At 47.3% G+C, this 66,304-nt stretch overlaps 3 protein-coding genes and 2 pseudogenes across 5 annotated transcripts; 3 read left to right on the top strand and 2 right to left on the bottom strand.

Annotated features, from left to right (window-relative positions):
• Positions 1–19,461: 19,461 nt before the first annotated feature.
• Positions 19,462–26,606, bottom strand: LOC125553287 (uncharacterized). Its single transcript, XM_087519414.1, has 3 exons — positions 24,231–26,606; positions 23,565–24,138; positions 19,462–19,604 (listed from the first exon to the last, which is right to left on the bottom strand). The coding sequence occupies exons 1-3, from the start codon at positions 26,589–26,591 to the stop codon at positions 19,462–19,464; spliced, it is 3,078 nt and encodes a 1,025-aa protein (XP_087375540.1). The 5' UTR covers positions 26,592–26,606.
• A 3,493-nt stretch (positions 26,607–30,099) lies between these two features.
• LOC147974263 (putative disease resistance protein RGA1) lies at positions 30,100–47,713 on the bottom strand (annotated as a pseudogene). Its single transcript, XR_015601931.1, has 5 exons — positions 47,592–47,713; positions 45,899–46,957; positions 44,447–45,417; positions 30,297–31,481; positions 30,100–30,145 (listed from the first exon to the last, which is right to left on the bottom strand). The product of XR_015601931.1 is annotated as a putative disease resistance protein RGA1 (transcript).
• LOC147974264 (uncharacterized) lies at positions 32,715–36,233 on the top strand. Its single transcript, XM_087519377.1, has 3 exons — positions 32,715–32,826; positions 35,429–35,599; positions 35,679–36,233. The coding sequence occupies exons 1-3, from the start codon at positions 32,715–32,717 to the stop codon at positions 36,221–36,223; spliced, it is 828 nt and encodes a 275-aa protein (XP_087375503.1). The 3' UTR covers positions 36,224–36,233.
• Positions 47,714–54,357: 6,644 nt separating the features above from the next.
• Positions 54,358–55,700, top strand: LOC147974262 (senescence-specific cysteine protease SAG39-like; annotated as a pseudogene). Its single transcript, XR_015601937.1, has 2 exons — positions 54,358–54,820; positions 54,921–55,700. The product of XR_015601937.1 is annotated as a senescence-specific cysteine protease SAG39-like (transcript).
• A 3,287-nt stretch (positions 55,701–58,987) lies between these two features.
• On the top strand, positions 58,988–60,346 carry LOC147974261 (senescence-specific cysteine protease SAG39-like). Its single transcript, XM_087517374.1, has 2 exons — positions 58,988–59,499; positions 59,600–60,346. Exons 1-2 carry the CDS (start codon positions 59,052–59,054, stop codon positions 60,172–60,174), a joined length of 1,023 nt encoding a protein of 340 aa, XP_087373500.1. The 5' UTR covers positions 58,988–59,051; the 3' UTR covers positions 60,175–60,346.
• Positions 60,347–66,304: the final 5,958 nt, after the last annotated feature.

Below are 66,304 nucleotides of genomic sequence, written 5' to 3'. Positions count from 1 at the left end.
GAGTCACCCTAAGGATGCGAGCCAGTGGCAAACGTTGAACTTCGAAGACCTAGAATTTGGGAACGATCCAAGGAACATCGTGCTGGGCGCGAGCACCGATGGAGTCAATCCGTTTGGCAGCCAGAGAAGCACACATAGCACCTGGCCTGTGTTTGTGTGGATGTACAACCTTCCCCCCTGGTTGTGCATGAAGAGGAAGTACATTCACATGAGTATGCTAATTGAAGGACCAAAACAACCAGGGAACGACATCAATCTGTATCTGGGGCTACTGAAAGAGGAGCTTGACACGTTGTGGAAAACGCCAGCCAATACGTGGGATGCCGCAGAGAAAGAATATTTCCCTATGAGAGCCGCGCTGCTCACGACAGTGCACGACTATCTCGGTTACGGATATGTCGCGGGGCAGGTGGTCCATGGATTTTCTGGATGCGTCAGGTGCATGGATGACACAACGTATCGCCAGCTAGATAGAGATCCCGGGTCTTCAAAAACCGTGTTCATGGGACATCGAAGGTGGCTTCGCGACGATGACCTGTGGAGAAAACGCAAGGATCTGTTCGATGGTGAAACCGAACCCCGAGGACGCCCGCGTACGAGGAGCGGCGAGGAAATAGACGAGCTGTTGAAAAATTGGAAAGATTGCCTACTGCCAGGAAAGAAGCAAAAGGCGCCAGAGCCAGGAAAGAAGCGAAAGGCGCCAGAGACGCTGCTGAAGGTATGGAAAACGAGGTCTGTTTTCTGGGACTTGCCGTACTGGAAGATCCACCGTGTGCCTCACAGCCTTGATGTCATGCATATCACGAAGAACGTGTGCGACAGTCTGCTTGGTACCCTGCTCAACATGCCAGAGAGGACCAAAGATGGGCCGAAAGCAAGGGCAGACTTGAAATCAATGGGCATCAGGCAAGAGCTTCACGCTATATATGAAGATCATGATGATGATGATGATGATGAGGCGAAGCGGGACATGGAAAGTCGTCGCAAAGGCAAAAAGGCCAAGAAGATCGGAAATGACTACCCTCCTGCGTGCTTCACTCTAAGTCAGGAGGAGATCGAGCAGTTTTTCACCTGCCTTGTAGGAGTAAAACTTCCTTACGGTTACGCGGGGAAGATAAGCAGATACCTAGACCTAGCGAAGCAGAAGTTCAGCGGGATGAAGTCTCACGACTGTCACGTGCTGATGACGCAGATACTTCCAGTTGCAATTCGTGGCATCATGGACGCGCACGTGCGTGAAACGCTATTTGGCCTATGCAACTTTTTCGACGTCATCTCTCGGAAGTCGATTGGCGTGAGGCTGAAGGAAATATGCCCTAGTGGCAATAATAAAGTTATTATTTATTTCCTTATATCATGATAAATGTTTATTATTCATGCTAGAATTGTATTAACCGGAAACATAATACATGTGTGAATACATAGACAAACAGATTGTCACTAGTATGCCTCTACTTGACTAGCTCATTAATCAAAGATGGTTATGTTTCCTAACCATGAACAGAGAGTTGTTATTTGATTAACGAGGTCACATCATTAGTTGAATGATCTGATTGACATGGCCCATTCCATTAGTTTAGCACCCGATCGTTTAGTATGTTGCTATTGCTTTCTTCATAACTTATACATGTTCCTATGACTATGAGATTATGCAACTCCCGTTTGCCGGAGGAACACTTTGTGTGCTACCAAACGTCACAACATAAATGGGTGATTATAAAGGAGCTCTACAGGTGTCTCCAATGGTAGATGTTGGGTTGGCGTATTTCGAGAATAGGATTTGTCACTCCGATTGTCGGAGAGGTATCTCTGGGCCCTCTCGGTAATGCACATCACATAAGCCTTGCAAGCATTGCAACTAATGAGTTAGTTGCGGGATGATGTATTACCGAACGAGTCAAGAGACTTGCCGGTAACGATATTGAACTAGGTATTGGATACCGACGATCGAATCTCGGGCAAGTAACATACCGATGACAAAGGGAACAACGTATGTTGTTATGCGGTCTGACCGATAAAGATCTTCGTAGAATATGTAGGAGCCAATATGGGCATCCAGGTCCCGCTATTGGTTGTTGACCGGAGATGTGTCTCAGTCATGTCTACATTCTTCTCGAACCGTAGGGTCCGCACGCTTAACGTTACGATGACAATTATTATGAGTTTATGCATTTTGATGTACCGAAGTTAGTTCGGAGTCCCGGATGTGATCACGGACATGACGAGGAGTCTCGAAATGATCGAGACATAAAGATTGATATATTGGAAGCCTATGTTTGGATATCGGAAGTGTTCCGGGTGAAATCAGGATTTTACCGGAGTACCGGGAGGTTACCGGAACCCCCCGGGAACCATAAGGGCCTTAATGGGCTTTAGTGGAAAGGAGAAAAGGGGCAGCCCAAAGGTGGCCACGCGCCCCCCTTCCCCTAGTCCTATTAGGACTAGGAGAGGTGGCCGGCCCCCTTTCTCTCTCTTTCCCCCTTGGGAATCCTATTAGGAATATGATTGGGGGGAGTCCTACTCCCGGTAGGAGTAGGACTCCTCCTGCGCCCTCCTCCTGGCCGGCCGCCCCCTCCCCCTTGGATCCTTTATATACGGGGGCAGGGGGGCACCTCTAGACACACAAGTTGATCCTTGAGATCGTTCCTTAGCCGTGTGCGGTGCCGCCTGCCACCATATTCCACCTCGATCATATCGTTGTAGTGCTTAGGCGAAGCCCTACGTCGGTAGAACATCAAGATCGTCACCACGCCGTCGTGCTGACGGAACTCTTCCCCGACGCTTTGCTGGATCGGAGCCCGGGGATCGTCATCGAGCTGTACGTGTGCTAAGAACTCGGAGGTGCCGGAGTAACGGTGCTTGGATCGGTCGGATCGGGAAGACGTACGACTACTTCCTCTACGTTGTGTGATCGCTTCCGCAGTCGGTCTGCGTTGGTACGTAGACAACACTCTCCCCTCTCGTTGCTATGCATCACCATGATCTTGCGTGTGCGGAGGAAATTTTTTGAAATTACTGCGTTCCCCAACAGTGGCATCCGAGCCTAGGTTTTATGGTTTGATGTTATATGCACGAGTAGAACACAAGTGAGTTGTGGGCGATATAAGTCATACTGCCTACCAGCATGTCATACTTTGGTTCGGCGGTATTGTTGGACGAGACGACCCGGACCAACCTTACGCGTACGCTTACGCGAGACCGGTTCCCCCGACGTGCTTTTGCACACAGGTGGCTTGCTTGCGACTGTCTCTCCAACTTTAGTTGAACCAAGTGTGGCTACGCCCGGGCATTGCGAAGGTTAAAACGGAGTCTATTTGACAAACTATCGTTGTGGTTTTGATGCGTAGGTGAGATTGGTTCTTGCTTAAGCCCGTAGCAGCCACGTAAAACTTGCAACAACAAAGTAGAGGACGTCTAACTTGTTTTTGCAGGGCATGTTGTGATGTGATATGGTCAAGACATGATGCTGAATTTTATTGTATGAGATGATCATGTTTTGTAACCAAGTTATCGGCAACTGGCAGGAGCCATATGGTTGTCGCTTTATTGTATGCAATGCAGTCGCGATGTAATGCTTTACTTTATCACTAAGCGGTAGCGATAGTCGTGGAAGCATAAGATTGGCGAGACGACAACGATGCTACGATGGAGATCAAGGTGTCGCGCCGGTGACGATGGTGATCATGACGGTGCTTCGGAGATGGAGATCACAGGCACAAGATGATGATGGCCATATCATATCACTTATATTGATTGCATGTGATGTTTATCTTTTTATGCATCTTATCTTGCTTTGATTGACGGTAGCATTATAAGATGATCTCTCACTAAATTATCAAGAAGTGTTCTCCCTGAGTATGCACCGTTGTGAAAGTTCTTCGTGCTGAGACACCACGTGATGATCGGGTGTGATAGGCTCTACGTTCAAATACAACGGGTGCAAAACAGTTGCACACGCGGAATACTCGGGTTATACTTGACGAGCCAAGCATATACAGATATGGCCTCGGAACACGGAGACCGAAAGGTCGAGCGTGAATCATATAGAAGATATGATCAACATATCGATGTTCACCAATGAAACTACTCCATCTCACGTGATGATCGGACATGGTTTAGTTGATTTGGATCACGCGATCACTTAGAGGATTAGAGGGATGTCTATCTAAGTGGGAGTTCTTAAGTAATTTGATTACTTGAACTTAAACTTATCATGAACTTAGTACCTGATAGTATCTTGCTTGTTTATGTTTGGTTGTAGATAGATGGCTCGTGCTGTTGTTCCGTTGAATTTTAATGTGTTCCTTGAGAAAGCAAAGTTGAAAGATGATGGTAGCAATTACACGGACTGGGTTCGTAACTTGAGGATTATCCTCATTGCCGCACAGAAGAATTACGTCCTGGAAGCACCGCTGGGTGCCAGGCCTGCTGCTGGAGCAACACCAGATGTTATGAATGTCTGGCAGAGCAAAGCTGATGACTACTCGATAGTTCAGTGTGCCATGCTTTACGGCTTAGAATCGGGACTTCAACGGCGTTTTGAACGTCATGGAGCATATGAGATGTTCCAGGAGTTGAAGTTAATATTTCAAGCAAATGCCCGGATTGAGAGATATGAAGTCTCCAATAAGTTCTATAGCTGCAAGATAGAGGAGAACAGTTCTGTCAGTGAGCATATACTCAAAATGTCTAGGTATAATAATCACTTGATTCAGATGGGAGTTAATCTTCCAGACGATTGCGTCATTGACAAAATTCTCCAATCACTGCCACCAAGCTACAAGAGCTTCGTGATGAACTATAATATGCAAGGGATGAACAAGACTATTCCCGAGCTCTTCGCAATGCTGAAAGCTGCGGAGGTAGAAATCAAAAAGGAGCATCAAGTGTTGATGGTTAACAAGACCACTAGTTTCAAGAAAAAGGGTAAAGGGAAGAAGAAGGGGAACTTCAAGAAGAACAGCAAGCAAGTTGCTGCTCAAGAGAAGAAACCCAAGTCTGGACCTAAGCCTGAAACTGAGTGCTTCTACTGCAAGCAGACTGGTCACTGGAAGCGGAACTGCCCCAAGTATTTGGCGGATAAGAAGGATGGCAAGGTGAACAAAGGTATATGTGATATACATGTTATTGATGTGTACCTTACTAATGCTCGCAGTAGCACCTGGGTATTTGATACTGGTTCTGTTGCTAATATTTGCAACTCGAAACAGGGACTACGGATTAAGCGAAGATTGGCTAAGGACGAGGTGACGATGCGCGTGGGAAACGGTTCCAAAGTCGATGTGATCGCAGTCGGCACGCTACCTCTACATCTACCTTCGGGATTAATATTAGACCTAAATAATTGTTATTTGGTGCCAGCGTTGAGCATGAACATTATATCTGGATCTTGTTTAATGCGAGACGGTTATTCATTTAAATCAGAGAATAATGGTTGTTCTATTTATATGAGTAATATCTTTTATGGTCATGCACCCTTAAAGAGTGGTCTATTCTTATTGAATCTCGAGAGTAATGATACACATATTCATAATGTTGAAGCCAAAAGATGCAGAGTTGATAATGATGGTGCAACTTATTTGTGGCACTGCCGTTTAGGTCATATCGGTGTAAAGCGCATGAAGAAACTCCATACTGATGGACTTTTGGAACCACTTGATTATGAATCACTTGGTACTTGCGAACCGTGCCTCATGGGCAAGATGACTAAAACACCGTTCTCCAGCAGTATGGAGAGAGCAACAGATTTGTTGGAAATCATACATACAGATGTATGTGGTCCGATGAATATTGAGGCTCGTGGCGGATATCGTTATTTTCTCACCTTCACAGATGACTTAAGCAGCTATGGGTATATCTACTTAATGAAACATAAGTCTGAAACATTTGAAAAGTTCAAAGAATTTCAGAGTGAAGTTGAAAATCATCGTAACAAGAAAATAAAGTTTCTACGATCTGATCGTGGAGGAGAATATTTGAGTTACGAGTTTGGTGTACATTTGAAAAATTGTGGAATAGTTTCTCAACTCACGCCACCCGGAACACCACAGCGTAATGGTGTGTTCGAACGTCGTAATCGTACTTTACTAGATATGGTGCGATCAATGATGTCTCTTACTGATTTACCGCTATCGTTTTGGGGATACGCTCTAGAGATGGCCGCATTCACGTTAAATAGGGCACCATCAAAATCCGTTGAGACGACGCCTTATGAACTGTGGTTTGGCAAGAAACCAAAGTTGTCGTTTCTGAAAGTTTGGGGCTGCGATGCTTATGTGAAAAAGCTTCAACCTGATAAGCTCGAACCCAAATCGGAGAAATGTGTCTTCATAGGATATCCAAAGGAAACTATTGGATACGCCTTCTATCACAGATCCGAAGGCAAAACTTTTGTTGCTAAATTCGGAAACTTTCTAGAGAAGGAGTTTCTCTCGAAAGAAGTGAGTGGGAGGAAAGTGGAACTTGACGAGGTAACTGTACTTGCTCCCTTATTGGAAAGCAGTACATCACAGAAAACTGTTTCAGTGACACCTACACCAGTTAGTGAGGAAGTTAATGATGATGATCATGAAGCTTTAGATCAAGATACTACTGAACCTCGTAGATCAACCAAAGTGAGATCCACGCTAGAGTGGTACGGTAATCCAGTTCTGGAAGTCATGCTACTAGATCATGATGAACCTACGAACTATGAAGAAGCGATGGTGAGCCCAGATTCCGCAAAGTGGCTTGAAGCCATGAAATCTGAGATGGGATCCATGTATGAGAACAAAGTATGGACTTTGGTTGACTTGCCCGATGATCGGCAAGCAATTGAGAATAAATGGATCTTCAAGAAGAAGACTGACGCTGACGGTAATGTTACTGTCTACAAAGCTCGACTTGTCGCGAAGGGTTTTCGACAAGTTCAAGGGGTTGACTACGATGAGACCTTCTCACCCGTAGCGATGCTTAAGTCTGTCCGAATCATGTTAGCAATTGCCGCATTTTATGATTATGAAATTTGGCAAATGGATGTCAAAACTGCATTCCTAAATGGATTTCTGGAAGAAGAGTTGTATATGATGTAACCGGAAGGTTTTGTAGATCCAAAGGGAGCTAACAAAGTGTGCAAGCTCCAGCGATCCATTTATGGACCGGTGCAAGCCTCTCGGAGTTGGAATAAATGCTTTGATAGTGTGATCAAAGCATTTGGGTTTATACAGACTTTCGGAGAAGCCTGTATTTACAAGAAAGTGAGTGGGAGCTCTGTAGCATTTCTGATATTATATGTGGATGACATATTACTGATTGGAAATGATATAGAATTTCTGGATAGCATAAAGGGATACTTGAATAAGAGTTTTTCAATGAAAGACCTCGGTGAAGCTGCTTACATATTAGGCATAAAGATCTATAGAGATAGATCAAGACGCTTAATTGGACTTTCACAAAGCACATACCTTGACAAGATTTTGAAGAAGTTCAAAATGGATCAAGCAAAGAAAGGGTTCTTGCCTGTGTTACAAGGTGTGAAGTTGAGTCAGACTCAATGCCCGACCACTGCAGAAGATAGAGAGAAAATGAAAGATGTTCCCTATGCTTCAGCCATAGGCTCTATCATGTATGCAATGCTGTGTACCAGACCTGATGTGTGCCTTGCTATAAGTTTGGCAGGGAGGTACCAAAGTAATCCAGGAGTGGATCACTGGACAGCGGTCAAGAACATCCTGAAATACCTAAAAAGGACTAAGGATATGTTTCTCGTATATGGAGGTGACAAAGAGCTCACCGTAAAAGGTTACGTTGATGCAAGCTTTGACACTGATCCGGATGATTCTAAGTCGCAAACCGGATACGTGTTTACATTAAACGGTGGAGCTGTCAGTTGGTGCAGTTCTAAACAAAGCGTCGTAGCGGGATCTACATGTGAAGCGGAGTACATAGCTGCTTCGGAAGCAGCGAACGAAGGAGTCTAGATGAAGGAGTTCATATCCGATCTAGGTGTCATACCTAGTGCATCGGGTCCAATGAAAATCTTTTGTGACAATACTGGTGCAATTGCCTTGGCGAAGGAATCCAGATTTCACAAGAGGACCAAACACATCAAGAGACGCTTCAATTCCATCCGGGATCTAGTCCAGGTGGGAGACATAGAGATTTGCAAGATACATACGGATCTGAATGTTGCAGACCCGTTGACTAAGCCTCTTCCACGAGCAAAACATGATCAGCACCAAGGCTCCATGGGTGTTAGAATCATTACTGTGTAATCTAGATTATTGACTCTAGTGCAAGTGGGAGACTGAAGGAAATATGCCCTAGAGGCAATAATAAAGTTATTATTTATTTCCTTATATCATGATAAATGTTTATTATTCATGCTAGAATTGTATTAACCGGAAACATAATACATGTGTGAATACATAGACAAACAGAGTGTCACTAGTATGCCTCTACTTGACTAGCTCATTAATCAAAGATGGTTATGTTTCCTAACCATGAACAAAGAGTTGTTATTTGATTAACGAGGTCACATCATTAGTTGAATGATCTGATTGAAATGACCCATTCCATTAGCTTAGCACCCGATCGTTTAGTATGTTGCTATTGCTTTCTTCATAACTTATACATGTTCCTATGACTATGAGATTATGCAACTCCCGTTTGCCGGAGGAACACTTTGTGTGCTACCAAACGTCACAATGTAAATGGATGATTATAAAGGAGCTCTACAGGTGTCTCCAATGGTAGATGTTGGGTTGGCGTATTTCGAGAATAGGATTTGTCACTCCGATTGTCGGAGAGGTATCTCTGGGCCCTCTCGGTAATGCACATCACATAAGCCTTGCAAGCATTGCAACTAATGAGTTAGTTGCGGGATGATGTATTACCGAACGAGTAAAGAGACTTGCTGGTAACGAGATTGAACTAGGTATTGGATACAGACGATCGAATCTCGGGCAAGTAACATACCGATGACAAAGGGAACAACGTATGTTGTTATGGGGTCTGACCGATAAAGATCTTCGTAGAATATGTAGGAGCCAATATGGGCATCTAGGTCCCGCTATTGGTTATTGACCGGAGATGTGTCTCACTCATGTCTACATTGTTCTCGAACCGTGGGGTCCGCACGCTTAACGTTATGATGACAGTTATTATGAGTTTATGCATTTTGATGTACCGAAGTTAGTTCGGAGTCCCGGATGTGATCACGGACATGACGAGGAGTCTCGAAATGATCGAGACATAAATATTGATATATTGGAAGCCTATGTTTGGATATCGGAAGTGTTCCGGGTGAAATCGGGATTTTACCGGAGTACCGGGAGGTTACCGGAACCCCCCGGGAACCATATGGGCCTTAATGGGCTTTAGTGGAAAGGAGAAAAGGGGCAGCCCAAAGGTGGCCGCACCCCCCCTTCCCCTAGTCCTATTAGGACTAGGAGAGGTGGCCGGCCCCCTCTCTCTCTCTCTCTTTCCCCCTTGGGAATCCTATTAGGAATAGGATTGGGGGGGGAGTCCTACTCCCGGTAGGACTAGGACTCCTCCTGCGCCCTCCTCCTGGCCGGCCGCCCCCTCCCCCTTGGATCCTTTATATACGGGGGCAGGGGGCACCTCTAGACACACAAGTTGATCCTTGAGATCGTTCCTTAGCCGTGTGCGGTGCCCCCTGCCACCATATTCCACCTCGATCATATCGTTGTAGTGCTTAGGCGAAACCCTACGTCGGTAGAACATCAAGATCGTCACCACGCCGTCGTGCTGACGGAACTCTTCCCCGACGCTTTGCTGGATCGGAGCCCGGGGATCGTCATCGAGCTGTACGTGTGCTAAGAACTCGGAGGTGCCGGAGTAACGGTGCTTGGATCGGTCGGATCGGGAAGACGTACGACTACTTCCTCTACATTGTGTGATCGCTTCCGCAGTCGGTCTGCGTTGGTACGTAGACAACACTCTCCCCTCTCATTGCTATGCATCACCATGATCTTGCGTGTGCGTAGGAAATTTTTTGAAATTACTGCGTTCCCCAACAGAGGCAACTCAAAAGGCTACAGGAAGAGATCGTGGTGATACTATGCGAGCTTGAGATGTACTTCCCGCCCGCATTCTTCGATGTTATGGTGCATCTGCTGGTCCATATCGTGGACGATATCATCCAACTCGGGCCGACGTTCCTGCACAGCATGATGTCGTTCGAAAGGATGAATGGTTTCATCAAAGGATACGTTCGCAACATGTCACGTCCAGAGGGAAGCATAGCCAGGGGCTTTCTGACTGAAGAGTGCATTTCCTACTGCACGAATTATCTAGGCATCGAGAACCCCGTTGGTCTGCCCGTCAACAGGCACCTTGGCAGGCTCGCTGGATGGGGTCACCGCGAGGGTCGCCGAGAAATGCATGTCGACTTCGAGGGTCGACTCGCCGACTTTGAAAGAGCAAACCTAGTCGCGCTACAACACATAGACGTGGTCGATCCTTGGGTGGTAGAGCACAAAACCTTTATTAAGAAGACGTACAATGACCAAGGCCAATAGAGGATGGACGGAGATATACTCAAAGAGCACAACTCATGTTTCACGCGTTGGTTCAAGCAGAAGCTTCTGTCGTACCCTTTACATGAGGATTCTTCCGCGGAAGAACAACTCATATTCGCCTTGTCACAGGGCGCCGAGCACAACCTGATGACCTATGAGGCGTACGATATCAACGGCTACACATTCTACACCGAGGCCAAGGACATGAAGAGTGATGGTTATCAGAACTCCGGGGTAATGATGGAATCCTACACCGGTAACGACAAGGACAGATACTACGGAAGGATCAAGGAGATCTGGGAGCTGAGCTACGCTGGAGAGAAGGTCCCGATGTTCCGTGTCAGATGGGCGAAGAGCGTCCTAAAAGAAGACCGGTATTTCACCACCATGGTTATACCCGAAGCCAAATCCAAGACCACGGGCGCAAACATCACCCCGAAAAATGAGCCATGGGTACTGGCTTCCCAAGTGGACCAATGCTTCTTCATTACCGACCCATCAAAGCCCAGTCATGTTGTCGTGAGGAGAGGCAAAAGGAAGATAATCGGAATGGATGGAGTAGCCAATGAGCAAGACTTCGACAAGTACGACGACCCGAGGATCGAACATGACGACGATGATGAAGTAGCAGCATAAACCACAAGAAGAAGCAGGACCACCCTACCTAAAGGACGTCCGTTCCACAGAAGAACTCCATTTGCGAAAAAGAAGGGCAAGAAGATTGTGAACAGATAGCTAGCTAAGATCGATTGTATTTAAATCGTAGCCTTCATTTCTCGATTGTATTTCATGGGCACTTTTTGAACTATCATGAATATTTTTAAATTTCATGGACACTCGATCTCGATCCCCCTCCATCTCGATCGCTATCCCACCTCGCCAGATCCGGTCCCCCTCGCCGCTGAGCACCCCCCGGTCCACCGGCCGCCGACCCCCCGCACCCCTCCCCTACTCAACCGCCGCCGCCGACCCCCCGCACCCCGCGCACCCTCCCCCGCTCCACCGGCATTACTGTTTGATGATATTTTTAAAAAAAGTATTACTGTCTTATAAAAAAAATATTACTGTTATGATTTAAACAAGTTTGAACATATTTAAACACAAATAAGTATCAAACAGCATTTTAAATGCATAAAAAATGTGGAGCCTGGAAATCGAACCCAGGACCTCGTGGTGTGAGAACTGGCTGCTGACCAGTCGAGCTAGTAGAGGGAACTTGGTGTGGATCAGGTCAGGTGGAAGATAACCTGTTGGCTCGAGCAGAAATAAAAAAAAAATACTAATGGCGCACCAGGGTGAGGTGCGCCATTAGTATGGATGTACTTATGGCGCACCGAGGGGTGGTGCGCCATTAGTATGGATGTACTTATGGCGCACCGACGTGTGGTGCGCCATTAGTATGGATGTACTTATGGCGCACCGAGGGGTGGTGCGCCATTAGTATTGTGCCGCCCCCATCCATATTTCCTCCCCGGCCCAAACCTATCCCCTCTCTCTCCCTCGCCCTCGCCCTCGATCCCCTTCCCTTCTCCTCTCCTGACGCCGCTGCCCCACCGCCTCGACGCCGCCCCGACACCGCGACGCCACCCCGTCGTCCTCATCTCCTCCCAAACGCGATCTAGATCGGGGCGCCTTGCCCCTGCGCCCATCGCCGGCGCCCCGTTGTCCCTGTCGCCCGTCTCCAACCACCGCCGCCTGAGGCACCGACGTCGGCGCCGCTCTCCCCGTCGCCCCACCTCGTTGGACGCCATCGCCCCGCCGCCCTCGTCGCCGGCGTCCCGGATGCCGCCCCGTCCACACCACCGTCGCCGGAGCACCACCACCACCCGGACCTCGTCGCCTCCTCCCCTACGTCGTCGTCGTCCCCGACATCCTCCCCGCGCCCCACTGCGCTATCCCTACGGCCCCCGTGAGCTCCCCCTCCTCCTCTCCCTCTCTCCCCCTCGCAAGCTGGATCTTCCTGCCGGTAGGAGGATTTCAACGGAGAGTGGCCGGCCCGCCAAGAGAGCTTCTACTCGGTATGATCTTGTTGGCAGTAGATAGATCTAATCCCTGCAGTGCACATTCTGATTCAGTCATGTACTAAGCATTCAAATGTAAATCTGTTCAAGTGACAAAATTTATTAGATCCCCTAGCTAGTAGATGGATCTAATCCCTGCAGATTCAGTCACATTCAGATTCAGTCATGTACTTGGCATTCAAATAGTATAAATCTGTTCAAATGGCATAATTTACTTGCTGATAGATAGATAGCATATCCAAATACTCAGACATGTACTACTAGTTATTTATAGATCAAATCTGACAAAACAAGGACATTAGTTGGAGGTCACCTTTTTTGGGGTAGTTTTTGTTTGGAGATTGCAATTGGAATTGTTGTATTTGGTGCATCTGTCAGTCAACTGCTGCTGACCAGTTGATCGTCGTAACTTAAATCATCAACCAACTATGCAAGGGAATTAACCAGATTTGACAATGTTTAATCACAACTGTTTTAAAGCTTTTTCAGTACAACATGGGTCCACAATTGGCACAGATTCTGTTATTGAAGTTTCATGCTCCCAACTAACACTCATAATGCACCCATGGTATTATTTTCCAGCTTCTTACCTAGGTGCTTCTGTATTGTGATTATTTTGTTTCGAGGGACTATAAAAATACTTCCATTTATCAACAGAATTCCGGTTCTGTTTTGAAAGTTGGCGACACAGAAGATGCATCAGCGTCTTGCTGCCATGCTTATTTTTTTATCCATTCTCAGTTTTCTATCTGTCATACCAATATTAGTTATGTAGAGTTCTCATCTTATGTAATGTTCAACTCTGACTAAACAGGTTCTGCAAACGGTCTTTTACTGCACTTGACTGAAGAAGTAGGTGTCTGCTATATCCTGCACTTGAGGTGAGTTGTGTTCTCAGGTTTACATTGCAATGGACACTCTTCTTGTAAAAACAAATTCAGATTTATATACTATATGCTGGCATGACTGTTTTTATTAGGCAGGACAGTGCAGTAGTTGATGTATCTTGGGTTAATATTAACCTAACTATTCTTTTTTCCTTAGGTTAATATTAAAATGTCCAGTGTATATATATTTGAAAATGATTGCTGCTAGATGTTAATTTGCTGGTACTAGCTAGAATTTGGCACTGAAAAGCAAAAGCAAAAGCTAATTAACTGCTGGGTAATAGCACTGGTACTAGGTAGCTAAAATATGTGTTCTGAAACACTGAGAGCAGAAACACTTACTACATACATATGCTCAAGAAACACTTACTAACCAGAAAAGGTTTTGACTTGAAATGTTAATAGCACAGAGAGCACCACAAGTTAAACACCTCAATCTGTTAGTATTTGTCTGCATTTTCTCACATTCTTCTTGTATCTGATCCAGTATTGCTTGTAGTGGTTTGTCCAAAATGTTGAATGATACTGCTTGGAGATGCATATATTGTTTCACCTCTTCACATGCCAATGTATTTTCCATGTTGTGATGGAGGCCTTTTTTGCCTTGTCCACCCGAGAGGCCCTTGAGTTTGCTGGAATGTCGATTAACTTCCATTTCGGCAAATTCGGGTACTCCATATGTCCTATTTTCAGCAAAGGTCATGCTGAAATTTTCCGTGAATTTTAGCATGACTTTGCTAAAAATAGGACATATGGGGTGCTTGTGACTAATGCATGGGCCGGGGTATCTTAGTAGTTAATTAAGTAGGATCAAGTGCCCCGGCGTACTTGTGACTAATGCATGGCTTTTAGGGTGCCTCGGTGTCGATAAAAACCGAAATGATGAAAGCTTAGGCTTTTAGGGTGCCTCGGCGTCGAAAAACCCTCAATGATAAAAGCTTAGCTTTTAGGATGCCTCGGTGTCGACAAACCCTAAATGATGAGACCATGATCTTGTTCCTTGACAATAACCAACTTTTTGACCAAACTTTGTTCCTATTTAGAGAGAAAAATGGCCAACAACGATGAGGCCAGGGGTTCGGGCGGCAAGGCATTCTGGGAGCTGTCCCAGGAGATGGAGGAACAACCTCACTAGTATGACGACGTCGCCTTCCCCACCGATCCTGAGACCACTGATGGTACCGCCGAGGATGACCCCACTGATGCCACCACTGATGGTGCCGCCGAGGATGCCACCACTGATGATGGCGGCGCATGCACAGATGGCAGCCAAACAAAGAGGCAACGGAAGGACCGGCGCCCGAACGGGAATCCGACGGGAATCCAACAGCGCCCGAACGAATAGTCAAGGGGCACTCGCTTCAGCTCGGGTGCATTCTCCGGAGCACCGTCTCGATCAACACCGAGAACCTGAGGCATCCTGACCGAGGGAATTTGCGCAACCTCCTCTTCACGAAGCTGCACAAACGATACAAGTTCCCCGCTGAATTTGAAAACACAAGCCTCAAAGGGAATAAATTGAACAATGCTGCCCTCACGAAGATGAGCAAGGCCCTGTCTACTTGGAAAAGCAATGTGAAGAGAATGATCGAGAAAGGTGAGAGTTATGAGAAGATCAAGGAGAAAAATCCTTCGATCATCGAAGATGACTACAACGACTTCAAGATCAATTGCTTGAGCACCGCAAACTCCGAATCAAGTAAGTCGGGGAAAGAAATGCGGGAGCTGAACTTAGGGGAACACACACTCGGTCCCGGCTGTTACAGAGTGGCGGAGCCTATATGGGACAGGGAGGAGGCGGACCGTGCCGAGCAAGGCCTACCGCCCCTCTTCGATAAATACAGTGACAAGCAGACCAGGAACTTTGTCAGGGCCCGGTACAAGAAGGACCCGAAAACAAAGGAGCTTACCATGGATCCGAAGACCAGGGCGCGTGAGCTTGTTCTGGTAAGGAATACACCCCCGCGTAATTAGCTCCATATGGTTGCATTCTAATTAATGAAGCCAAATTTCTAAATGGTTCACATTCCTTCCGCAGGCGACTGAAAGCAGTAGCGCGGGGTCGACTAAGAGCAACCCTTGGGACACCACTCTAAATAGGGCGTTGAATGTAATGAAGAAGAAGGATAAGCTCAGTAAGCCGACGTCAGCTGGTCATGTGGCCGGCAAAGGCTTGTCGACAAAATGGTCGTCATACTATAACACTGGTGGGCGAAAGGAGAAAAAGACTAGCTCGGAAAGCCAGGCGCGCGAGGTTCAAGAACTCAAGGCACAGGTGGCGCGGATTCCGGAGATTGTCCAAGAGCAAGTGCAACAACAACTCGGAGCGACGATCACCGCCATTGTGTCTACCTTGATCGAGGGGTTGAGTGCGTGGATTGCGGGCGGCCAACAGGGGCCTCCCCCGATTCCTAGCTTCACGGCCAGCAACTCGCAGAACGTGATGGCGGGGCCATTGGTGTCTCCGGCGGAGGCGGCATTGGTGTCTCCGACGCCGGCACGGGAGCTTAATGCACCCGGGTGTACGCCGGCCAGCACCTCTGCAGCAAGCGGACCCTCCGTCAACTGCACGCCCGCCGTTGGCGGTGCCTCGACATTAGCCGAGCTCGACGCCATCATCACGGTAACTAATTAAGCCTCTCTCGGCCGAGGACTTCATCTCCTTGCCTTTGACTGGGCATCCCTGACGCCCTACATGTTTTCGCAGGGTGCCGCCGACGTTCCGTGCACTCTCCTGCACTTCGTGAACAACGAGTTGGTCGATGTCTCCAAGGGCAAAATCGTTCAACCGGGCAACCCCTTGTTCCACGGTACCCAGATGCCACCCAACTTGTTTATGGTTCAACTGGTTCGGGTGCTACCAGGCTGCGACGAGTTGTTACCTCCGATTCGACCCGTCGGGGCCGACGATGATGACGTGATGACCCTCAGCGCCTGCCTGAGCTGGCCCCTGCTTTGGCCGAAGAGCCAGATTCGTTTGGGAGCGGGGGACACCACCCCAAAGACAACACCGCCAGTCGTGCCGGCGCCAAGTCGGCCCCATGGCAAGACCGCCGCAACGGTGCCGGACATCCCTATGCCACTGGATCCAAACATGCATATGGCACAGGATCAGAACGATGACGACGACGATACATTTGGCAACGTCGATCAGTACTTTGCCGATCATGGGTACGGTGGCGACTTCATGGGGCCTCCTTCTCAAGAACATAACCCAACAAAAGACGTGCGCGATCTAGCTGGTACCGTGGAGAAGCCAAGTTGCAACAGGCGTCGTCTGAAGTTCAGCTCTCAGATAGGCGAGGTGCGAAATATTATAAGCCCCAACACACTCAAGAAGGCGGTCTGTGAGCAGAACTCGGTCCCATTACAGGAGAAGAAGAAGGCACGCAAAAGAAAGACTAACAAGGGTGTGGGCCAGCCGGCACCGAGTACGATCCGTGCTCAGGACGGGCCACCTTCACCTGAGGATTTAATGAGGAGGCTGCATGTGGCGGGTAGGCCGATGCTACCGAGAAATATGCTCGATGCTGCAACCGGTGCTATGTGGAGTCTGCATGACAGTGTTCTTTCTTTGGAGAAGCGGCGTCTCAGAGAGAAGGATGTGGCATACCCGGTTTTCGCGGCCAAGGTGCCAAAGGGCAAGGGCTTTGTGGATAACTCCATCGGGGGTACGATCGTCCTGTGGTTTGATGACATCCACGCTATGTTGAACCTTCATCTGCTGCACTACACCTTCGTTCGGCTATTTTCGCTGAGTATGGAGATGCGGATCATTCGCGACAAGACCCCGGACATCGTGATAGTCGACCCCTTCTACATGCGTGCCAAGATCTTGGGCAGCGCTAGGGACCGGCAAGTCGCGAGTTCTTACCTCGAAGGCGTCATTCTGGCAAACCAAGATAAGGATAACTTCCTCGTGCCTTACTTTCCCGAGTAAGTCCTCCCCTCAACCGCCCCGTAACATATGAATTCTTAGATTTCGATCATTTTTCTTTTAACATTCCGTGTTTTCTGCAGTGACACACATTGCACGCTCATCCTCCTAAGCCCCAAATATTCCATGGCCACCTATTTCGACGCGGACCGTCAGTCGAACGTAGACTACACAAATGTCAAGAAGGTTCTTGATGATGTTCTCCCCGGCTACGCCAAATCTGGAGGCACCTTCACCAGGCCTATTCGTAAGTACGGCAAGCACGTGTTCTCCCACAATACGACGTTCTGCTACGTCAAGCAGCCGCCTGGCGGTTAGAAGGGTGCCTACTACGCCATCCATCACATGCGGGCGATCGTACGGGACCAGCATCAACTTCTGCTACCGAGTAAACTCAAAGATTGTGCCGCGAGCGTGTCGGCAATCCAGGACGTGGACATCAGACAAGAATTCTTTCGCATCCAGTCGGAGTTTGCGGAAATCATCCATCAAGATGTCCTTCGTACCTCGGGGCAGTTCTACCTCAGAAATCAACCGTCCAAAAGTGACATCGACACAATGCTACAAATGCAGGCTGACAACGACCGTTATTTCATGACTCCCACGATAGACGGCGGCTTCATCCACACTCCGGTCCCTTGAGTCGAGTCGAAAGTAGTGATGCTGTGTCTAGTTCTGAAACATCGATTGGCTCATGTTGTAATTAAACTTTAATGAACTTGTAGTATGTCTCTTTGGTTTCGAGAGTCATTCAACTTAGATGTAATCGATGCTATTAATGTCTTGCTTTTCTCTTCCGATCGTTCTGTTGCATACTTATATATTGCTTATGTATTGTCTGTGAATTGGTACTAACGTTTCGTTTGGCTAGTGCATAGCGATGCCGTCGTATGTCGTGTACAAGGGTAAGGTTCCCGGAGTCTACGACGACTGGGAGGAGTGTCGGAGACAGGTTCACCGATTCAGCGGTAACAATTACAAAGGGTACACCACTAGGGCCGAGGCCGAATCTAGATACGCCCGCTATCTAGCGGGAGAGGGGAGGGAGCGTTGGAGGAACCGGATGAAGACGAGTTTCATCGTGATGATGCTCATCGTGATGACCGCAGCTCTCTTCTATGTGATGGTAGTTTAGATGATCGATATCGACTTGTAATGTGAAGACAAACTCGCTACTCACGGTCTCGAGACTTGTAATATAATGTTCTATCTTTGTTCGGTCTTTTCAATTCGGAGACTAATATGATGAATTGTATTCGGAGACTAATATGATGAATTGTATTCAGAGACTAATCTTCTATTGTATTCGATGAATCTGTTGTTGATGTGTGCTATCTATATTTTGTCCAATTATACAGTTTGTAACCTGTGCAAAAAACAGAAAATAAAAAAATAAAAAAACCTAATATTCATACTAATGGCGCATCACATTACAGTGCGCCATTAGTATGCCAAAGGATACTAATGGCGCATCATTAAACAGTGCGCCATTAGTATGCCGAAGTTACTAATGGCGCATCTTGTTGTTGTGCGCCATTAGTATGCCAAAGCACCTGGGTATACATGGCCCCCTAGGAGGCATACTAATGGCGCACTGTTGTATATACTAATGGCGCATCTGAGGTCCGCCATTAGTATACCAGATACTAATGGCGCACCAGTGGTGCGCCATTAGTAAAATATACTAATGGCGTGGCACTAATGGCGCACCACTAATTAATGCGCCATTAATGGCCAAATTACGTGCGCCATTAGTAGGCCTTTTCCTAATAGTGTAGCTTCCAATTTATACCCACCACGTAGTGCACGGAATATGTTCGGCAACTGGTTGCGGGGTATTGATAAACAATTTTCTACACATATTCGTGTTTTTTCGAAAAGGGGGAATTCCTCGACTCTGCATCAGAAAGATGCATACGACCATCTTATTAACCAAAAAACGCAGTGCGAACATGGTTCCAAGGTCTCCAAAAGTAATAATGAAAAAGGAAAAAAGCTCACACAGAGCCAAAGAGCGCTAGAAACACCCACTAGCCATGAACAGACGCCACAACCGGCTGGCTAAAACTAGATAGGTAAACTACATGCCTATCCTATTACATGACCGCCATCCAAACCGGTTGAAGATATCCCCAGCTACCATCTCCCATCGGAAAGACCCAGTAACCAAATGCTCCCTGGCCTCCGTCTGGGTGAGTAGCGACCAGGAATGGATCAGAGCCGTAGTGCGGAATAAGACCTGCAAAAAATGTATACATGATATTCTGTTAAAAACCAAATCATTTCTGCAATTCCAGATAGTCCACAGCAAAGCACAAACTCCAACCCGAATGTGTCTCGCTAAGTCAGGCTCAATCCCATTAAGCCATGTCCCAAATAACGCGTTAACAGAATTCGGTGGAGTGATATTAAAAGCAATGTGGACCGTCTGCCAAAGTACTTTGGCCAATGGGCAATCAAAAAAGAGGTGTTTGATTGTCTCGTCCCGATCACAGAAACTACACCTAGTAGGTCCTGTCCAATTACGCTTTATCAAGTTGTCCTTTGTTAAAATAACTTGTTTATGGACAAACCACATAAACACTTTTATTTTCAAAGGAACTTTGACAGCCCAAACATGCTTAGAGGTAGGAATGGAGTTCGAATTAATAACATCAATGTACATTGATTTAACAGTGAATGCTCCAGACCTAGTCAACGTCCAGCGTAATTCATCGGGTTGTTGACATAGTTGGACCTCCATCAGTCTCCTAACTAAATGGAGCCATTGTTCCCAACGATTGCCCGCTAGCGTCCGTCGGAACTGAATATTAAGGGGGATAGATTGAAATACTGAGGCGATGAACACTTCACGTCGTTGAGCAATACGGTACAAAGACGGATATTGGATGGCCAAAGGTGTCTCGCCGAGCCAAGTATCCTCCCAGAAACGTGTACTAGAGCCGTTTCCAATAGCAAACCTCATCCTATTAGAGAAAGCTTGTTTGACTTTCATCAAACCTTTCCAGAAGGGTGAATCAGTCGGCCTGACTGTGACCTGGGACAAAGTTTTTGTCTGGAGGTACTTGGCACGAAGGATTTGAGCCCACATGGCATCATTCTCCGTTGAGAGCTTCCACAGCCCCTTGCTAAGAAGGCATCTATTCTTAATTTCTAGATTCTCAATACCGAGACCCCCTTGGTCTTTCGGTCTACAGATGATGTCCCATTTAGCAAGCCGATACTTTCGTTTAAGCTCATCACCCTGCCAAAAAAAACGCGATTGGTAGAAGTCTAGTCTCTTCCTAACACCAACCGGGACCTCAAAGAACGATAGGAGAAACAAAGGCATGCTCGTGAGCACCGAATTAATCAGGATTAATCAGCCTCCGTATGACATGAGCTTACCCTTCCAACAACTCAGTTTCTTCTCAAATCGGTCCTCGATGCGCTTCCACTCTTTGTTTGTCAGCCTACGATGGTGTATTGGAATCCCCAGGTAAGAGAAGGGCAACTCTCCCAACTCGCACCCAAACAATTGCCTATAAGCCTCCTGTTCGTCTTTAGCTCTACCAAAACAGAACAACTTGCTCTTATGAAAGTTAATCTTTAACCCGGTCAATTGTTCAAAAAGGCATAACACAAGCTTCATATTTCTCGCCTTGGCCAAGTCATGCTCCATAAAGATAATTGTATCATCTGCGTACTGAAGGATGGATACACCTCCATCAACGAGATGAGGTATCAATCCACCTACTTGACCATTGTCCTTAGCCCTTCCTATCAAAATTGCTAACATATCCACCACAATGTTAAACAGGATAGGGGACATCGGATCTCCTTGTCTTAGGCCTTTATGTGTCTGGAAGTAATGACCTATGTCATCATTAACTTTAATTCCCACACTACCTTTTTGCATAAATGATTCAACCTGTCGGCGCCAGGCTTCATCAAAACCTTTCATACGCAATGACTGTTGGAGGAATGGCCATTTGATCTTATCGTACGCTTTCTTGAAATCCACCTTAAAAATTACTCCATCTAATTTTTTGGAATGGATTTCATGGAGCGTTTCATGCAGGACAACCACCCCTTCAAGGATGTTTCTGTCCGGCATGAAAGCAGTTTGGGACTGTTGCACAGAATGCGCAATCTGTGTGAGCCTATTAGTCCCTACCTTGGTGAAAATTTTGAAACTAACATTAAGGAGGCATATCGGCCTGAATTGCTCAATTCTCACAGCATCCGTTTTCTTAGGAAGCAGTGTGATAGTTCCAAAATTCAAGTGAAATAACTGAAGCTGTCCAGAGAACAAGTCATGGAACATAGGTAGCAAATCCCCCTTAATAATGTGCCAGCACTTTTTATAGAACTCGGCCGGGAATCCATCCGGACCGGGAGCCTTATTGTTTTTCATCTGTGCAATAGCATCAAACACCTCCTTCTTTGAGAACGGGGCAACCAGAATATCATTTTCGGCAGCCGTTAGCTGAGGCACATGCTCAGTCCTAGACTCATCGAGGGACACACAATTATCCTCCGAGGGTCCAAATAACTTCTTGTAATACTCGGTAATATATGTTTTTAGGTTGTCTTGTCCTAAAATAGTGCCCTCCTCTTGTTCAAGCTGAAAGATGCGCTTCTTTCTGTGCTTCCCATTAGCTATCAAATGGAAGAATTGAGTATTTGCGTCCCCTTGGACCACTTTGCGCACTTTAGCACGCAAAGCCCACTTCAATTCTTCTTCACGGAGCAGTTCTTTCAACCTCTTTTCCGCCTCATTTTTAACCTGAAGCTCAGTAGGCAGTAAAATAATGGATTCGGCCTTTATGTACAGGGCCTGTATAAGAGAAAGGAGTCTATCCTTTTCAATCTTATACACACCACTGAGGTGCTTAGCCCATCCCCGTAAGAAACTTCTCAAATGCCTAATCTTATTCTGCCAACGCTCGATCGCAGTCGCGCCTCCTGCACCTCTAGCCCATTCCCTGGCAATCAAATCCAAGAACCCCTCGCGTTCGAACCATGACATCTCGAAAGAAAAGGTGTTCTTGTTACCCACGTGGTTCGGCTCCCCCGAGTCCACGAACAAGGGTGTGTGATCGGATATTCCCCTCGAGAGAGCTTGCACCGTAACCAGAGGGAACTTTTGTTCCCACTCCACGCTTGCAAGAACTCGATCGAGTTTTTCATAAGTCCGATTTGGCAGAGCGTTAGCCCAGGTAAACTTTCTACCAGAAAGCTCAATCTCCCTCAGATCCAAACTTTCAATAATGATATTGAACATAAACGACCATCTGCCGTCAAAGTTATCATTGTTCTTCTCCTCTCTCCTTCTGATGATATTGAAATCACCTCCAACTAAAATTGGAAGTTGTTCTGACCCACAGATTCGAACAAGGTCCGCCAGAAACTCCGGTTTAATCTCGGCTGTGCGGCACCATAAACCACCACCAAAGCCTAGTTAAAACCATCTATCTTGGACCTGACTCGAAACTTTACCGCGAAGTCACCCATCACTACACTTCGGACTTCAAGCGAATCGCATCTCACACCGAGTAAGATACCACCCGATCTACCTCGCGGAGGGAGGCAATGCCAATCAAAATCAATACCACCCACAAGAGAAGAAAGAAACTGGGGCGAAAAGTTTTCTCTACCAGTCTCTGATAGAGCGACAAAATCTAACTTCTGCTCTAAAGCTGCCTCAGCAAGGAACCTTCTTTTAGCCAAGTCCTTCAGACCTCTGCTATTTCAAAAAATTCCTCTCATATTTCATCATGGAATTTTTTAGTAATTCGAATCCTAGCACTCCTACGAACCGCTGAATCAGGATAGATCTTCCGTTTCCACTTACGTTTTGGTTTACTAGGCTCTACCTCTCGGTCCTCATAACCGGGTTGACTTAAATTATCAGCGTCAATCTCGATGGGTACATCATCATCCTCACCCACCTGATTTGGAGGTGCTAGATCCGCACACAGATTATCTAGCACTCTAACCCCTAACGCATTAATCTCATCATCATTCATCGGTTTAACTGCTGCAAGATTACGAATGGTCTCTAAGACACGTTCCGCCTCTAAATCTAACAGATCATTGACCGAATTATTGATCTCAGTATCCGTGGCCCCTAGTGAAACTCCTAACTGGTTTGCATTATTTATAATCTCCTCATTAGAAAAATGCAATAAAGAGTTAGAAACGTTGACGAACATACCAGAAGATGATGTAGCCCCGTGAAGCTTGGCCGCCCTCATAGCGCACCGCTGCTGCATATCATCCACCTCCAGGAGCTCGTGGATGCGAGCACTCATCCGTCTCCCCGTCGAGACAGGGTCCGGGATCCCGCCAAAAGCAACAACCTCCTCCCTAGTAAAACCTGGCGCTGAATCCCTCAAAGGGTCAACCGAGGTTACCAGAGGAGGCGGCTGCGGGCTCCCAAGCCTCACAGATGGGTGCCCCACGTCGGGGTCCTCTGCCACCGGTGCGAACGGGGAGGGGATGACGGGGGCCGCCTGCCCACGCCCTCCTCCCGCCCCATCCGCCGGTGCAGACGGAAGAGCTATCGGCGAAGGAGAGGCGGTCCTCCAGACCGCCGTGGAGGAAGGATGAACCAGGGCCTCCTGCCCTAGCCCCTTCCCCAACGCAGTAGATGGCGCGGGAGTCGCCGCCACCACCGGAGTAGCAGGAGCCGAGGCCACCTGCCTTGGGCTCCCTCCCCCAGCGCTGGCCGACCCCAACATGACCGACGTCACCGGCGTCGGGACATGGAGGGGAGACGTCAAGGCCTCCTGCCCCGACCCCCTCCCCCCAACACCAGCTCACAGGTAGCCATCCGCACCGGAGCCTCGACCACAAGAGGAGGAGGGGAGAGAGAAGCGACCTCCGGCTCCCCCACCCCAAATCCATCCAGAGTCCTTACCGATGAGGCCCTCACCAAGCGACCAGAACCGCCAGCCCCCTCAAACTCCAACAGAGGAAGCGTGCGCTCAAACAAATCATCGGAGTCAACCCGGTCACTCCAAAGCCTAGGTGGTGCTGATGCTGGCTCAAAGAACCCGAACCGCAATGAGGTCATAGGCACCGATGGTGATGCTGCCGGCTCAACCCCGGTCCCGTCCTCGGGCAACTGAGCATCTGGGCGAGAAGCGTTAGACCCCTCTCGTGCGGACTCATCAGTCTGTGCCCCATTGGCGCCCGCATCGCCATCACCCTCATGCATATCAACATCATTCCCATTAACCGCATCTGCAAACAGATCAGTGTCCTCAAACTCAACATCTAGCGAGAACACCTCGCCCCTATAGGTCCAGTTGACCATATCAGGCACGAACTCAATATCCAGAACACTGACTAGAAGCCGGGCCACCCCATGAGACCGAGTAAAAGCCATATCAACTCTCTCCGTCTTCCCAACCAACGTACCCAAACTGGCCACCACTCGAACATCCTGCAAAGGCTTAGACGGGGCCCCTACAAACCGCAACCAGACCTGCGTAAGCGGCTTTCCCTTAGGCTCCACCTTCTTCCACTCGTGGAACTCCAGAATGCACGAAGTGCCAGGGACTCGACACAAACCAAAGCTCAACAACCGCTTCTGGTCATCCACCGTGGGGAAATCGACCTTATAGACCTTATCCTCGAGAACCACCAGCTCCCACCGAAAGTCCCCCGGAGCCAGCTCCTGAAGCCTCCGCACGATCTGAGCCTCAGTGACCTCTCCCTGGGTAGCTTTGACAACCCCGGTAGTCAGGCTCGGGGTCTCCTCCGGAATCTCTCGCGCAACCGGTGATTCAAAAAACATGAGCTCGGCACAGTAAACTCCATACACAGTCAGCGACGGAGCCTGGTCACGCAAAAATGGGCACTCCCCCGAGGCATGAGCCGGCTTGCCACACGTGTCACACAGCTCGGCCACGCACTCAGTAATGAAGTGGCCCTTCTCCCCACAACGGTAGCAAAGCATCTTCTCCTTCTTGCGCGCATACTTGGACACCCTCTTAGCATCGGGCCTGTCGGTATCCTCAGCCACCTTCCCAGCCTCAGGAACCTTGACACTGGCCAAGGCATTCACCACCTCCATCGCCTGGGGAGGGAGGTCAGTAGAAGCCTGGTCGGGCTCCACTGCAGACGCCACAGGATCAACTGCCCGAGGCGGAGGCGGTCGGCGAAATCTCCCACGACCCCCACCCGGGCCACCACGATGGCCACGATAGCCTCCTCTCTGGCGGTGGTCCGGGCCTGAGGCCCCCTCGACAAAACCGCCTGAAGGGCCGAGAAACGGTCTCTCCGCAGACCCGTCACTCTGCCAGGCATAACCACGACCGCCTCCCGTGGATGAAGAACCACGATGTTGTCCATCTCCATACACATCATAACCATCGTCCCCCCACTGGCCTCGGGGCGGATCATAGGACTCTCTAGTGCTCGAATTCTGCCTCGTCTGCGACGGTCCCGAACGGTTCTGAGCAGGCCTCTCGACGAGGTGAGGCGGAGGCGCGACACGAGGCTGACCGCCGGCAGGCGTTGGCACAACCCCAAGGGCTGTACCACCCCGGCCTGCAGCAGCCACAACAGCCACGCCCGGCGCCTGAGGCCGAGGCCCACCCCGACCCGCGACCGGCTGCGCCACGGTAGCCGCACCCGGCGCCGGAGGCCGCAGTCCACCCCTTCCGGCCGCAGCTTGCAAGGGCACCTGCCCCGGCGGCCGAGCGCCCAAGTGGCCATTGTCGCGACCCTGGGTGCCCTGAGTCACACCACTGCCCGCCGGCGGCCTCTGGCCAAGCGGCACCAGGGCACCATGCCCGGCACCCGCCGCCGGCGGCGGTGCAGTCCCGCCCCGACCTGCCGGAGCAGAGGCGGTGTGCTTTTTGGCTGGCGGCGCCGCAGCCCCGCGGCCGGCCATGGCCTCGAGAGGTCGGATCCTCCTTGCCCGACCAGAACCACACGCCGGGAAGCCGCGAGTCCCGCGCCTAGGAACCCTAACACCAGCAGAAGACGACGCACGAGCGGAAGAGCGATCGATCGTGTACGTGCATGGGGAAACGCTACGAGGAGGAATAGGGTCCGGTACAAACTGGGCCGCATACCCATCTGACCCTGGCCCATCCCCTCGCGGACTCGGCTCCCTCCGAGCCGGCCCAATGCTGCCCAGCAAGCAATTCAAACGCTGCGATCGCATCTCGGAAATCCCGATCGCCGGAACGGACATCACGGTCGCCGCCGACGCCGGACGAACGCCCATCCGCTTCGCATTCTTCCTTTTCTTAACAGTAATCCACGACTCCGGCCTAATCAAATCGAAAAGCGTAAGATTTGGAAGACTCACCTTAGGAAGGGGACCCTTCCAAGGTCTGAGCGCCGTCGCCGCCGTTCTCCGATGAACTACGCGTCGGATCATCTCTTTCTTTTCGCCCGCATGAAGTCCGATTCGTGCCGGATCGTCCGATGGCAAAACACGATCGATCGTCGTTGCTACTTCATCTTCGTTATAACCTGAATGAAAAAACTCACAAATGAGATCTGAAGGCGTCGGTGAGGGCGGAGAATCCGCCTGGGTCGCATCCCCATCGTCGTCCGCGTCGTCCTCGTCGGATTCGGCAAGAGCCCAAAACCGGCCGCCGACGCGCCGGCGATCCCCAGCGGCAATGGACGGCGCCGGTGCGGTCGCGTGCACGGGCGCCCGCCCTGTCGCCCGCCTAGTCGCCCTCTCGTTCATCGCGCCCTCGGCGGCCTTATACTGAACAATGTGGCTTACCAGGAATGATGTGGTTTTTAACAATAAATGTGTCTCATCTCCTATGCAGGTTATCCATATTTGTACACAATGGCTCCGTACGTGGTCTATCCTGCAGAAGCCGGAGGATAAGGACCTTTTTATGATGGCGTCTACACGGCTGGAGCGTGCGGCCAGGGAGGTTTTCTACCCACATGGATGGCGGTGTGATTTACGGATAGGATCTACCGTTTCTTAGGATGAAGACGTTTTATTGCTTGGCATTGTATCGAATTATTTTATTTTTAGGTTGCTCTGGACTTTTTGGCTGTGTGCATCTAGCTATGCAGAGGCCGGGCTTTCTTTCAATACGATTGTATCACCTCGATATATCTATTCAATGAAAAGTCCTTTATCAAAAAAATGCGCAGCCATGGACGACAGAGATGCAACCGGGCCGATAATATGGGAGTACAACGGGACGGAAGAGCTTGGCTAGATTCAGTTTTAACTGTTGCGGTCATATGGGTGTCATGTCTTTCACCAAAAAGAATACGAAGAGATGTTCAACATTGGCACACCTTGGCTTGGCTACATACAGTCAGTCCCCAGAACGAGTTTTATCCTTTCCTCCTCCTCCTCCGCCTCTCCATCGGTTGGGTGAATACTCGAGTCTAATTGGCCCCGAAAACGTTGTGCCACATTATCAGGCACTGATAAACTCCTTTCATCATGGACAGAGTTATAATTTCAGTTTTCTCACCGGCGAACAGTACTTCGAACAGGGTTGATGCACCAGCAGTTCGTCCCCATGGACACAACTAATGTCCATTATATGCGTGCAAAACGTGCATGCACTGAAACAACTCCAAAAAATATATTATGTCGAGTACGCCAAGCTAGATATGATTAACGTACCACACGTGGATGTGGACCTTATGGCCTCTGCACAAGGTCAGTCTCTTGCACATGCCATGCCGGTTTTTATTATTTAAGCACAAACATGAATACTTCTCTTGGCTGTTGAAGGAAGCGACCTATAAATTGTGATAGAGGCAGTTCAACTAGTCTACAAGCGGCATTCGACGATACAGTTACAGGATGATGTATCCGAATTCTTCGGAACCTGAAACTGACCTGACGATGTAGCTTCTTTACTTCCGGTTTAGTTACAACTTCCTTCTCTCTTCCTCTTCTATGATCGATACACGTACACAGTAACAAACCAATGTGGGTTCTGAATCTGTCCCGTAACTAACAAACCCAACGCGTCCCCCAGTTTCCTTGCGCCGGTCACCATGTCAACGCATAATATGAGGAGGTAGAACAACCTATAACAAACCATATGTAATTCTACGCTCCGTCTTCCTTTACATTGACGCATGAAAGAAATGAACACATGAACCGATATAAGCAGCAGCAGGTTCCGTAGTACATGCAGTTTATTCCAGCAGCTAAATAGCTTATATATTCACACAGCCCAACTCAATGAGTAGTCGTCGTTAGAGGGATGGTGTGAGAGACCAACGACGTTGCTTGAATCTTGATGGGGGCAATGCATATCCTCCTCGCATTATATTTCTTTTCTATCCACAGGAGCAAAATTAAGGTCAAACTACCCGGAGCAATTCCAAACAATAGGTAGTGTTACTAAGCTGTGGAAGAAATTAACCAACGAAATTTAGTCTTACCCCATCAAAAAAAAAACAATGGAAGGAACATCAATATTAGTAAGTTTGTTCTGGGAAGCAATGAACATATTGTGTGGTGTGATTAAAAGATGGGTCGTGTTCACTTGCTCGGTTCATTGTTACAAGTTCAGCTACACAAACTGACTATCAACACCAATGTTTTAAATAGCGGGCTATGCCAAATAGCGGCGGACCTCAAAATCAGCTATATCGGAGCTATAGCAGGCTATAGCGTAAAATTTGTACATGAGTCCATTTAGCGGCACCTTGCTGAAAAGGCTATAGCGGGCTATAGCAGAGCTATAGCCGGCTATTTAAAACTATGATCAACACTGACTGACATAGCATAAGAAACGGCAGCAGATTTGCGGCCCACCGGCAAAATATATTCAGATTCAGCCAGCTCTGGTATACAAATAAAACTCAGGTTCGGCCATCGACCGGGGAAGCACCAGGTGGCGCCCACCTGGCGTACGTCGGTCAACCTGGCTGACTTCATCAACTCCGTTCTGCTACAAGTAAGTGAGGACCGGATTCGCTTTGCCTACTTGTCTGAATTTGGTTACAGATTCAGTTGTAGAATCTGGTTACATGCCTATCTGAGTTTTGTTTGAGTGCTACTGTTGTCAATCAGTGTGAAGTTTCAGAACCAAACGTACGAAAGAAATAAAGTGACAAAAGCCCCCTGGTTGTGCAACTGGAAACCAGGAAGGGCTACTTGTGTAGTGCCCTGTTTTTGCTCTGTTTTATTTTCAGAACCCGAATTCTTGCTGGCTCAAGATGTTAATCAAGGGTAAGTAATGCTAGCTTTCAGTTCATAGTTCTAAAGTCACGGTACAAGAAACAAACAGATGACTACTATGCATATGCAGTTCTGTTATGGGCTCTGTCTATGCATATGTTCCAACAAACAAAGTGACACCAATCATTCTATCATACAGTCACAGCTCAACCTGGATTCAGAATTGCTAGTACAAAAAGGTTCTTTCTTTACTGATCGAATGATAGACCATCTTCAGTAGTACATGCAGTTAATGTCCCCAGCAGGTATGTATAGTTAACTTATATACATACATACATGCGAAATTAAATAAACACTGCTAGTACTAGCTAGGAACCAAAGAAAACTGGGAGGGATACAAAACAGGGAGCAAGCTACTAGTGTACCTGCCTGCTATGTATCCACTAGTCCAGACTAATCTTGCTCTGCATGCCAAGTTGTGTCAGCAGCACTCTATCTGTATGTAGCTAGCGGGAAGTTAACAATGGAATGTTGCTGCCTCCTTAACTCGTCACTCCTTCCTCTCCAAGAGTCAAGGCAGGGTCATTTTGGTCTTGCCTATCTTCTACATGCTCCTCATCTTCACATTCTGCTTCAGACTTTGACCACTCCTGTCAAGCAAACCGAAAACAGTGGCAAATGCATATTCAGGCTCTAGCATATATTTGAACTACTAAGATGGAATTGAATCAACGATAGTAGATGGAGAAAACAGATTAGCTACACATAATGGAATAGCAATGAGTTACCAATATATATTACCTGTGGTGTGGATCGATGTTTGTCACCATGCTGTACGGCTCGCATGTGTAAAATAGGTGCCATTTCTTTTCAATATGTTCAGCAATATCATCTGCATACCCCTCGACATGCTGAATATGGCTGAACTTGTCCCACTCGGGGCCAGATTTCCCCAAAGCCATGGAAGCGAGTGCCTCTGGGCCGCAGTCCAACAACAAATGACTTGGCTTTACATCTTGCAGGTATGAAGGGAGTGGTCTGTCATAGTAAACTGTCAACACGAGTCTTCGGAGTTGATCCATCCCCTGCAGAGACTCAAGGTTCTGGCAGCGATCGATCTCAAGCTTTTGTAACTTGGGGAAATTGGAGATATTGGTCAGGTCGGGTAAGCCCAATAGATCGAGCTGGACTACAGAAGCCAAGTTCTCTAGAGCCTGGAGACCCTGGACCCTCCATATGGTTAACTTCTTCAAAGCCCTCGCATTGGAGGCAAGGCCGGGAGGGATGCACCTCAATTTGCAACTTGTGATTTTAAGTTCCTCCAAGGCCTGCATAGCTTGCACTTCCTTCTCCCACTCCCACTCCTCCCATTCCACCATTCCACTCAAGGTCATCTCTTGCAGTCTAGAAAATGCAACCACAACCCGGGGTGAAGGATGATGATGGTGACTACTGGGCTGCACAAATTCAGGACCCACACGCTTAATTGCTACAGCCTGGCATACCTCTAGGTACTCCAAACAAGGGAGATGGCACAGTCCATCAGGGAGTTGAGTGCAGCAAGCCAGGTCTTCCAGCACTACTATCTTCAAGGACTTGAGGAGTGTCGTTGATATGTCCCTCATCCATCTTGGGAGCTGGCACCCATAATATCCTCTGATACGAATATCCTGTACGCAAGGTGGAGGACATAGACCATCAAATACCTCCTCAATTACTCTTTGATCTTTTCCGGTGACATTTCCTTTCTTCTGTCCATCATCGCCAAATCCACTGCTGCAGTGTAAGCGCAGCATGGAGAGATACACCTTTTCACTAAGCCTGGTCTTCCTGGCGAATGAATTAGCAGATACATTCTCTAGACCCACTAATCTAATGCACCTAAGATGAGAAAGAGGACCAAGCTCTTCCAAACTGCACCAATCACCATCCATTTGAGACGGGAACCCAAATATTGTCCTCAAATTTTTTAGAGCACGGAAACCCCTAGGTGTCGTGGTTCTAACTCTGACAGTGATGTAGAGGGGTGTGTATGGAGAGGCTAGATCTCAGCTATGGAGAGGTTGTAAACACACAGGGTGTACGAGTTCAGGCCCTTCGCGGAGGAAGTAACAGCCCTACGTCTCGGTGCCCGGAGGCGGTCGATTGGATTATATGCGTGTGAATAACAGAGGTGCGAACCCTTGTCTCGGAGGAGGGGGGTGGCTTATATAGAGTGCGCCAGGACCCCGGCCAGCCCACGTTACCAAGGGTTCAATGTACATTAAGGCGGGGCGTTACTGGTAACGCTGGTAATAAAGTGCTATAATGACCATAAAGACTACTTAATAGCCGACCGTTTGCCTGCGTAGTGACTTTAGATCTCCTGGCAGTCGAGTGGTTGGCTTTATGGTCGAGTGGTAGCTTCTTGGTCGAGTGTCTTAAAGCCGTCGAGTGGGATACCTTCAAGTCGATTGAAAGGTGACTTCTTCCAGGGATGTCCTTGGGTAGGGTTCTTAGAACAGGTCCATGCCCCTACCCTAGGTACATAGCTTCGTCATTAGCCCCCGAATGGATCGAGGTTCGAGTGGGGAAGGAGTTGGGGGTCCTTCCGACTGGTTCCTAGCGTCATAGGAATGTCTTGCACTGGATCAATCGTCATGGATGACGTTGTCAACTTCTTTCGGTCAGCTTGATCCATTCTTAGTCTCTCGTCGAGTGAATTTCCTTGCTTGTGAAATACCGAGTGCCGGCGCGAGAGGGATCTTCTGTTTGATGAGTTGTTTCGCAGCCCGCGGATTTCGCAGGATTTGAACATCGGGAAGCGAGCAGGACGGGCGCGGCCGAAGTAATCGGATGTGATAAGGCGAAAGCTCCTCGATTTCCGCGCCACCTTTTTCGCCACGTATTGCACGCGCGTCTGCTGCGGGATTTGACGGGATAGCCTGGGCCTACCAGTCAGCCACTCGGGAGCGGCCTCTTATAAGCCGCCGGCTCGGGTTTCCAAACAGTGCTCTCTCCTTTCTCTTCTTTCCCCCTTCGCAAAGTCCTCCGCCACCTCCGCTCTCACCCTAGCGCCGCAGACCCGTTCGAGATTCGCCGGCGACGATGGTGAAGGGCAAGACGTCTGCTCTGGAGCGCGCGAAGAAGGCGGCGGTGCAGGGGAAAGGGAAGAAGTCTGCTCGGGACGGATCTTCCTCAAGGACTGCTCTGCCCAGAGGCTGGATCCAGGGCGACTGGATGCCGTCGGTGATTCGGCAGGAAGATCTCGACGATATAGTTGAGGGGGGAGTCATTCCTTACGAAGCTGCGCGCCTCCCAGGGGGAGAAGTCGAGCCCCAACCCCGTGATGGTGAGTGTGTCCTTCTCGCCACCCATATCGATCGAGGGTTTTCTCTGCCTCCTCATCCTTTTTTCCGGAGTTTTCTGAACTTCCTCGGAGCGCAGCTCCACCACTTCACTCCCAACTCTATCGTGTATCTTGCTGATTTCATTTCCTTGTGTGAGGGTTTCCTGGGTTGCCGCCCCCATTAGGGACTCTTTAAGCACATCTTTACTTGCCTCTCCCAATCGGTCAAGAAGGCCAAGTCGAGTGACGAAAGGACGCAGGTGATCCAGCTGTGCGGGGGCCTGGCGATCCAGACGAGGGGAAAGAGTTGTTTTCCATCTATCATTTTCCCAGAGTCGGTCCGTGGTTGGCAGGCGACCTGGTTTTACTGCAAAGACCAGGCGACCCCAGGACAGTCGACTGGGCTTCCCCCTTTCTCTCTCGACCGAGCTCAAAAACCTGCTTCTCTAAAAGTGACGCCAGAAGAAAAGGCCCAAGTCAAAGTGCTGGTTGGTCGAGTGGTTCAGCTTGTCCGCGATGGCGTGACTGGCATGGACTTGCTGGAGGTCTTCCTTCGGAGGCGCATCCAACCGCTCCAGGCTCGCGACCACCCGATGTGGCTGTACTCGGGCCTCGAAGACACCACTTGGATCCACCCGAAGGAGGTCACTGATGAGATGTTGGAGGGGTGGCTGACGAGCATCACAGGAAACAAAGACAACCCCCGAGGCGCCAGGAGGGTTTCTCCACTCGACAACACATACGAAGTGGACCAGGTCTGACTTTATGCTCCCGACTGAGATCTTGTTTTCTTCATTGGTCTTCTTTGAATTGGTCGACTGACTTTTGTCTTGTCTGTTGTTTTCCAGGCAACTACTGAGATGTACTCGACACCCAACGGGGCACAGGAGCCAACTGAGGAAGGGGAGGCGAGCGGAGGTGAGAGTGGAGACGATCAAGGCGAGTGGGAGTCCGATGGCGAAGGAGAGGGAGACGACGACGTCGACTCCAGCGAAGAGGAGGAGGAGGTTGAACCCCCCCCCCCCCCCCCCCCCGCCTGGAGAGGAGATCCAAGCTCACCCACGATCCAGCGCGGGAACGTGGTAAGGCGACCGCTCCTGTTGGGCAGTCGTCGAAACGCCCTCGGACCTCTTCTCCTACGCCGACTGGAAAGGCTCCCAAGCACCCACGCGCGACGCTGTCCAAGCCGCCCAAGGCTCTGCCCAAGATGAAGATGGCTGTGCCCACCATTTCTGGGTAATAATAAAACTTGTTTTCCTTTGTCGACCGTGGACAAATCCTTGGTCGATTCATTGAGCCAACTGACTGACTTTCGAGGTTTGCAGTGCTGCTACTTCTGAGGTCTCCGCCAAGGACGACGAGCAAGAGATGGAGGATGCTGTTACCTCCAACCCTGGTACGATTACTGATGTTCTGCCTTGAGTCGACTGGACACTTATTGCAACTCTGGTCGATTGAATTTTTTCTTGTAGCTCCTTCCCATGTTATCAACCTCCCGGATGACGACGACGACGCGCCGCTGAGAGTGAGAAGGACCAGGGGAGCGTCAGCTAGCAAGACCCCACAATCCACTCCGGTGCCTGAGGCCGTAGCTCGAGACGATGGTGAAACCACTCGGGCTTCTGTGACTTTCGCCATTCCTCTGACGAGTGTGCGGCCCTCGACGTCGACTGCGGATCCGCCTTTGCTTTTTGCCGCGTACCCCGTCCCTGAGGACCAAGCAGCTGCCGCAAAAGAGGCTATACGCCAGGCGGGGATCATGATGGAACAAGTGAAAGTGGCTCGGGAGGCCAGCCAAGCGGCTTATGACGCGAGTTCGGCTCTTCAGAGTAACGTCCAGGTCAGTCGACTCAACACTTGGTCTGTTACAATATGCTGTTTGAAGAATCTCTTTTCCGAAGATCTTTATATCTGTACACCCACCGGGTGTGTCTGCCAATTCTTGGACGAGTGGGGGCACGCTAAGTGCACCCACTGGGTATAGTCCCCGAGACTATGGTGGATTGCTGGCAGTCGACTGTAGTCTGTATATTGTGTTGCTGTAGCTGTATTTCTTCACTCGGTCTGGTCAGGCCATGTCGAATGGAACTGTATCCGGTTGACTGCGGGCAGTCGACTTTTTTTTACAGTGGGGGCACGCTGAGTGCACCCACTGGGTGTAGTCCCCGAGACTACTGTCGAATGTTTTTGATTCGGCTGTAGTCTTAGAAACGCCATCATTGTCTCTTAGTTACTCGGAAGCAACTTATCTTGGACGTCTGTCCACTGATTTTTTCTTTTTGCAGAAATCTTGTGAACTTGTAGCTCGCTATACTGAGTTGGAGAATCAGCAGATCCAGCTCAACCTTAACTTGAAGCTTGCTCAAGAGAATTTGAAGAAGGCGCAAGAAGAAGCAAAAGGTATGGCTGGTGAGGTTCTCCATTCTTGACGAGTGACTTTTCTTTCTTGTCCATTCTTGATGTTGATTTCACTCGACGTGCCGCAGATAAACTGGAAGAAGCTCTGAAGAAGAAGGATCAAGATATTGCAGAAACACAGAAGGAGGTCTTGAACAAAACGAGGCTTGCTGAAGAGAAACTGGCTTCGGTCGTAACTCTTGAGCAGGAGAACTCCAGACTGAAAGCTGCTCTCGAGGTATAGCCAATCAAGAGGTCAGCCGACTGAAGAATGACAACGTGGCTCTGCACGACAAGGCGGGTGAGCTGGCGGGGAAGAGGAACGATCTGGAGGCTTATCTCGGTGGACTCGCCAAGAAGCTGTTCGTCATGCTCGAAGGTAATTACTCTGCCCCGACTGTCTTGCAGTTACCAAGCCTGTGTAGGGCCACTGTCTTACTCTTGAATCGTTTTTGCAGAATTCTGCCAGAACTTCGAAGAGGAAACCAGTCGAGTGGAGCCAAGCTTGGACCCCGCCAATTCTCTCGTGAAGGATGAGGCTGCTATGAACGTGCTCCGACTGGAGTCTCGTGTTACCAGTGTTGTTGACTATCTTGCTCGACTGAAGGTTGCGATGTCACGGACCGACACATCACTCTGGCCTGGGACGACGCTTCAGAACGACCTCGAGTCTCTGATGGCTCGACTGAATGAAGTCCCGGGTCGAGTGGCGGAATGGAAGAAATCTTCTGCTAGATGTGGTGCTGATGTCGCTCTGTCCCTGGTCCGCGTCCATTGCAAGGAGGCGCGCGAAGAAAAGCTGGCCGCCATCCAAGTTGCCAATACCAGGAAGCACAGCTTCAAGACTTCATGGAGACTTTCATCGCTGCTGCCACTCGTATTGCAGACGGGATCGACTTGGACGAGTTCGTCGCCCCTTCCAATCCTCCACCTGAGGAATGAAAAACTTTTATGCTTCACTTTAAATTTGCCTCGGAATGCCGAGTGGATTTGTAACCGTTAAACTCTGCGGAGCCGAGGGCTCGAGTACTTTGATCTGTGGTCTGGGACCTTTAGGCTTTATCTGAACTTGATTTCTCGTTGAATATCTTCATGGTTTGATCCGTCGAGTGGAACTTGATCTTCGCTCGGAATACCCTTGTATTTGTGGCATAACTCCGAAGGAGGAGGTAGCAGTCGACTTGCGCCTCGTCATCCTTGCGGATTGGGTTGTGTCTTGAACTTAGGCGAGCGCTGGGCTGCAGCTAAGCACCCGAGTGGGAGTCTGGCTCGCCACTCGGTAGGATTTTTGAACACTTAGGCGAGCACTGGGCTGCAGCTAAGCCCCCGAGTGGGAGTCTGGCTCGCCACTCGGTAGGATTTTTGAACACTTAGGCGAGCATTGGGCTGCAGCTAAGCCCCCGAGTGGGAGTCTGGCTCGACACTCGGTAGGATTTTTAAACACTTAGGCGAGCACTGGGCTGCAGCTAAGCCCCCGAGTGGGAGGTTTGCTCTCCACTCGGTAGGATTTTTTCAAACTTAGGCGAGCACTGGACTGCAGCTAAGCCCCCGAGTGGGAGGTTTGCTCGCCACTCGGTAGGATTTTTGAACACTTAGGCGAGCACTGGGCTGCAGCTAAGCCCCCGAGTGGGAGGTTTGCTCTCCACTCGGTAGGATTTTTTCAAACTTAGGCGAGCACTGGACTGCAGCTAAGCCCCCGAGTGGGAGGTTTGCTCGCCACTCGGTAGGATTTTTGAACACTTAGGCGAGCACTTGACTGCAGCTAAGCCCCCGAGTGGGAGGTTTGCTCGCCACTCGGTAGGATTTTTAAACACTTAGGCGAGCATTGGGCTGCAGCTAAGCCCCCAAGTGGGAGGTTTGCTCTCCACTCGGTAGGATTTTTTTAAACTTAGGCGAGCACTGGATTGCAGCTAAGGCCCCGAGTGGGAGGTTTGCTCGCCACTCGGTAGGATTTTTGGACACTTAGGCGAGCACTGGGCTGCAGCTAAGCCCCCGAGTGGGAGGTTTGCTCGCCACTCGGTAGGATTTTTAAACACTTAGGCGAGCACTGGCTGCAGCTAAGCCCCCGAGTGGGAGGTTTGCTCTCCACTCGGTAGGATTTTTTCAAACTTAGGCGAGCACTGGACTGCAGCTAAGCCCCCGAGTGGGAGATTTGCTCGCCACTCGGTAAGATTTTTTCAAACTTAGGCGAGTACTGGACTGCAGCTAAGCCCCCGAGTGGGAGGTTTGCTCGCCACTCGGTAGGATTTTTGAACACTTAGGCGAGCACTGAGCTGCAGCTAAGCCCCCGAGTGGGAGTCTGGCTCGCCACTCGGTAGGATTTTTCAAACTTAGGCGAAACGGATTCGCGGCTAAGTCACCCACTGGGGGATTTCGTATGCAAACAAAAGTGACAGCAATTATTGGAACACTCTTGTCTTTGATAAAAATGAACTGCAGAAATTTTTCTTATTACATCTCGTCCGAGGGAGAATTCAAGTGTAAAAGGGGCGAAGCAGTTCCGCATTCCAAGCTCGTGGCTCGTCGATCTAGCGATCAACATTTTAGAGGTGATACGCTCCATTGTGGAGGACTCTGGTGACGATGAAGGGGCCTTCCCAAGTAGTAGCAAGCTTGTGTGGTTTCTGTTGATCCACTCGGAGGACCAAATCTCCTTCTTGGAAGGCTCGACTCTTGACATTCCTGGCGTGGAATCGACGCAAGTCTTGCTGATAAATGGTCGATCTGATCATGGCCATCTCCCTCTCTTCTTCTAGGAGGTCGACTGCGTCTTGCCGGGCTTGTTCTGCTTCATTTTTGGTATAAAGTTCGACTTGGGGTGCGTTGTGAAGAAGATCACTCGGCAGAACTGCTTCGGCTCCATAAACCAGAAAGAATGGAGTTCTTCCAGTCGACCGGTTCGGGGTGGTCCTCAATCCCCACAGAACTGACGGAAGCTCGTCGACCCAAGCACCTGTCGCGTGCTTGAGATCACGCATCAGTCGAGGCTTTGGTCCTTTGAGAATCAGACCATTTGCTCTCTCAGCTTGTCCATTCGACTGGGGATGGGCGACCGATGCGTAGTCGACTCATGTGCCTTGAGAGGCGCAAAAAGCTCTGAACTTGTCCGAATCAAAGTTTGACCCATTGTCAGTGATGATGCTATGTGGGACTCCATATCTGAATGTTAGCCCTCTGACGAAACTGATAGCAGTGCAAGCATCAAGATTCTTGATGGGCTTAGCTTCAATCCATTTGGTAAACTTGTCGACTGCCACAAGCACATGTGTGAAACCGCTCCTGCCTGTTCTCAGTGGACCAACCATGTCCAGTCCCCAGACAGCAAAGGGCCAGACGAGTGGAATGGTCTTCAGGGCTGATGCAGGCTTGTGTGACATGTTGGAGTAGAACTGGCACCCTCCACACTTGTCGACTATCTCCTTTGCCATCTCATTTGCTCTTGGCCAGTAAAATCCCGCTCGGTATGCTTTAGCCACAATGGTCCGAGAAGACGCATGGTGACCACAGGTCCCCGAGTGGATATCATCAAGGATTATCCGACCCTCTTCTGGTGTTATGCACTTCTGACCGATTCCAGTCGCGCTTTCTCTGTACAACTGTCCCTTTATGACTGTGAAGGCCTTGGATCGGCGGACGATCTGTCAAGCCTCTTCCTCGTCTTCCGGGAGTTCTTTCCTTAGGATATACGCGATGTACGGTATCGTCCAGTCGGGAGTGATTGCCAAGACTTCCATGATTAGGTCGACCATAGCAGGGACTTCAACTTCAGTCAGATCTGTGGCACTTTTCGGCTGCGGGGCTTCTTCTATAAAATGATCTTCTTGGACTGACGGCGAGTGAATGTGCTCCAGGAACACGTTGCTGGGAATGGCTTCTCTTTTGGAGCCTATCTTTGCCAAATTGTCAGCCGCCTGATTTTTCAGTCGGGGGATGTGATGAAGCTCTAACCCCTCAAATTTCTTTTCTAACTTTCTCACTGCATTGCAATAACCAGTCATTGCCGGACTTCTGACGTCCCACTCCTTCATCACTTGATTAACCACCAAATCTGAGTCGCCATAGACCATGAGGCGACGGACGCCGAGTGAAATGGCCATGTGCAACCCATACAAAAGTGCTTCATATTCTGCTTCGTTATTGGAGGAATCGAAGTTAATCTGGAGAACGTATCTGAGCTTATCTCCTCGGGGGGAGACTAATACTACCCCAGCACCGGAACCATTCAGCATCTTAGATCCATCGAAGAACATGGTCCAGTGCTCCAAGTGAACTTGAGTCGGAAGTTGCTGTTCAATCCACTCGGCGACGAAATCCGCGATTGCTTGGGACTTGATAGCCTTCTTTGCTTCAAACTTGATATCTAAGGGAAGGAGTTCAATCGCCCACTTAGCCACTCGACCAGTTGCATCTCTATTGTGCAGAATCTCTGACAGTGGGGCGTCGCTGACGACTGTAATGGAGTGGTCAGAGAAGTAATGTGCAACCTTCTTCGTGGACATATAAATCCCATATACAAGCTTCTGGTAATGAGGATATCTTTGTTTTGAAGGGGTCAAAACTTCAGACACATAATAGACTGGGCGCTGAACTCTGAAGGCCTTTCCTTCTTCTTCCCGCTCGACCGTAAGTACTGTACTGGCAACTTGTCCTGTGGCTGCAATGTAAAGCAGCAGAGGCTCTTTGCTGATTGGGGCAGCAAGCACCGGCTGGGTGGAGAGCAGAGCTTTGAGCTCTGCAAATGCTGCATCAGCTTCTGGAGTCCACTCGAACTTGTCAGACTTCTTCATCAGTCGATAAAGAGGCAACGCCTTTTCACCGAGACGAGAAATGAATCGACTTAGAGCGGCCAAGCAGCCTGTAAGCTTTTGGACATCGTGCACGCGCACAGGACGCTTCATCCGGAGTATGGTGCCAACTTTTTTAGGATTGGCATCGATCCCCCGTTCGGAAACGAGAAAACCGAGTAACTTTCCATCTGGAACTCCGAATGTGCACTTTGATGGATTGAGCTTGATATCATACCTCCTGAGGTTGGCAAAGGTTTCAGCAAGGTCAGTCCGCAGGTCGGAACCTTTCCGTGACTTGACCACAATATCATCCATGTATGCCTCCACATTTCGACTGATTTGAGTGAGTAAACACTTCTGAATCATCCTCATGAACGTGGCTCCGGCATTCTTGAGGCCGAACGGCATGGTGACGTAACAGAAGCATCCGAATGGAGTGATGAAAGCCGTTTTGATCTCGTCGGGTCCATACAGACAGATCTGATGGTACCCAGAATAGGCGTCTAGAAAAGACAATCTCTCGCACCCCGCGGTCGAGTCGACTATTTGGTCGATGCGAGGGAGAGGAAAATGATCTTTCGGGCAGGCCCGATTGATATGTTTGAAATCAATGCACATGCGAAGTGACTTGTCCTTCTTGGGGACCATGACGACATTGACGAGCCACTCGGAGTGGTAAATCTCTCGGATGAACTCCGCTGCTAAGAGCCGAGCCACCTCCTCGCCAATGGCTTGCTTCTTATGGACGGCGGACCAACGAAGATGTTCCTTTACAGGCTTGAATTTTGGGTCGACTCGTAGACGGTGCTCAGCCAGCTCTCTGGGAAGATGTCCCAGTTCTCACAGAGGAGCTGGACGAGCGCTTCTTCCTATTTGGAGTCGAGCGTCGTTGAGATGTGAGTCGAGGCAGCATTGGTGTCGGTCGGGTGAATGTGGGCCATCTTTGTTTCGCCGGACGACTGAAAAGCTGATTCTGAAGCAGGCTTCTTAGCTCATAGCAACTCACTCGGATCTGCAGTCTTCTGATACTTTTGCAGCTCAACAACTGCCATCTGAGCGTCTGCAATCTTTGAGCCTTTCTGAAAATACTCTTCTGCCTTCTTCCGATTGCCTGTAACAGTGATCACACCTTTGGGACCAGGCATCTTCAATTTGAGATACACATAACATGGTCGAGCCATGAAGCGTGCGTAAGCTGACCTGCCCAAAATGGCATGATAAGCACTTTGGAAGTCCACAACCTCGAATGTCAACTTTTCCTTGCGGTAATTCTTTGAATCACCGAAAACCACATCAAGAGCAATCTGGCCGAGTGATTCGGCTTTCTTCCCAGGAATGACTCCGTGGAAGCTCATGTTACTGGTACTGAGCCTGGACATTGGAACGCCCATTCCTTTCAATGTTTCAGCATACAGTATGTTCAGGCCACTGCCACCATCCATCAGGACTTTGGTCAGTCGAGTGCCTTCGACAACTGGGTCGACCACCAGAGCCTGCCTCCCAGGGGTGGCAATGTGCGTAGGGTGATCAGACTGGTCGAATGTGATGGCAGTCTGAGACCACTTCAGATAACTGGGTGTTGCCGGAGCAACCATATTCACCTCATGGTTAATGACTTTCAGTCGACTTTTGCTTTCGATATCAGCAAAAATCATCAGGGTGGAATTGACTTGGGGGTATCCATCGTCACTATCTTCCTTATCCTCAACCCTGTCTGACTCTTTTTCCTTATCTTTGGACTGCTTGCCCTGAAACTGCTGGATCTGGAGCCGGCACTGTCGAGTGGTATGCTTTGGGTAAATAAAGTTACCCTCTTCATCTTTCTTGGTGTGGATGTGACATGGCAGGTCCAAAACATCATTTCCATCTTGATCCTTGACTTTCTTGGGCTTTCAGGGGCCCTTGGGTTTTCCCTTGAATTTTCCCTGGGTTACGGCCAGGGCCTCCCCAGGGGCGGCCGGCTCGGCCTTCCGCTTCTGTTTCCGACTGGAGTTTCCTCCGGTTTCTTGGGCGACTGCCTTGTGCTTGCCACTCCGGAGTCGATCTTCGTCTTCACCATTAGCGTATTTGGTGGCAATCTCCATCATCCGATTCAGAGACATCTCTCCAGTTCGACCGAACTTCAGATTTAATTCCCTGTACTTAACGCCTTCTTTAAAGGCACAAACTGCTTGGTGATCTGGCACATTCTCAACCGTGTGATGCAATGTGATCCACCTCTGGATGTAATCCCTCAGAGTTTCATTCGGTTTCTGCACGCAAGACCGCAATTCTATAAGACCTACAGGTCGCTTGCATGTTCCTTCAAAGGTTGTGACAAACACTCGGGAGAGGTCCTCCCAAGTGTAGATGCTGCTGGGTGCTAACTGATTCAGCCACGCTCTGGCTGAGCCCTCCAACATGAGAGGCAAATGTTTCATAGCTACTTCATCATTGCCACCGCCAATCTGGACAGCCACTCGGTAATCTTCGAGCCAAGTGTCAGGCTTAGATCCACCGGTGAACTTGCTGACTCCAGTCGCCAGCCTGAAGTTGGGAGGAATCACTGCTGCTCGGATGGCTCGACTGAAACACTCTGGCCCCGAAGCATGTACTCTGCTGCTGGCAGGCGCATCTCTGTCCTGGCCTTCTCGATGAGCTCTGTTCCTGTCAACCAAACCTTGAACGAGGATGGACCTCGCATCAAAGCCTGGGTCCCTAGGGTCGACTGGAATCCTTCGCCCAACACTATGAGGGCGTCTGTCATCTTGCTGTCGAGGCGCATACGACCCACTCCTCGGGGGAGGGGTTGGCACTCGACGTCGGCCATCACGATCGAATCGGTGATCATACTGCTCATTTCTTCTGTACTGATCGTGCCGGTCTCCACGTCCCTCACGCCTCGGGGGCGATCTCGGGCTGTGAGCCGACTGGACTGTATCCGTTGCAACGGATCGACTGTGGATCCTATTCCGCGACTGAGAAACAGCGGAATTCTGGTTTCCCGCCGCCCGGAGCAACGCTCTGATCTGCAACAAGCCCCTGCCAGCCTCCGACTGGGAGGGCTGAATCGATTCTGCTATACGGGCCGCGGCGGCCAAATTCTGAACTGGGGTTCGATATAGCTGCGTCGGCGGGAAGAGCTGACATCGACTGGACTCGGGAGCTCGCTGACGCGCTTTCTCGTTGAGTATTTGCTGGAGATTCTCCAGTCGAGTGCGCTCGGCCAAGTTAGCCAAGCGCGCGTCCTCCAAGGCCCGGGCCTCGGGGGTTTCTCCAACGATAGGAGTGTGGAGTGCGTCCATGTTCCGGCGGTGAAGCTCCTCGCTGCGATGATGTGAGAGGTTCGGGGAGATACTCATCGTGGGGATGCGACGGGTCGCCCCCACCCGCGCGTCCATCAGCGCGAGGGAAACCGGGAGGACTGTGTGTTCCATCGACCGCCAGAACCTCAGCCGCTGGGTCGCTGCTGTCGCACTCGGATGCGGTCTCCGCGGAGCCAGTCGAACAGGCCGCAGAGGGATTCGTCGGGCTCGATTGCCGCAACTTGTGGGGTGGCCGACTGGCGAGCCACGGCGTGCCTCACCCACCTCTGAAGTCTCGACCGACCGGAGCGCTTGCGCCGGTGGGAGACAGGGCGGGGAGGCGACACGGGGGCCGACTGATACTGGGTCGACGGCTGCCGCAGGAGGACGCCACGAATGCATGCGCGGAAGTGCGTCGCACCGCGGACGGGGAGCGCGTTGATGTCGAGTGGTGCCTCCTGAAGTCAAGCGGAGTCGTCGGCGATGAACATGAGCGCGCCGAGACGGATCTCGCGGCCCTCCACCAAAACTCCGCACGAAACCATGATCAAAGGGATCGGAAAAAATCGCAACTTCTCCAACTAGGCGCTAAGATTCCTGCCCCACGGTGGGCGCCAACTGTCGTGGTACTAACTCTGACAGCGATGTAGGGGGGTGTGTATGGAGAGGCTAGATCTCAGGTATGGAGAGGTTGTAAACACACAGGGTGTACGAGTTCAGGCCCTTCGCGGAGGAAGTAACAGCCCTACGTCTCGGTGCCCGGAGGCGGTCGATTGGATTATATGCGTGTGAATAACAGAGGTGCGAACCCTTGTCTCGGAGGAGGGGGGTGGGTTATATAGAGTGCGCCAGGACCCCGGCCAGCCCACGTTACCAAGGGTTCAATGTACATTAAGGCGGGGCGTTACTGGTAACGCTGGTAATCAAGTGCTATAATGACTATAAAGACTACTTAATAGCCGACCGTTTGCCTGCGGAGTGACTTTAGATCTCCTGGCAGTCGAGTGGTTGGCTTTGTGGTCGAGTGGTAGCTTCTTGGTCGAGTGTCTTAAACCCGTCGAGTGGGATACCTTCAAGTCGATTGAAAGGTGACTTCTTCCAGGGATGTCCTTGGGTAGGGTTCTTAGGACAGGTCCATGCCCCTACCCTAGGTACATAGCTTCGTCACTAGGCACAGCAGTTACATATGTGCCATCAATGTCAAGAAATCTCAGTTCTTGTAGTTTCACAATGCTATCAGGTAATTCCAAAAGATTCTCACAACCCTCAAAACAAATATGTTGCAAGAATTTCATCTTGTGGATGTCCGGTGGCAAGCTATTTATACCATTGCACTCTTTTACTGCCAAGTACCTCAAGTGTTTCAGTTGATGCAAAGATTCAAGCAATGTAGCACAATTTGTAGACTCCATATGTAGAGTTCGCAGACTTGAAAAGCTAATCAATGAAGCACCAAGCTGAATCTGGAAATTCCCGATTAATATTATGGATCTTAGTGACTTTTGCTCTTGTAGACTTCTCCACTTAAGTCCAGATGATTCCACTTCTTCTGTTTCTATAGAAAACCAAAGAAACCTCTGCAAACTAAGTTTACGACAAACAGATTTTCCATTATTAATTGTTAGTGCTTCATTTCTAGACACAAATTGAGCAAACGACCGAACAACATCATGCATGTTGCAAACATGTTGACCAGCATATGATGTATTTGGCTCTATAAGATTTCTTAGTACTAACTCCTTATGGTACTCAACTCCTAATTCTTCCAGTCTATCTGAATCCCCATGAACAAATCCTTCACCAATCCACATGCCGACATACTCGTTATCATGTAATACTGTCCTTTTAGGTTTAAGTGAAAAATGCAAGAAGCATTGTTTTAAACAAGGGGACAAGTCCTCATAGCTAAGATATATTGCATTATTTAGCTCCTCTGGCATTTGAGATACTGACCAAATAGCATCATTCAGAACCTTTTCCCAACCAAGCCGTTCTTTCTCCTTCTGGCATAGGAGTCCTCCCATTACTTTTATAGCAAGCGGTAATCCGTCACATTTTTCTATAATTTGCAATCCGATATCCTTCAGCATATCAATCGCTGGTTCACTTCTGTCCATTCCAAGAATCTGCAAGTAGTTGAAGCCCATATGGACAATAAGAAACACATAACATTATTGAGTGGCTAGTGGTGGTTGTCTGCTACGTAAATTAGGTTGGCAAGAGAACGAGCAAAAAAATAACCCATTGGTTAATAATTATTTTGGATCTACGACCATGTGGATTTCGTGATGCGTTGATGTCCTTGCCATTCTTTTAACACATAAAATGATCTAATTAGCAAGTCACTCTCGGCATAAGTGTACACATTGGCCACACCAACAGCATGTACTCTACACATGCAAATGACAATGTATCGAGTTTACTGTGGAGGACGTACAAGCAGTTTGGTGTATGCATTTTCCTTGTTTACTATATATTATGAGTACTACTGATGTTCATCAAGCAAGCACTGAAGTACATCATAATACGGCTGTGTTTATTAATGCATAGACTATTTTTTACTTAAGATAGAATATACGTTACTGGTAGTAATAGGTATGTACTCACCTGCTTCCTGAGCAATAACCAAGCATCCTCGGGTCCTAATTTGTCAACATGATGGTACGGCTCCATGGCTCTTATTCCCCGTGCAACAACTTCATACCTTCTGGTGGCCAAGACCCGGCTACCGGAGGCTCCGTGACTAAAGGGTGTCATCAACAACCTGTTCCACTCATTGACACCCCACATGTCGTCCAACACAAGAAAGAACTTCTTGTCCTTGATAGCACTGACAAGAGCCGGCACAAGTAAGGCTTTATCTTGAGACCCGCCCCCAGGCCCAGGCAGGTTTCCATCAGCGGCACTGATGGCTGTCCTCAATAACTCAACCTCGCTGAACTCTTGTGTGATACTTGACCATATCATTTTTGAGAACTTGGCTTGCATGGCCTCATCATTGAAGACCCTCTTGCTGAGGGTGGTCTTGCCGATTCCCCCAACACCAACGATGGCAAACACCATGATGCCTTCACTATTGTCACTTGCCTCCTTCATTAGCAGCTCTACAAGCGCTCTCGTGTCTTCTTCGATCTTCTCCCCAATCACACCTGAGAGCTCCAACACTGGATGGGTCTTGCGGTCAACATGAGGAGGGTGGTTCGTCTTCCGGTCTTCGTAGCTTTCTAGTGATAAAGTTGAAACCACGTCCCCTCTCGCAGATGTCATCCAGCTGTTGGTTGAGCAACTTGATGCGGGTGCCGAGTCGTGGGCGTGGAGGGGGTTCCGCATGCAGAAGAGCAGGGGGTTAAGGCAGCCCATGTACTTTGATGGACCTTGCTCCATGGCCTTGAGATGACAAAGGTCAAGGATGTCGGTGGCGAGGTACATGGCACGCTTCAGGTCCTCCACCCAGGCACATACGCTCTTGTCCGTGATGTTCCTCCTATCAGCATCTTCAAGGAAGTTGTTGAGGTCTCTGAGCTTGACGCTCAAGTCATTGATCTGACCGGATACTCCGATCAGCATGGCCACCTCGTCTGTGGCCATGTCGGCGAGCATCTTGGTCACGTAGGAGGCCAAGGCATTCAGAACTCCCGTCATTAGTTTCTTGAGCTGCTGCTGCTGCTGAAAACATGCAGAAAAGTAAAAATTAATACATCAACAATCCCTTCCTTCCTGTACTACACAAATGGAAGATTTGTACTAAAAGGATCTGAGCTTAGTTTTTGTACTTCGGAGATTAAAATCAAGTGTGTGGAGATTGAAACTTTGCGTAAAATCAAAGGTTTGTAGTAAAAAAATCGACGCGTTGTACTAGGCATATCAAAGCTTGAAAAACTGAGAGCTTCCAGCTAGGCAAATGAAAGCTTGAAAACCTCAGAGCTTCCAGCTGGGCAAATCAAAGCTCTCTAGTAGTACCTAAACAAGTCAATATCAGAGATTTTGCACTAGTAGTACCTAAACAAGTCTGAGCAGAGGGCTTCCTTCTTAAGAGCTACGTACTTAAATGTGTACTGCACTGTCCAAAACCAAAGTTTTGCGCTAGAAAAATCAGAGCCTCCTACTACCATAGCTTAAAAAACTCAGTTCCTTGTACTAAACCAATCGGATCCCCTAGACAGGAAACAAATCACTATCAGAAATTTTGCACTAGTACTAGACAATTCGGAGCTTGTGATCCTAGAAAACCAGAATCGTCCCCCATATTCAGATCTGAGGAGACACTGGCTTGGAGGAAGAGGAAGGGGGTCCTCCTCACCTTGTACGGCGCCTGAGGCAATGTTGGAGGAAGCGGGCGTCGGCGGATCTCGTCACGGCGGAGAGAGGGGAGAGAGAGTGAGCACAGTAGCCAGGGTTGGAGGGACGCCAAGGGGAAAGCGAGGTCCTTTACTAAAGAAAGTGAGATTGGACGGCACTGGAGCGGATTGGAGGCCTCTGTTTCGGATGAGATTGGGGAGCACAGTGATCGGAGGCCCCTGTCTGTCGAGGAACAGAGCAGGGGAGCTACCGGTGGGCTCCGGCCATCACTCTGCTGTGCAGACCACAGGTGAGGTGGCCGACAACCAAGGCCACAGTGCAGGGAGGGGAGCGTACGCACCTGTCCAGGAACAGGGCAGGGGAGCCACCGGTGGGCTCTGGCCACCACTGCTGGCCGACGACCAAGGCCACAGGGACGTCTCTTCCTAGACCACACGTGACCGTCTCCGTCTTGACGCCAACTCCAACGCGCGATCCTAAATGTTCCGGCCGCATTCGTTTGAGGGTAAAAAAACACAACAAGCTGCCCAACGCACGGAATCAAACAGACCGTTGTCCTTTTTTGTTCACTTTCGACCTGTTTCCGGCCCAAGTTTGGGCAACGTTTGCGGCTGAACGGAGAAGGGCACCAAGAAGCCGCGGTCGGAACTCACGCCGACGGAGGTCGCCAAGCTCGACGCCGAATCAAACAAGAGGAGGAACATGCAGCCAAAGGACAGGGAGAAGAAGGTCGCTGCGGGCCACGCAGCACTAGGCGGACGTCAACGACAAGGACGCCATCGTTACCAAGACGCATGCCCCCCTCATGTTAGGGTTGTACCGACCCCCGCAGGCCATCCTCTCGGTCGCTGCCATGGTCGCGGCCAGCACAGGCTCGTCGGGCGCTCGTCCTCCATAGTACGGTTCCCCGAGCTCGTCTGTCACGCCCGAAACGTATCGTGCACCGCCGCTACACGGCCATGGGCAGACACGGTTCTCCACCTCGCCGACTGCAGCGTGGTAGCTCCGGCCACACCCGGGGGCGTCATCGACCTCAACGTCACGCCGGGGTACAACGACGTTGGCCAGTCGTCCGACGGGATGCAAAGAAAGCAGCCCCGTCGTTCCCTTCGGCGAGCATGGCCGACGCCCGCAGATTGCTCGACAAAATGCCAATACCGACGCCCACGGCCAACGACCCTGAGTTCGCGGTGTTCATGTAGAACGTCATCTTCGAGGGTCGTGGTCCGGCCTTCCACGTCGATGGCCACGCACAATCTATTGATTGCGACGCCACCCAAAGCCAGGACGGACGCAGCCACTATGAAGACACTCAATTCACCGGCCATGATGAAGATGAGGACGACCATGGCAACTCTTGGCATGAAGATGATGACTTGTATTGTGAAGATGAGGAAGAATAGGTTGACATTGCGGCCAATCCATTGGTGTTTGTCGATGAGCTCGCCCAAAGGGCCGAGGCACAAAAGAGGAGGCAAAGAATTCGCACGGGATCATACACGCAAGATGAGGACACTTTGATTTGCGAGAGTTGGATGGAGATAGGCCAAGATCACATGAAAGGTGTTGAGCAAAAAGTATCCGTGTTTTGGTCAAGAGTTCACAAGAAGTTTCATGAGCGAAGGAAGTTTGCCCCCTTCCAATTTGCTGCATCAACTAAATCCAAAAGAGATGGGGGTTCATCCAACAGGAGTGCAACAAGTATTGTGCCGCGCTTGAGAGCGTCAAGGCCTGTCCCGTGAGCGGCTTAGACCTTGGTGACATGGTATGAACCTCTCATTTTTTTTATCATGTGTCCATTCATGTTGGCATGCCATTTATGTTTGATGCATTTTGTGTCCTTTCATGTTACAATTGTGGCCGCATCTTTCATTGTGTAGGCATTCCAATCTTTGAAGGCTTTGAAGGCCCGGCACAAGAACAAGCCGTTTATTCTCACGCATTGTTCAGCGCCGTGGGGAGAGGCGGTTGACCTTGGTTGGGGCGCGACGGCGTGGTGGTCGACGAGGCTACAGCACTAGGCGCAGGTGCATGACCCTACCGCCAAAGAGTGCGGCGGTAGCTTATTACATCGTCAACCTATGTAAGCTCAAGGCCATGGAGCAAGGTCAAACAAAGGACAGGGGGTGCCTTAACCCTCTGCTTTTTTGCATGCGGAATCCCCTGCACGCCCACGACATCGGCACCCGCATTAAGCTGCTCAACCAAAAATTGGATGATATTTGCAAGAGGGGCAGCAGTTTCAATTTCATCAAGCTAGAATCCTACCAAGACCAAAAGACCACTCGGTCTCCCGCCACTGACCGCAAAACAGAATCACGGTTTAAGAGCAGTTTTGAAAAACCGTTTTTTTCAAAAAGGAAAATGCAAATCGTATTTTGGACTCAATTTTCAAACGGTTTGTCGGAATTGAGCAAATAAGATGGCGCTGGAAAGCTCGTAAAAATCCGCACCTTCCATATATCTACTGTTTTTTCAAATTATATACAATATAGATGTAATTATAAAAACGGTGAAATGATACGATGTTGGAAAGCTATGGAAAATGCGCAACTTTTTCGTATAGAAATGTTTTTCTAATTCCCTACTGTTTAAAAACGAATTTGAATACGGTCAAATTTGATTTTGAACGTGATTTTTTTAAAAGTTTGTCGAAATGGGGCAAATAATATACCGTTGGATAGCTATCAAAAATGCGAAACTTAGTCATGTTGAACGTTTTCTCTACTTCGCAACCGGTTAAGAGTAATTTTGAATAAGGTAAAACACATCATGTTGTTTTTTCCTGTCTAAAAAACAGAATACTTGTACTGATGTGTGTATGTGTTTGTACTGAGGTATTTTTTACAGTAGTTTTGAATGGTTCCAAAAAATTGTACTTGAACGGATGGCCGTATGGTTTTGTACTGAGCGTTTTCTTCACATACTAGACTTTTACTCTATTTTTGCGGTGTCGTTTTCCTTGTAACTTTTCAACGGTTTACGATATTATCGTCCCCGAACTTGCATGGTTTTATATCGTTGAACTGAATGACATTTTATTTTTAAAAAAATATTGTGTGTCAACTCTACCATTTTCAACGTTGTTCTGGACTTCTTTCATCCCGCGACTTGGAAGTTACCATTTGAATTTCTTTGGGGTTTTTTTGTGTTTCAACTTTTTCCTAAAACTTATCTAGGACGTTGTGTTGAACTTACAACTTTTTAAATTGTGAACTTATTGTGTTTTAACAATTCCAAAGCTAGCAAGTAGTAAGAGATTCACCCAACAAAGGGCTAATTACATGGAGCAGCCGAAGTAATACCAAATAGCTAGGAGCAATAGGAGTGATCACCAATACACATAGATATGAACTGATAACAAACTTGCACACTACCTCACAAACAAGAAAATACATTAACCGACAAAAAGAACACAATAAACATGAACTGATAATCCCCATGGCTAATGAAAGAGCTTTGTTGCATCTAGGTTCATCTGTTTATTGAAAGTAGAACTTATCAGTTTTATTAATTCGGGCTTATGTTTAAATGCTCACCATTTTGGCCCACATCAGAATACTCAGAACACACCAATATTTGCTAAAGGTCCTGCAAATACAAAGTTACAAAACAAATTCTTCTATTTGATGCCATGACGACTTGTATTCTAATATTTTAAGTAAATTATTCTGTCGCGCATGCTAGTTTCCGTGTCGCCGCAGGGCATTGTTCGTTTGGGATATGCATAGGGGTGCTTCCATATCCCATTAAAGAGAATTGAACTGGATATGGTCCTTTTTCATGCTAATTTCATTTCTCATTAAATTACATGGAGCTTCTACTAGGGACGGTACCAATATGGATATGTTTTACCATGTTCAATTTTATTAGACCTGATGGCATATATAGTTGGGCACATTGTGTTTGATTAAAATACTCAATGGCATTAGTCGCTTCTTTTCAACTTATGTTGAGCTATCCCTTCAGAAGAATAAAAGTAAGAGAAATATATCGCACTTCATGAATGATGCTTTCTTATGAAATCTCACACATAATTTTAGATCATTCCAATATTTTACGACAGGTGTAATCTTGTATTCCCATTATTTTTGGAACATATCTACTCTCTCTATCAGAATTGAAATGATTTCAGCTAAGTGGATTTTATGTATGAAGACAATCTTATATCCTTTTCTAGTTTGGTTGTGCATGAATAGTACTAATTACTATATGAATATCTGTGTGTACAAGAATGAAGAATCAGTACATGTATGTCCACATATTCAGTCTGTATGGTAATTGGCCTTGTCAAGAAGTTGGTTACACAAATCTATATTAGTGATTGAATGGTTTGCTTATTTCTCTTAGTAAGTCCACTTTATGTAATCCTCCACTTGATATTTATTTTTGTTCTTTTGACTAGAGATCAGAAGGAAGACCTATTCGTAACACCACTGGTGTGCATTCACTAGAGGGAGCTAACTGATCTCTTACATGCTTATTTTGTTCAATTCAAAAAATTGTGAGCATCAAGCCATGTTTTTTAACTAAAGAGAATAAAAAATATGGTGGCCCAAGATTAAAAACTAGTATTAGCTTATTGCAATTTGGAGCCGTTGGCAATGCCTTATCATTATTTTCTTGTAAATGCTATGAAATATAGATGGAAAGCTTAGTTGACCACTGTGTAGTTAATTTTGCAGCATTAGAAGAAATACAAGTGCCTAAATTCATAGTTGGTAGCCTCAAATGTTATAGAATATCTGTAGTTATCGGTAACTGTAGTAAATTCATGCTAGTTCTGAGAGTTGTTCTAGCAACACATCCGCTGACCTTTATTTGTTGAAAGCACGGAATAACTTTCTCCCATTAATGATTTGCATGCATCGGTGATGTCTAATTCAAGTTGTATGTTTGTAGAGAACCAAGTGCCCTGACCTACGCTATAGAGAGATCATGTGAAAACAAAGCTGAAGTTTTTGCTCGGGATGAGAAGGAAAGTGATCTTCGAGCAACAGTAGACCTGTGTTCATTGTTGTTTTTTATGTTTAAGTTTATCTATCTTGCCTTAATTATAATGGTCCATGCAAATATACTTGGATGAGTTGCCAACCCAGTAGGAAGTTTGCTTTATTTTTGGTGCTACCGCCTACTTTCTTGAAGCATTTGATGGCGTCGATCACTGGCTCAGTTAGAACTTAGAACACGAGTTAGTGGAATTTTGTGATAAGAGTAAGGGTTGAGAGTGAGCGGGGTGCGGGTTGGAGTTGTCCTGTTCAGTAACAGTTGTCTTGAGCAGAATATTCTTTCTATTCTGGAAAATGTGGCAAATTGCATTTCATTAGAGATGGCTTTGCTGTAAATTGCATGAGTGAGAGGTTTGTATTTTTTTTCATCAAATCATACAACTTTTTATCTTTGTATAGAAGGGTAAAAGTATTGGTAGGTTGACTCAGGAGTTAATAACGGACACGGTGGCGTGATTGAATGGATATCATATTTTTATTTTGTCGGAATGCATGACATTCAACTATATGTTACAATGTGACAAAGACTCATGAGACATTGGACCTGCCTTCTTGGGTGTCACGGGCGGCGCACGCCTCCTCGCCCAGATAACGGTGGCGGGGAACTCCACCTTGGCGGTGCGTGGTGAACGTACGGTGTAAAGGAGAGAGGGCGTCATGACGAAGGTGAGCTGGGCGTCATTCGGCTTTAAAGGAGTGGGCTCCAGCGAAAAATATCCAGCTACGGGCTGGTTCTCCCTCTGGATTAACTCATTAGATGGACCATTAAGCTAAGCTTGTAGGTTGTAACTAAGGAGTAGCATTTTACATACTCAACTTATCTTAATCGTATACCCTTAATTAGCTCAACGAGGACACGGTCATTTGGGTATGACATTGTGCACGACGCACACGTTAGGATACTATGCTAGTACAACCAGGCAGCAAGTAAACGGATGCTGAACTTGGACAATGGCACTCTTTGTGGAAGGTTTGATTGGGCGTCATTCGGCTTTAAAAGAGTGGGCTCCAGCGAAAAATATCCAGCTACGGGCTGGTTCTCCCTCTGGATTAACTCATTAGATGGACCATTAAGCTAAGCTTGTAGGTTGTAACTAAGGAGTAGCATTTTACATACTCAACTTATCTTAATCGTATACCCTTAATTAGCTCAACGAGGACACGGTCATTTGGGTATGACATTGTGCACGACGCACACGTTAGGATACTATGCTAGTACTACCAGGCAGCAAGTAAACGGATGCTGAACTTGGACAATGGCACTCTTTGTGGAAGGTTCGATTGAATCTCTGGTCAGCAGTCAAACTCATACGTACCAAATTAGAGAGGGCGATGGAAAAGCTCAATGAAGTCTCTTACAGTTTTCTTTTTGCAAACAGACTGTGTCAACATCTTGCCAAGTGGATAAATACGACGTGCGTCACAGTAGACCAATGACCGTATATATATGAGTCCACAAGCGTATTCCGTATTCGGCTAAAATTGCCAAACTCGATGAAGTTCAAACTTAGAATTACGTATTATTTTTCCACACACAACTCCAAAAATTAGCACCGTGTTGTGTGGGGCTGGAAATATTAGGCTACATCTGCCGTGACCTAGGATCACCGTGTTGTCTGGGGCTGGGAATATTCAGCCACATCTGCCGTGACCTACGATCAAGGCGTTTCAGCAGGCCGCCTATTTAAGCACCCGATTCCGATAGCTTCAGCACCAACTACAACTACAACTACCACTCTTGTTACTCACTTAATTAGCTTGCTAGCTGCGTACATGGCAGGGACCAAGATGACCACCTCTTTCTTGCTGCTGCTCCTCATTGCCCTAATGAGCAGCGTGGTCGTGGCCCGTTAGTTGGCCGGCGGCGAGGAGGCGGCGACGCAGGCGCGCCACGAGGAGTGGATGGCCAAGCACGGGCGCAAGTACAAGGACGACGCAGAGAAGGCGCTGCGCTTCCAGGTGTTCAAGGCCAACTCCGAGCTTGTCGCCAGGTCCAACGCCGACGGCACCAAGAAGTACCACCTGGCCGTCAACAAGTTCGCCGACCTGACCAGCGAGGAGTTCGCCGCCAGGTACACCGGGTTCAAGCCCGCGCCGCCGGGACCCAAAATGCTGCCGGGATTCAAGTACGAGAACGTCAGCCTCTCCGCCGCTGACGAGCAGGGCGTTGACTGGAGGACCACAGGCGCAGTTACCGGTGTAAAGTACCAAGGACGGTGTGGTACGTACCAACTCAGTGCATGCATGCATGCACGTTCCTTACCGTGAGTAGTCTGTGATAAGTAAAACTTACACGACGACCTTTGGTTTGCTACGTACAGGATGCTGCTGGGCCTTCTCAGCGGTGGCTGCCGTGGAGGGCATCCACCAGATCACCACCGGCCAGCTGGTCTCCCTCTCGGAGCAGCAGTTGCTCGACTGCACCACCGAGAACCACGGGTGCGGCGGCGGCTTCATGACCTCTGCCTTCGAGTACATAGTGGACAACGGAGGCATCACCACCGAGGACGCCTACCCATACGTCACGGCCCAAGGCAGGTGCGACTCCGATGCCACGCAGCCGGCCGCCACCATCCGCGGCTACCAGGTCGTGCCCGCCAACAACGAGGACGCGCTCGCCGCCGCCGTCGCTAACCAGCCCGTGTCCGTCGGCATCGATGGAAAGCAGCCGAAAGCAGCTGAGCTTCCAGATGTACAATGGCGGCATCATGACCGGCGACGCCTGCGGCACAGAAATTAACCACGCGGTCACCCTGGTGGGCTACGGTGTCGAGCAGGATGGGACAAGCTACTGGCTCATCAAGAACTCGTGGGGCCAAAACTGGGGAGAAGGAGGCTACATGAAGCTCCAGAGAGGCATGGGCGCCTGCGGCGTTGACATGCTGGCATCTTACCCTGTCGCGTGAACCTACCAAAGCACAAGATACATTAATTAAAATTATTACTACGCTACTCCTATATATAGAATAAACACAGCCTGATTAACCCCATGTGCTTGCTTTGAAGAGATTATTAAGGGGCACTCCTTGATGTAACATGAGATTGTTTTACTATCTAATATGTATTATGAATGAGCAATTATTTGTACAATCCATTCTGGCCACCTTCGACACTGTACTGTATGTTTCATGTGAGGTCACTACAAAAAAAAATATTGTCTCAACATATTCTAGGTGATTTTTCGCCCCTCTTCCGTTTGCTAGGAAATGTCAATTTCAGTGTGGAAATTAAGAACATCGGGAATGATAATTAAGATAGGATGCCCCAGACCCAAACTACCCACGGTCCGTTATGAAAAATGTCAATTCCGTCAGGCAAAAATTCCATGAATGATCAGACGGAATGCCTCATCCCCAACTACCCGCATACGGGCCCTCACTTTTAATATACCAATGTTATCGAAACAATGTTGGCGTTTACTTTTGGAACCTGATTCTATTGGTGCTCAAGTTCTAAGGACTAAGTACTATCCATAAGGTGATCTCTTAAGCTGTGAGTTGAAAAAGGGAAGCTCTTACACATGGCAAAGCGTATTGTCCGCTATTCAGACTTTGAAAGAGGCCATATCTGAAGGGCGGAAATGGAGAGAATATTAATATCCTCTATAACACTAAGCTCCCTAATTTTAAAGGGCTCACAATCAATTAAGGTCTCCAATTGAAATTGGGTCGCCCGATTTTGACCATCAACAATTTTTCAAAGCGCTCACATTCAATTATTTTATACTACACACTACTCCCTCCGTTCCAAAATAGATGACTCAACTTTATACTAACTATAGTACAAAGTTGGGTCATCTATTTTGGAACGGAGGGTCTACCCAAATACAACTGTTATAGCAAAATTGACTTCTCTCGGGCTAAAGAAATACAAAACTTTAACAAAATAAGAAACTTGAATGCTGCTATTGCCGAAAATCCTCTAACCTGTAGCGTACCAAGAACTTCTAGACAGTCAGATTCAACAAAGATATTTTGGCAACCTAGCTGGTTTGATAAAAGAACTCCATTCAGAACAGCTTGAGCCTTGGGAAATCTTATCTTTAGATAGCCTTGGTTTGGATGTAGGAAGGTCTTATTACCAGAATCATGTATGATGAATACAATTCTATATAGAATGGGTTGCTGTAGTGCGCTACTCGTTAAGGTCTATGATTTATGGAGTCTAATCTTGTTTGGGGGTTTTAGTTCATATCAGTATAATTAACCGGTTATGTTTTCCTCTTCCGTTCTCATTTTTGAAATATTTTTTGCATATATGTTGTCAACAGTGTCGTTTGACGGTGTATGTCAGCGTTTGGCCCTGAACAAAATGGTTTTCGTTTAATCATTCGGTGATCTGGTGTTTGATCATGATGTTGATGTTTCCTTTTATTTTCCATAAACAAATACTATGGTTTCTACTAGAAAATGATTTCCCCCTTTGCCATCGAATACAAGTTCTCAGCACCCTGGTTGTTTGAATCATGATCTGTTTTATTTTTACATTTTTTAAAATGCTTAATTGTTAAGTACAGTAGTCAACAGAGAATAGCATGATTTAATTTAGGTTTAAAGAAATTTTCAGTTTTTCTTAATTGCATTGTATGAAATGCCATATTGAGTAGTTCAACAGAACATACTATCTTCCACAGCTAATTTAGAAATCTTATTTGATGTACATGTCATTCTTAGCTCTCCATTATTTGCTTTGTTGTCCGGTTTCCATGGGTGGATTTACATAGAGCCATATAACCATTCCATTCTTCTACTATTCATGCTAGTTCTGAGAGTTGTTCTAGCAACACATCCGCTGACCTTTATTTGTTGAAAGCACGAAATAACTTTCTCCCATTAATGATTTGCATGCATCGGTGATGTCTAATTCAAGTTGTATGAGAACCAAGTGCCCTGACCTACGCTATAGAGAGATCGTGTGAAAACAAAGCTGAAGTTTTTGCTCGGGATGAGAAGGAAAGTGATCTTCGAGCAACAGTAGACCTGTGTTCATTGTTGTTTTTTATGTTTAAGTTTATCTATCTTGCCTTAATTATAATGGTCCATGCAAATATACTTGGATGAGTTGCCAACCCAGTAGGAAGTTTGCTTTATTTTTGGTGCTACCGCCTACTTTCTTGAAGCATTTGATGGCGTCGATCACTGGCTCAGTTAGAACTTAGAACACGAGTTAGTGGAATTTTGTGATAAGAGTAAGGGTTGAGAGTGAGCGGGGTGCGGGTTGGAGTTGTCCTGTTCAGTAACAGTTGTCTTGAGCAGAATATTCTTTCTATTCTGGAAAATGTGGCAAATTGCATTTCATTAGGGATGGCTTTGCTGTAAATTGCATGAGTGAGAGGTTTGTATTTTTTTTTCATCAAATCATACAACTTTTTATCTTTCTATAGAAGGGTAAAAGTATTGGTAGGTTGACTCAGGAGTTAATAACGGACACGGTGGCGTGATTGAATGGATATCATATTTTTATTTTGTCGGAATGCATGACATTCAACTATATGTTACAATGTGACAAAGACTCATGAGACATTGGATCTGCCTTCTTGGGTGTCACGGGCGGCGCACGCCTCCTCGCCCAGATAACGGTGGCGGGGAACTCCACCTTGGCGGTGCGTGGTGAACGTACGGTGTAAAGGAGAGAGGGCGTCATGACGAAGGTGAGCTGGGCGTCATTCGGCTTTAAAGGAGTGGGCTCCAGCGAAAAATATCCAGCTACGGGCTGGTTCTCCCTCTGGATTAACTCATTAGATGGACCATTAAGCTAAGCTTGTAGGTTGTAACTAAGGAGTAGCATTTTACATACTCAACTTATCTTAATCGTATACCCTTAATTAGCTCAACGAGGACACGGTCATTTGGGTATGACATTGTGCACGACGCACACGTTAGGATACTATGCTAGTACTACCAGGCAGCAAGTAAACGGATGCTGAACTTGGACAATGGCACTCTTTGTGGAAGGTTCGATTGAATCTCTGGTCAGCAGTCAAACTCATACGTACCAAATTAGAGAGGGCGATGGAAAAGCTCAATGAAGTCTCTTACAGTTTTCTTTTTGCAAACAGACTGTGTCAACATCTTGCCAAGTGGATAAATACGACGTGCGTCACAGTAGACCAGTGACCGTATATATATGAGTCCACAAGCGTATTCCGTATTCGGCTAAAATTGCCAAACTCGATGAAGTTCAAACTTAGAATTACGTATTATTTTTCCACACACAACTCCAAAAATTAGCACCGTGTTGTGTGGGGCTGGAAATATTAGGCTACATCTGCCGTGACCTAGGATCACCGTGTTGTCTGGGGCTGGGAATATTCAGCCACATCTGCCGTGACCTACGATCAAGGCGTTTCAGCAGGCCGCCTATTTAAGCACCCGATTCCGATAGCTTCAGCACCAACTACAACTACAACTACCACTCTTGTTACTCACTTAATTAGCTTGCTAGCTGCGTACATGGCAGGGACCAAGATGACCACCCCTTTCTTGCTGCTGCTCCTCATTGCCCTAATGAGCAGCGTGGTCGCGGCCCGTGAGTTGGCCGGCGGCGAGGAGGCGGCGATGCAGGCGCGCCACGAGGAGTGGATGGCCAAGCACGGGTGCAAGTACAAGGATGACGCAGAGAAGGCGCTGCGCTTCCAGGTGTTCAAGGCCAACTCCGAGCTTGTCGCCAGGTCCAACGCCGACGGCACCAAGAAGTACCACCTGGCGGTCAACAAGTTCGCCGACCTGACCAGCGAGGAGTTCGCCGCCAGGTACACCGGGTTCAAGCCCGCGCCACCGGGACCCAAAATGCTGCCGGGATTCAAGTACGAGAACGTCAGCCTCTCCGCCGCTGACGAGCAGGGCGTTGACTGGAGGACCACAGGCGCAGTTACCGGTGTAAAGTACCAAGGACGGTGTGGTACGTACCAACTCAGTGCATGCATGCATGCACGTTCCTTACCGTGAGTAGTCTGTGATAAGTAAAACTTACACGACGACCTTTGGTTTGCTACGTACAGGATGCTGCTGGGCCTTCTCAGCGGTGGCTGCCGTGGAGGGCATCCACCAGATCACCACCGGCCAGCTGGTCTCCCTCTCGGAGCAGCAGCTGCTCGACTGCACCACCGAGAACCACGGGTGCGGCGGCGGCTTCATGACCTCTGCCTTCGAGTACATAGTGGACAACGGAGGCATCACCACCGAGGACGCCTACCCATACGTCACGGCCCAAGGCAGGTGCGACTCCGATGCCACGCAGCCGGCCGCCACCATCCGCGGCTACCAGGTCGTGCCCGCCAACAACGAGGACGCGCTCGCCGCCGCCGTCGCTAACCAGCCCGTGTCCGTCGGCATCGATGGAAAGCAGCCGAGCTTCCAGATGTACAATGGCGGCATCATGACCGGCGACGCCTGCGGCACAGAAATTAACCACGCGGTCACCCTGGTGGGCTACGGTGTCGAGCAGGATGGGACAAGCTACTGGCTCATCAAGAACTCGTGGGGCCAAAACTGGGGAGAAGGAGGCTACATGAAGCTCCAGAGAGGCACGGGCGCCTGCGGCGTTGACATGCTGGCATCTTACCCTGTCGCGTGAACCTACCAAAGCACAAGATACATTAATTAAAATTATTACTACGCTACTCCTATATATAGAATAAACACAGCCTGATTAACCCCATGTGCTTGCTTTGAAGAGATTATTAAGGGGCACTCCTTGATGTAACATGAGATTGTTTTACTATCTAATATGTACTATGAATGAGCAATTATTTGTACAATCCATTCTGGCCACCTTCGACACTGTACTGTATGTTTCATGTGAGGTCACTACAAAAAAAATATTGACTCAACATATTCTAGGTGATTTTTCGCCCCTCTTCCGTTTGCTAGGAAATGTCAATTTCAGTGTGGAAATTAAGAACATCGGGAATGATAATTAAGATAGGATGCCCCAGACCCAAACTACCCACGGTCCGTTATGAAAAATGTCAATTCCGTCAGGCAAAAATTCCATGAATGATCAGACGGAATGCCTCATCCCCAACTACCCGCATACGGGCCCTCACTTTTAATATACCAATGTTATCGAAACAATGTTGGCGTTTACTTTTGGAACCTGATTCTATTGGTGCTCAAGTTCTAAGGACTAAGTACTATCCATAAGGTGATCTCTTAAGCTGTGAGTTGAAAAAGGGAAGCTCTTACACATGGCAAAGCGTATTGTCCGCTATTCAGACTTTGAAAGAGGCCATATCTGAAGGGCGGAAATGGAGAGAATATTAATATCCTCTATAACACTAAGCTCCCTAATTTTAAAGGGCTCACAATCAATTAAGGTCTCCAATTGAAATTGGGTCGCCCGATTTTGACCATCAACAATTTTTCAAAGCGCTCACATTCAATTATTTTATACTACACACTACTCCCTCCGTTCCAAAATAGATGACTCAACTTTATACTAACTATAGTACAAAGTTGGGTCATCTATTTTGAAACGGAGGGAGTACTTTCTAATTTTTTAGGCCTCACAGTTAATTAAGGTCTTCAATTTAAATTAAGTCACTCAATTTTTACTGGGTCAACAATTGCTCAAGGAGCTCTCCCATTCAATTATTTTAAGTCACTATTTACCTAATTTTGAAGCTCTTTAATTCGATTGAGGTATTCAATTATAGAGCCAATCCTTTTTCCAATCAATCAACAGCAACCGGCCTATAAAAACATATCAATCTTCCGCATCTCTCCCACCACCTACAAAAAAGAAATGCCACCATGTGATATTGTAGCACTAATATAGTACATACAGGTACCAACGCAGAAACTTCCCCCATATAAATATGGGTTTCTTAGCGGATACAACAGAATCACATTGAGAAAGACCCACCAAATCATCAAACCATAAAAAAAATAAAACACACTATTATTTTTGGGAAAGTCAAATTCCTTTAACTTTGACCAAGTTCAGAGCCAAAATTGTCAACATCCACAATTTTAAACACAAAAAATGGAAATTCATTTCATGATGAATCTAATTATACCGATTAATTATTATGGATTTTGATATATTTCTCTACAAATTTGATCAAACTTAAAAAGGTTTACTTTTAAAAATGTAATATGTCTTATATTTTGAGACATACTGAGTAAAGTTTCAAAGAAACCCAACAACACCAATGGCAGCACAAGCAAAAACGGTTATGACGAGGACGGGAAATTTTTGAAATTGCTTAGTATTGAGACCTGATCATGGTAGAAGGAATTCATCAGAGAATTATTCTGGCAGGTGGACATAGAAAGAATTATAAGAATTTCGTTGGCTGAGGGGGATTATGAATGGTTTTCTATCATTGCACTCTAATAAGAATGGGATTTTCTTAGTTATATCGTCTAACTATGAGTGTGATTTCCAGCATGGTCGGCGTCAAATCCCGTATGGAGGGCCATCTAGTCACTACATGCACCGGCGAAGATCAAGATCCATAGTTGGCGTCTGATGCTTCTAGGGACTATACCTTGTCTGGGTGTTCTAGGAAATCGCTGTATGTCGGTGTCAAACATCCAATATGTTTTTCAAAAACTTTATGTAGCACACATGTTTTGTGGAATTATACACTCAAATTTTGTTTCAATTTATTTTAACATTTTAAATCGCCTTAGAAAATAGATTTTTTTAAAAATGGGCCAGATGCCACTAGGTTCTAATCATGCCTTCTCTACGGCTGCTCTGCTATCCAAGAAAAGAATTCTTAGAGGCAACGGTCATATAGCAATTGAATATGCATAGGTTATCCACGTCTTGCTCCCATATGACGCCAGCCTTTTTAAGTGAGCCCCACGGTCCCATATAACAGAATATTTGAACTGATGGTTTCAGGCGGTTGTACTGATGATTTTCATCTCGTCGAACTGATGTTTTTCGTCGGAATGGGGCGTGTAATATATCGTTGGAAAACTCTTGACATCTACATTACAAATATATAGGATTTTTTTTTTGCAAAATCATCATGGTTTAAGAGCAGTTTTGAAAAACCGTTTTTTTCAAAACGGAAAATGCAAATCGTATTTTGGACTCAATTTTCAAACGGTTTGTCGGAATTGGGCAAATAAGATGGCGTTGGAAAGCTGGTAAAAATACGCACCTTCCATATATCTCCTGTTTTTTCAAATTATATACAATATAAATGTAATTTTAAAAACGGTGAAATTCTGGGCGAAACGTATTTTTTCCTTTTTTTTGCAAAAGGTTTGTCGGATTGACGCAAATGATACTGCGTTGGAAAGTTATGGAAAATGCGCAACTTTTTCGTACAGAAATGTTTTTCTAATTCCCTACTGTTTAAAAACGAATTTGAATACGGTCAAATTTGATTTTGAACGTGATTTTTCTAAAAGTTTGTCGAAATGGGGCAAATAATATACCGTTGGATAGCTATCAAAAATGCGAAACTTAGTCATGTTGAACGTTTTCTCTACTTCGCAACCGTTTAAGAGTAATTTTGAATAAGGTAAAACACAACATGTTGTTTTTTCCTGTCTAAAAACAAAATACTTGTACTGTTGTATGTATGTGTTTGTACTGAGGTATTTTTTACATTAGTTTTGAATGGTTCCAAAAAATTGTACTTGAACGGATGGCCGTATGGTTTTGTACTGAGCGTGTTTTTCACATACTAGACTTTTACTCTGTTTTTGCGGTATCGTTTTCTTTGTAACTTTTCAACGGTTTACGATATTATCGTCCCCGAACTTGCATGGTTTTATATCGTTGAACTGAATGACATTTTCTTTAAAAAAAATATTGTGTGTCAACTCTACCATTTTCAACGCTGTTCTGGACTTCTTTCATCCCGCGACTTGAACGTTACCATTTGAATTTCTTTGGGGTTTTTTTGTGTTTCAACTTTTTCCTAAAACTTATCTAGGACGTTGTGTTGAACTTACAACTTTTTAAATTGTGAACTTATTGTGTTTTTACAATTCCAAAGCTAGCAAGTAGTAGGAGATTCACCCAACAAAGGGCTAATTACATGGAGCAGCCGAAGTAATACCACAGTCTGATCGATAGCGAGGAGCAATAGCAGTGATCACCAATACACATAGATATGAACTGATAACAAACATGCACACTACCTCACAAACAAGAAAATACATTAACCGACAAAAAGAACACAATACACATGAACTGATAATCCCCATGGCTAATGAAAGAGCTTTGTTGCATCTAGGTTCATCTGTTTATTGAAAGTAGAACTTATCAGTTTTATTAATTCGGGCTTATGTTTAAATGCTCACCATTTTGGCCCACATCAGAATACTCAGAACACAACAATATTCGCTAAAGGTCCTGCAAATACATAGTTACAGAACAAATTCTTCTATTTGATGCCATACAACTTGTATTCTAATATTTTAAGTAAATTGTTCTGTCGCGCATGCTATTTTCCGTGTCGCCATAGGGCATTGTTCGTTTGGGATATGCATAGGGGTGCTTCCATATCCCATTAAAGATAATTGAACTAGATATGGTCCTTTTTCATGCTAATTTCATTTCTCATTAAATTACATGGAGCTTCTACTAGGGACGGTACCAATATGGATATGTTTTACCATGTTCAGTTTTATTAGACTTGGTGGCATATATAGTTGGGCACATTGTGTTTGATTAAAATACTCAATGGCATTAGTCGCTTCTTTTCAACTTATGTTGAGCTATCCCTTCAGAAGAATAAAAGCAAGAGAAATATCGCACTTCATGAATTATGCTTTCTTATGAAATCTCACACATAATTTTAGATCATTCCAATATTTTACGACAGGTGTAATCTTGTATTCTCATTATTTTTGGGACATATCTACTCTCTCTATCAGAATTGAAATGATCACAGCTAAGTGGATTTCATGTATGAAGACAATCTTATATCCTTTTCTAGTTTGGTTGTGCATGAATAGTACTAATTACTATATGCATATCTGTGTGTACAAGAATGAAGAATCAGTACATGTATGTCCACATATTCAGTCTGTATGGTAATTGGCCTTGTCAAGAAGCTGGTTACACAAATCTATATTAGTGATTGAATGGTTTTCTTATTTCGCTTAGTAAGTCCAATTTATGTAATCCTCCACTTGATATTTATTTTTGTTCTTTTGACTAGAGATCAGAAGGAAGACCTATTCGTAACACCACTGGTGTGCATTCACTAGAGGGAGCTAACTGATCTCTTACATGCTTATTTTGTTCAATTCAAAAAATTGTGAGCATCAAGCCATGTTTTTTAACTAAAGAGAGTAAAAAAATATGGTGGCCCAAGATTAAAAACTAGTATTAGCTTATTGCAATTTGGAGCCGTTGGCAATGCCTTATCATTATTTTCTTGTAAATGCTATGAAATATAGATGGAAAGGTTAGTTGACCACTGTGTAGTTAATTTTGCAGTATTAGAAGAAATAGAAGTGCCTAAATTCATAGTTGGTAGCCTCAAATGTTATAGAATATCTGTAGTTATTGGTAAATCTAGTAAATCAAACTGATCTTTTTTCCTTTTTTCAACTTTCCTCTTGATGGCATTGTGGAATTCGTGGGGTAGTGATAACACTTGTGATATTATCTTCCTTTTTGCATGCAATAATTGTTCTTCGGTATTCGTCTTTGTTACTCCTGTTCAATAGTTTCGGATGATGCCTATGACTGGTGGCCTTGTCATCTACCCAAATACAACTGTTATAGCAAAATTGACTTCTCTCGGGCTAAAGAAATACAAAACTTTAACAAAAGAAGAAACTTGAATGCTGCTATTGCCGAAAATCCTCTAACCTGTAGCGTACCAAGAACTTCTAGACAGTCAGATTCAACAAAGATATTTTGGCAACCTAGCTGGTTTGATAAAAGAACTCCATTCAGAACAGCTTGAGCCTTGAGAAATCTTATCTTTAGATAGCCTTGGTTTGGATGTAGGAAGGTCTTATTACCAGAATCATGTATGATGAATACAATTCTATATAGAATGGGTTGCTGTAGTGCGCTACTCGTTAAGGTTTATGATTTATGGAGTCTAATCTTGTTTGGGGGTTTTAGTTCATATCAGTATAATTAACTGGTTATGTTTTCCTCTTCCGTTCTCATTTTTGAAATATTTTTTGCATATATGTTGTCAACAGTGTCGTTTGACGGTGTATGTCAGCGTTTGGCCCTGAACAAAATGGTTTTCGTTTAATCATTCGGTGATCTGGTGTTTGATCATGATGTTGATGTTTCCTTTTATTTTCCATAAACAAATACTATGGTTTCTACTAGAAATTGATTTCCCCCTTTGCCATCGAATAGAAGTTCTCAGCACCCTGGTTGTTTGAATCATGATCTGTTTTATTTTTACATTTTTTAAAATGCTTAATTGTTAAGTACAGTAGTCAACAGAGAATAGCATGATTTAATTTAGGTTTAAAGAAATTTTCAGTTTTTCTTAATTGCATTGTATGAAATGCCATATTGAGTAGTTCAACAGAACATACTATCTTCCACAGCTAATTTAGAAATCTTATTTGATGTACATGTCATTCTTAGCTCTCCATTATTTGCTTTGTTGTCCGGTTTCCATGGGTGGATTTACATAGAGCCATATAACCATTCCATTCTTCTACTATTCATGCTAGTTCTGAGAGTTGTTCTAGCAACACATCCGCTGACCTTTATTTGTTGAAAGCACGGAATAACTTTCTCCCATTAA

Source organism: Triticum urartu, chromosome 4A (genome assembly GCF_056163025.1).
Source record: "Triticum urartu cultivar PI428250 chromosome 4A, HENAU_Tu73, whole genome shotgun sequence".
Lineage (NCBI taxonomy): Eukaryota > Viridiplantae > Streptophyta > Magnoliopsida > Poales > Poaceae > Triticum > Triticum urartu.
The sequence above is the reverse complement of the archived record's forward strand: the minus strand, read 5'-3'. Positions and strand labels throughout refer to the sequence as shown.

Bases quoted from the DNA above. Each gene is read 5' to 3' on its own strand.
- LOC147974264 (XM_087519377.1), top strand. From the start codon at position 32,715: ATGCCGTCGGTGATTCGGCAGGAAGATCTCGACGATATAGTTGAGGGG. The intron at 32,827-35,428 runs GTGAGTGTGTCC...ACTCTTGAGCAG, and splicing joins CGAGCCCCAACCCCGTGATG to GAGAACTCCAGACTGAAAGC. The intron at 35,600-35,678 runs GTAATTACTCTG...TCGTTTTTGCAG, and splicing joins GCTGTTCGTCATGCTCGAAG to AATTCTGCCAGAACTTCGAA.
- LOC147974261 (XM_087517374.1), top strand. From the start codon at position 59,052: ATGGCAGGGACCAAGATGACCACCCCTTTCTTGCTGCTGCTCCTCATT. The intron at 59,500-59,599 runs GTACGTACCAAC...TGCTACGTACAG, and splicing joins AAAGTACCAAGGACGGTGTG to GATGCTGCTGGGCCTTCTCA.
- LOC125553287 (XM_087519414.1), bottom strand. From the start codon at position 26,591: ATGGGCGTTCGTCCGGCGTCGGCGGCGACCGTGATGTCCGTTCCGGCG. The intron at 24,139-24,230 runs GTCGCTTCTCTC...GGGTCGGGGCAG, and splicing joins TTGGGGTGGGGGAGCCGGAG to GAGGCCTTGACGTCTCCCCT. The intron at 19,605-23,564 runs GTATGTTCGTCA...CATTTTTTGCAG, and splicing joins CGGGGCTACATCATCTTCTG to GTCTTATTCCGCACTACGGC.